The sequence below is a fragment of the Amblyomma mixtum genome, chromosome 4, assembly GCF_055824585.1.
Source record: "Amblyomma mixtum isolate Tamu chromosome 4, ASM5582458v1, whole genome shotgun sequence".
NCBI classification, from domain to species: domain Eukaryota; kingdom Metazoa; phylum Arthropoda; class Arachnida; order Ixodida; family Ixodidae; genus Amblyomma; species Amblyomma mixtum.
This window is the reverse complement of record NC_143015.1, coordinates 40,413,205-40,485,104: the sequence shown is the minus strand read 5'-3', so window position 1 is coordinate 40,485,104 and position 71,900 is coordinate 40,413,205. Positions and strand designations below refer to the sequence as shown.

The following is a 71,900-nucleotide window of genomic DNA, read 5'->3' as shown; positions in this document are numbered from 1 at the left end:
ATACGTCACAAAAGATATATAGTGAATGCTGCCACTTATGAGTTATGGTACCGGCAGTTTCATTATGATGAGAAGTTTAGAAAATCAGCCAGTAAGGACTTGCTGGTTTACTTTAACGTCTCTCCTGGTGCTCAAATTTTCCTCGCTTGAGGCTCCTAGCTATTCTGAAAAATATTAATAGCATCAGCTGTTACGTTAAGAGGATAGAATTCCTCGCATCACTTTCGCAAATATTCCTCTACACCTCTGTATCGCTACGAACGCTTTACTAATGCGATATTATAACGCAGCTGCTATGACAGCACAAAACGGTGACGTGAATTGCAGAGAAATGACAAGAGTCAGGTTTGAAATGTTTCTCATAGCAACGAAAAGACGCGAAAAAGCCGGACAGGATGGACGGAGCGTCTGTCACATCGTGTCTTCCTTTTAAGTTCTTTCGTGCTGCTCCATTTCTATGATAATCAAGCAACTGGCCAAAAAACTTCGCTTTTGCATTCGAAGTGTTTATTGCGTGAATACCAACAACAGCCTTTGCAGCTCCCCAGTAATGCTTTCTTATCCTCCTCTCGGTTGCTTAGAAAGCGAATATCATGGGTGAATAGCGCATAACTTGTATATCTCCGTTCACGTTCATCTGCAACTCTTTCTAATGCAGTTGTTTGAATACCTTCTCCAAACACATGGTCAACAGTAATGGAGAGACCGTGTCTCTCTACCAAACACTCTTCTTGTTTGGGGTTTTATTTCCTTTATGGAAGAATATCGTACTGTGTAGAAGCCATAGCTATGCTCCTGTATATTTAGATGTTCCAGATGTTCTAGATGTTCCTGATATTTAGGTTTCAATCAACTGATGAATTTCTGTCTGAAAGTGTTTGAAAGCAAATTACATTCTTCGCTTTACTGTATCACCTCACTGATCGTTAGAATAAGATCGGTTGCCTAGCTGTTACTAACGCTAGCCTTGTCTTTTTCTCAATAAAGAAAAAGAAGGCTCTCGTTCTATTAACGATTACCGCAGTAAATACCTTGCGGGCAACGGACAGTGATCGTTGCCAATCGCTGGCGAGTTCTTCAAGTCATCGGTGTCTTCTTTCTTTTTAATAAAGAGAAGCTAGCATTTCCCCGATATTCATATACGCTCGAGGTCAAGATGAATTGCGTATTCACAATGGCCGTTTTTTTTTTGCCCAATATCCCCACCGTACTTCAACATATCTCCAGAGACGTAATCCCAAATAGCTGATTTACTTCATTGGCATTGCTTTTTAGGTTTTCTTTGTTTTCGCTTTCGTTGCTGGCGGAGTGTCCAATTTCTCTGCATCAATGCCTCCACCATTATTATCCTATTTCGGTTCCTACAACGATCTGCGCCGACGTTTCCCGTTATTTCAACTATACTATCTATATTGTTAATGGCATTGATGTTCCTGTCTGTTATTGCGTATACATGGTTTCCCTTCAGAAAGGTTTCCCGCTTCTATAATGTCTGTAAGGATCGAGGAATTCACGATTTGATGTCTCTTATTCGGGTATTTTGTCTACTCTGAGAGCTAAAGATACCCGTATCTCGTTTAACTGCCCTACTTACTACTTGTAGTGTAAACTGCGTAATGATATTTTCCAGTTTCGCATTCATTGCAGGTCACTGAGGTAGTTGTCCTCGTATTAAGCGGAATACCTGTTCTTCGGCGAAATGGAAAAATACTGTAGTTTCCTTTTTACCGAATACTCGCTAAGAGGATAATCTTTAATACTTGCCCCCATTCACTTTACTCTTCTACGCTATATCTACGCCTCACCTTCCTGTGGTCAATAGGTCTCGCTTTGCCGAACGCCTGCGCGCTGAGCACGATTCCACGATGTGCGCACCATGTGAAGTCTAAGTTAAAGCTTCGAGGTTTGAGACCTTCCACGTCTATTTCAGGTCATTCCATTAGCGGAAGAAACTGTTCATTATCCCAAAGTTACCTGGATTAGGAACATTAAATTCGTTAGTTCGTTGTGGTCATATTTTTTTTTAATGTTTTTCTGCCATAAGCAAACTTGGTTTATCTGATACCTAAGCAATGCTTCCTTTACAAGGGAAACGAGTGCTGTAGAGAAATTCTGTCTCCTGAAAATTGTGGTGCATTCGTACCATTTTCAAATTATGTCGTTACCAGTGCATCGCCTTCATAGCATATCTTCCTGTTCTTTGTTTACTTGCGGCAATATACAACCACTCGTATTTAAAAAAAAAACGAATGGTTATTGCGGTCGTCCTGGTGAGCGTCTGGATTAGACTTGTCCCTCTTTTATAAAACGAGATTGAGCAAACGCTCAGTCTCAATCAAAAAGGTGCACTGAAGAGGATTCTGAACTTGTCTTTTTGCCGCGGGAACTCGATCTAAACGTTCCTAGCATTCTTAGAAACTGCGACTTATTGCCGTGTGTGGCGGATTTCCCTAATTAAATCGAATGAACGTCCGGCTCTCGCCTTTATTTTTTTAATTCTCCGCCGTACGGTGGGCGGAGTCGACCAACGCGTGAAGTGCCTTTCAGCCAGCTCAGTGGAGGCTTTGCTTTCGCTTTATTTTCTTTTTTAGGTTTCCATGAATAAATAGTTTCATTCGCAGATAATATAGCCGCAATATAAGCCCTCAGAAATAAAAATACGCGCGGACTACTTGCTACTACGGACTGCTACGTATTACTCCGCCGATGGCAGAGCGGCAGGCCGCCACGGGCCTGGGTGAAAGACACTCCACGCGTTGGTCGGCTCCGCCCATCGTACTGGGCAGAATTAAAGAAAAAAGGCGGGAGCCGGACGTTAATTCAATTTAATTAGGGAAATAGGCCACACAGGGCAAAAAATCGAAGTTTCTAAGAAAGCTCGGAACGTGTAGATCGAGTTCCCGTGGCAAAAAGACAAGTTCAGATTCCTCGTCAGTGCACCTTTAAGTTCTGTGTTTTCCCTCCACTGTACTGGATATATTTATGTCGTACTGTACCAAAAGTAATAACTGCATTTTGACACCAAGGATTGCATATTAAGATTCAATAGGTTGTTTCGTACTGATTCAGCATCGGTTGGCATGAAGTCCCTTGCGCTACACAAAAAATCGTGCCTGGCAGGTAACTTCTGCCTGGCAGGCAATAAGCTGTATTTCCAAACGAACAATAAAGAAAAAGAAACTTGAATTTTAACGTACCATTTCCTATTTTGACAGCTTTAGATTTCTTACTTCCATGCTTACTTCACACAGTTTTGTTCTTAGTCTGCCAGTAATACATTGCGCTTGCGCAGCTACTTTCTATCAAGTGCAGGCTTTGCAGAATGCAAGTGCAGGATGTGAGGCCTTTGCACTGTACAACGACTTGACGTGCCGTGCGCGGCTTGAAAAGACGTTGAAAGAAGATTTAGCTAGGCAAAATCGAATAGCTCTGGAGTTTTATCTTGTTCCCTTCGTGGAATCACTGTTGGCTTAGGCGCTGCGGTCAATCCCCGCAACATACCACCATAAAGAGGCACGAATGATTAAGCTGTTGTGTGTCCTCACTGATTGGAAGTATTTATGTACCTATGTAAACTACGGTCAATACAGAGCGAAGAGCAGCCATAGCCTCTGGTTTCACGAAATGGCTCCCCAATTTACCTCAGCACTGGTCCTCGCCTTTGTTGCCTCGACTGCCATCGGAGACGAGATATCGGTGAGTATAGACTCCACCAATGCAAGAATACACGCTGAAGAGGTTTGAACAATTTCTGAAAGCTGTTATTCTTTGGTGTTACATATCAAAGTCTTGGTGTACTATTGCTTCAAGCGCGCAGTGTGTTATTACGAGGGACGCAGGTGCATGCCGGCTGAAACTGCGACGGATCCCAATATCTATAAAAAAAAAAACAAGCCAAACACTTCAAATGGATGTAGGTCATTATTAGTCACTTGCTTGCGCTGCAGCTATCTTTCCCTTCTCTTTCTTTGGGTACGCAACTGTCGATCACGTGAACATCAATAAAAACGGCGCCGCTAAATACTTCCAATGAGCACGTTCACAGCTTGGCGATAGACTTTTACGTGATAAGGGTATTCCAGTGGCCATAGCTGCAGCCCTTATCCCATAGCACCCCTTGTGTACATATTCAGCTTACGACATCTCCAGTGGAGCTCCGGTTTTTCACCTCAGCAGTTTCTGTATCGGCTCTGCAATCACCAACTTGGTATCAACGCGCGATTGTTCATTCATCCACGAGAGGGTCGTCAAACTCGGCACTCCCATCTTTACAACCTGGAACCAATCTTTGCGCGTACTAACAGGTTTAAGAACTCATTTTTTCCACGCACTGTCTCCCAATGGAATGCACTCCCAATTGAAGTTTTTTTCCGCGCATGATGTAAAGGTTTTCGAAGAACGTGTACGAAAAGCTCTGGGTTGATGTTACTCTTCGCTTTTGCTGATTCATTTCTTTTCCTTCCTTTTCTGTGTTTGCACTGCATGCTGCGCGTTTTATACCCTTCGATTGCTTAAGATTGCTTGTGTTGCTTTTTGTGATTGCTTGCTAATGGTGGCGCTGAACTGCGTTTACCTATGACCTGTATTGCCCTCCTGCTTTGTCTTCAATGACTGCAGTATGTTTTAAATAAAAATAAATAAAATAAATAAACCCACCATTTCTCTGTCCCCTGCTTTCGGCGACGAATCATTGGCCAATATGCAAAGCTCCTGCGGCCCCAAGTATGGGCGGCCAAAAGTTTCAAACGTTTCCTGTGTCCATATCTTCATTGAGGTAATGCATGGTGTTCTAATGCTTTTAACCAGAATGCTTGCTTTTGCACCTCGTCCCTTATGTTCTTGTTTGAAGCAGCAGGATCACTTGGCAACTCATATCTGACCGGTATTTACAGTGGAAGCACCACGGAAGCCAACAACGCAAAGATGTACATAAAAAAAGTCTAGCTGCTATCTGTGAGAGCAGCGTTTTCTTTCTTTCAACCATCGGTTCTTTTCCTTTACTTCGGCTTGCAATTTCAAAATTTCGAGAGAAACCGATCAGGCTAGTTTAATTGTCAGTAAAAAATAGTAAATCGCCTCCGAATGTTAGTGAATACTTTCGCGTGCAAGTTTTACACCGTTATTTATAATTCGCAGATGCTCGGCGCAGTGTAGCAGGGAAGGCCACAATAACTTGGCGGGATATGCAGCAGCAGCAACAGCTGCTGTAACTTAGAGCAACCTATTCAGAAGAAAGCGGCGCGCTGCAATGAATTTAACTGATGGCTTTGCGATCCAATTATTGGTTTCGCTCTTCCAGCAAATACAGAATAAATGTGCTGCGCCAACAAAGAAGCGCCGGCTCGAAGACCCTATAGGAATTCATTCAAATTGTATGGTGCTGCCTGTAAAATAACAAATTCTAATCACAAATGCTTGGAGGGAGAAATGAAGGCAGCATGGGTTTCAAAGGTCCACTAGGAATTATTTTACCTTAAGCGAATTGCGCAAGAAGTAGAGCATAGAGAGACAAGGTATGTATAAAACGGAAACTGAGCCACGTCGAAGGGACACTTAGTTTCTTGGTGCAAGAAATAGCATTTAACGGCAGGATTAATGCGCAGGAGCGTTCAGCGGCCTCTGTTAGCAAAATACATGCCCTCGCAGAAGCATGGGGAATTGAAAATATTCTTTAGTGCTGTTCATTTCTCTCAAACGTCTAATTTTCATAACCTGTATTTTCTTCCTAACCCTGCCTACGCGCAGTGTGTCACAAGTCGGCAGTGCAAAACGAGAGACGAAAGTTAAAATCCCAGGGTATGCTCCTAAAAAATGGCGTTTATACGTTGACGCGTGAGCGTTTTTTCTGAAAGCGCTTCTTTTCTATCAATCCTTCGAAAGTTGATATTTGCCTGAAGCCACTCTGATACGTGGAGAAATAAAATAAATATTGCCGCGAATGAGTTTCGAACCCATCGTGGCGCTAGCTGATCAGCTTCGCTGGCCACTGCACAATAGCACTATGGTTTTGCCTTCATTATTTTCTTTAATGCATGGAAATCAAACCCGCTAAGCTAACAAATCCTTTCGGCACACAGATACTATTCCGGAATGCATACATGCATTTTTATTCCTTCCTACACTGCATCTCATCTGCACATCAAAATTCCGGGAGACATACACATGCGCCATGAACCAGCAAACATTTGGGCGGCCGCTTCATCTTAATCGCTGACTTTGTTCGGTGGCTGCTTTTATATTATTCCCGTCATTCTGTTACTTTAGCTTTAATATTATAACTTACATTACCACAGGCCTTTAGTATGCACTGTTTGCTATCTGGGTACCGTTCTTGACCATTCCATTCCACTGACCGCTCATTACTCTCATGACCGCTCATGTCTAAGCACAAACGTCCACAACAAAAGCTAAAACATCCTCGTTTTGGAACCAGTACAAAAGCCGAAACATTTATATCGAAGTAGGGTCCTAAGGTTTGTGCCAATAAACTTGTTCAGAGTCTGCATTTCTGCGGGAGCCTGTGATGCATAGCTGTCGGTAATAGCCAAAGCAGCACAATAAACACGGACGGCAGAAAAGACTGACATCATGCGCATTTACTGTCGTCCGTGTATTTGTACTACTTTGCCTATTCCTAACAAACCAGCCAAGCTAAGTTGCCACTCTGAATATGTGTTTTATTTTTATTGAGGCTACAAACCAGAAATGATTTAAATTTCGATGAGGACAGCAGAAATGAGCAGTGAGAAATGAGCATTATTCATTTGTTTTATAGTAATAATTCAGTTATTAAATTAACACGTAAGACCTATGAGGAGCAGTTATAGTACATGCGGGGTGCTTCTCACATGCTACCAGCATCTGCTATTTCAAACTTTATTGCTAAGCCTTTTGACCATACTTGCCAGCAACGTGTCCTAAATACACAAGCTAGCAGATGTGGACACAAACATTGTGACGTGCAACGAGTGTAAAGCATGTTGTAAAGAATATGTTTCCATGTAGTGCTTAGAGCGCCAACACTTAAAAGAAAGCTCTTGTGAAACAGGATCCTTCAATTTTCCAGTGGTAATATGTAAGATATTCAACGGTGCAACGTGTGCGCAAGCAAATATTGCCCAGGATATTTATTTCTGTTTGCTTCAAGTTTGAGATGATCATTTTATTACGCCCACCAAACATTACAACTGCGGACTCTCAACGGCGCTCAGAGTTTCAACACTGATTAGAAGAGTCAACCTTGAAGCATTTTTATCAACTCCAGAGCAGCGGATCACTATACAGGTCCTTCCCGAAACCAGAACAGTGCAAAGCCAGAACTGCAGGGAGGATCGTGTTAAGCACGTCCAACTGAGTAGCTACACACAGGAACTGAAGCACAGTGTTTTGCCAAACCACGGTGTTGAGTATGCGCGTACTTGAGATGTGAACCCGCAGCTAAGGCGAAAATGCAAGGAATAGCCAACAATCGCACCGAGTTTCTAATATTCTGACAGTTTCGAAGTTGAACTTCACGGAGTGTTGCTACAAAGACTACTAGTCCAAATTAGCTAGTTCCCGAATGGCGCTTCGCTGACAAAAGCTTTGTTCTAGGAACTTGGAACTTTGTTCCAGGAACTCAGGAACTTCTAAAAACTTTATAAATGTTTTCTGTTTTGACCGAACGTTCGAACGCTTAAAATGAGCAAAAACATTCTCCACGAATGTGTTACAGTCAATGCAAGGATGAGAATTTTAACTTGTGTGCGAGCATTTTACTTTAAAGACGACCTCATTTCACGATAAAATTTCAACGATACTTACGAAATAATTGATACTCCGTCACCTCAAAGACTTCTTTAACACTGAAGCTGGCACATTTTTTTAAACATTAAACAGTTTATGGCCATCTATGGGATGGCGGTACAAATCCAGATTTGCTTAGTTTTTTACGTGTATGATTAGGAAGTCTGGTGTTTGCTGAAGCCCAATCTTTCTATCTAACCCACTGCCAGATTTCTGGGAAATGTTTTTGTCGGGAAAATGCAAAGAAACTCCGCACTTTTATCATTTGCTTTTCTAGGAGGAGAATACTGCCCTTCTGGTGCACGCGGTCGGGGTTCTGGACAGCAATGTTGCACTCTACAGTTCAATTGACGATCCCAGAGAGAAATGCTTGACCTGTACTAGAGTGGCTTTTGAACCGGGAGATCGATTCACCATTTTCGTTTTTCACTATAAGGGCCAAGGCGGGCAGCCAGGGTACGTTGGATGGTGACTGATATATACTACTACTTCTATGTGATAGTGAATTCGCAGTTACCCAAACGCATTGCTATGAAACGAACCTAAAAACCCTATTGCAGACGAATGTTACATTCGTAAGAAAAGACAGATGACGACATCAAGATAAGTAGCCTACCAAGATAACAAGGATGATATCAAAGAGAAAATTTACAACTAAGTCACACTCGTAGCATTTATACTCAAATATTAAATTTTTATTCTTGACGAGGAACACTGTTACCGGATGTTTTAGAGGCCACCCCAGGTGCGTTCAAGCAGGCCGCCGCAGTCCAAATGGTGACATCAACTTGATTTAATCTTTGCTTTTCCTCAGACAGCATACGGTGAGCTGCGTTGCGAAATACTTCAAATGAACCTTGTTGAATAGACACTTTTCTGGATTGCTACTCAAGGAATCCCGTTCACTACTTCATAATTTCAAGCGCAGTTCTCTGACGCGGAGACCCTTGGTTTTTTATATTTCGTGCAGGCGATGAACCGTTATAAGTGTAAAAATGTTCATGCTGTCATAAACCTTTACACGTTTATACATGAAGCTCAAAAGCGTTTTTAATCTACGTCAAGTCGCAGCTACTGCATTTTTAAAGTTGGCAACACTTGCCCAAACATCGCGATGAAAAAAAAAACTATCTTTGAAAAGCAGCTATTTAAAAGGTGATGTAGAAGAGAACGTCGAAACATGTTTGTAATAAATGAAGTGCAGTTATGTAGTGACCTACTTTTCCTGCACATCGCGAAAGAGGACGATGCCAAACAATTTTGCAAAATATTTGCGCACCTATTTCTGGTTGGCAGGTTTCTTCAAGAGTTCACACCGGTTGATTATTCCAACTTGTTGGTTGGAAAGGTTTGAAAGTAGTTTCACTGCACGCCTATGTTTATTCTTTTTTTAGGAATGGCGTGGCTTTCTGTCATAACCTTACTGCAACAGAATCTTTGAAGTTTGGGTTCGCGCCTTGCAAAGGTGAGTCTTTATTTGTCGGGCCCGCAGTGATTCTGATTCTTATTAAGACATTTGCAACACATTTTGATGCAGAAATTTGCTTTCCCTGGAGGGTTTTGCATTTTGCGGGATACATTCTGGGGCATATAATAGACATCAATGATGCTCTTCTTTTCATTCGTTATTGTACACCAGTGGTCGAAAGCTTGAGAGTGCTTGACAATAGCTCGATCCGCTTTGCGCTGTGTAAACGGTATGACATCTTTCTTATAGTTCAAAAATCCACTAGTGATTAGGTCCGTCAGTTCATGTGAAATACGTAGGCTTTCGGACAGCAACTCCGTTTTTCAGGTTTGTATTGCTAAGAGCTATTTTAAGTGATGTTTTAAATTAATTTTTAAAGTATTTAAACTGTTTGAAGTCTAGTTTCTGTGGCAGCGCATGTTCGAAACACGCCCCATTTTAGCTGAAAGAAGAGATGATAGGGGAATAAAATATTTTTTCGGTGAATAACTCTCTACTTAGTGTAATGCTCCTGTGATGTGTTTTGCTTTATGTTCTGGTTAAACCTTACGATACATATTAGTAACTGAAATTGCGACAGTCCTCTTGTCCCTGATAATTTTTTCGGCCTTTCTACATTCACCAGCAAAAATCGAGACCTTCATTGAGCGGCATCGTTCAGCAAGCGATATCTTCCACGAATATCACAGAACTTCTACTGCCTATTTTTACAGACGCTTAACCATCATGCCCGAATCAGCAAAAAAAAAAAAAAACAATTGTGTCCGTCTTTACTGTGGGATTGTCTGCTAACACTTTTCTCTATAATTTCGCTCTTTCCTCCTCATAAATTCATTGTTTATGCCTGAATGTATTCATCATCATTATCGTCATCATCATGAGTCTGACTATGGCCGCTGCAGGGCAAAGGCCTCCCCCATATCTCTCTAGTTAACCCTATTGAGTTAAAGTTGCGCCCATTCTGCCCCCCAAAACTACTTTTTCTCATCCGCCCTTCTAACTTTGGGCTGCCTGCTGATACGCTTGTATTCTCTTGGAATCCACTCTGTTAGTCTTAAGGAACATCGGTTATCTTACTTCCCATTACATGAGCTGCCCAAGTCCATATCTCCGTCTGGATTTCTACTAGTATGTCCTTAACCTGCATTTTCCTCTGACCAACTATTCCCTCTTCCTGCCTCTTAACTTTACACCTCTCATTTTCCTTTCCATAGCGCACTGCGTTTTCCTCGATTTAAATTGAACCCTTTTCGTTAGCCTCACGTTTGAACCTTTATGGTTAGTACCGCCAAGATACAGCTGCTATATACTTTTCTCTTGAGGGATATTGAAACACTGCCATTCTTGATCTACCATAGGTCCCCCACGCCATTCTGATTCTTCTAGTTCGCTGATCCGCAGAAACTGGCTGCCATTTCTAAAGTGCTGCCCCGATATCCAACGAGTCAAATTTACTGTGGTTAAGAGCAGATTGATTTTCAGACTCACTGTACACGTACTCTCTCACCATTTCCTCCACCTCGCAACCAAATGTAAGCAGCTGTCCCCTTTTTAGGCGCTTCAACGTTACTTTCGCTTATTGCATATTAATTTTGGGGCCCACAAGTTTGCTGTGCCGCAATTGTCACGCTTTGCAGTCGTCTCCTCTGTGACTTAGCAAGGCAATGTCATCAGCTAATTGCATACTACTAACGTATCCTCCATTTCCTCTTTTTGCCGCCGCGGTGGCTCAGTGGTGCTGGTGCTCGACTACTGATCCGAAAGACGCGGGTTCAGTCCCGGCCGCGGTGATCGAATTTCAATACAGGCGAAATTCAGGCTCGTGTACCATGCGATGTGAGTGCACTTCAAAAAACCCCAGGTGGTAGAAATTTCCGGAGCCGCGCACTACGGCGTTCCTCATAGCCTTAGTCGGTATGGGACGTTATACCCCCTAAACAAACAAACAATACGTTCGCTTTTATGCAAAACACTATCGAATCGAGGCCTGTGAATAACTCCTGTAAAGCGGCTGTGAAAAAAATTGCCGAGAACGTGTCTCGCTCCAAACACCTTTAGTTATTGAAATTATATTGCTGTCTTTACGGAGAACTTTACCAGCTGTGCAGCCGTTATAAATTTCTTTCAGTACTTTTGCATAAGGCCATTTTCAACAGTTATTCTGCAATGCCTTCACGACTGCTGACCGTTCGACTGGGTAAGATGCTTGCTGGTAATCTATGAAGGCTATATGTAGGGGTTTGTTATATACTGCGCATTTCTTTATTAGCTTATTCATAATTACAATACAGTCTACTGTCGAATATTCTGTACGGAAGCCAGCGTAATGATCTGGTTCATTGAAATCTAAGATCCCACCGACTTTAATAATGATTATCTTATTAGGTGACATACAAGCAACGGACAGTCAGCTGATCAGGCTGCAAATTTTGAATTCCTTGACGTCTCCTTTTACTTCTTCCGTATTGTAATTCTTTTTTATTCAGTAATCTTCTAGTGCCACCCTGTTGTGTACACAATTCTACGTTTGGTACTTTCTTTATCGCGGCATCTTCTTTACCCCGTTTTCTTTGAGCATGCCCTACTCTTCTTTCAGTATGGTCCTTCATTTCATTCGCACCCAAATTTGTTTTGCTTTCTTCGCTGCTCAGTGATGAAGAGCTGCAAAAACAGTGTTCTTTTTTTTTGGAGGGGGGTGGCGGGCAGATTTATTATAACAGTCTCATGGTTTGTTTCGAAAGTGGCATTTCGAGTGCTGGAATCAGTGCGCATAAAATAATTCGGAAACCGAGTTGATTACATGCGCAGCTTCTTCAAATAGGAGTTATGCCAGGCTAGTCATCTCTACACTCTGAAGTGAAATTGACTACTCGTCCTTTTTTGGGTTACGCATGACGATCGGTTATGAGGCCAACTGCGCAGGACACAGGCAAAAATTCTTGTGTTGAAACAGTTCACCGCCCACAGTGAGATTAACGACGTTTTCTTTATTTATTGGAATCCACTTACAAGGCTCTGAGCTCCTGCTAGCTCATGAAACTTGAGTTCAGATAACGAAATTATAAATCAACAAATAGTACGAAAATCTGCACGCAAAGCACCTTTTGTGTGTTCTGTTTGGTGAAGTGCCCCGAGCTTTGCCACGCAAGCCATAGCAGTGAACATTTCTCTGCCTTTCAGATGGTGCAATTACTACTACAGCCCAAGGTTATTACTACGACGGAAAGTCCTGCTTTCTAGGCCGATTCCCACTTTCCGGCGACGATCGTAAGTCACATGAAACGAATTCAAGGGAAGGTCAGCGACTCTACCATCCAAAGCTCATTGTTTGAATGTTATTGCGGTTGGCTTATGCTGGCAGTAGTGTCGCGTCAGTGTGACATTCATGATGCAGCTAGCATTCAGATCATGTATGAAAATGACTAATGCAGTGATACTTTCTACCTTGATAAGGGCCTTTCTATTAAACCCTAGAAGGACGTGCCAGTTTCAGAAGGAAGTCGTACATAAAAGGAAAGATAACAACATAAAGTCTCTAAAACGGACTCTGGTAAAGAGTCCATGTAGAGAGAAAGAACATGCAGAAGGCTAGAGAACTCAACTTAGAGAAGAAACCAGTTTGAAGCCCTGCATAGAGGGAGGTTCTAGGCGATTTAAATTTGAAGGAGCAGAGGGGCTTTTAAGCTGATGTAATGTATTATAAAATCATCGGGCAGCAAATTCATAGCCTATCACACAGGACAGATTCCCTCAGGAGACGGACTAGAGCCCTTAGGCGTTCGCAGCCGACGCTTGGCGCGGCCATTCTGGAGAATCTACTGCGCCAGCAGGTGGCAGCAATACGGTTCTGAGGTGGACAAAGCGATTTGCTTGGGGCATTATAAGCAGGGCCATACACAGAGAACTTCCGCTAATGTGTGGTCACAGCATTTTCTACTGTAGTCTGGATAGGGGGCACGCAACAGTACATATTGCTAAGCTGCTGTGAATCCGTCTTTCACCCAGTGTATTCACGTGATGACGTTAGAGCGGATATGCGGCTGAGAGCAAGGGGACACAACGAAATTCCTCATTTTTCAACAGCCTCCCCGAAATTTCTTCAATCCAACTCAAAACAGTCCGACTGGCTGAGGATGCCGCCAGAGTCGAGAGCTTCCATGCTGCACCTATGCTGACAACCCGAACCTTGTGGCCATGCCCCAGGGCTTAGGCGTGGTCTATTCTGTTGGACAAATAAAGTTCACTCTCGCGCTCCCTCCAATCTCGCCGCCACGGGCAAAAAGAAGGCGTACTAGGAATGATATCCAGTGACTCATAGTGGCGGCGCAATTCGGCAGCCACAGGATCCCCGGGCGCCCGAAATACTCGGCAGCACCAAGAGATGGCACCGTCGACCTCTATGGCTCTGAGTTCTCATTTCATGGAGGAAGAAAGATTAGGTGAGGCCATGGGTGAGGCTCTAGCTGTCTGAGCTGCATGAAGAAAAGTGTGCCGGAGGTCACCTGACTTCGCAAAGACTACTGGGAGATTTTCGCCGATGGCGCAGCCAATAGTAAAGTTGGGCGCAACGGCGTTGTCCGCTTCATCGTCTTCTGGGCACGTTTGCGCACGTGCAGACATGGACGAACTATCCAGAGGCAGCCCTCAGATACGGCTTCAAGAGGAGTAACATAATGGCCTCTTCTTAATTGTTTCCTTCTTCGATGTCTCATTCGCAAAATAGCCCATTCTAATTTTCTTGCAGCTTACAATGACTAAGAGCCCTTGTATGCTTGGGCACAGGAGTAGAGCATATGGGCGGAATTACTTCGGCTCGCACGAGAATATTTGTCTCCGCGACAGCAAGCGCTCGCTTTCAGCTCGTCGTTACTCTGGCACCCTCCTTCTTGCTGTCTTCGTTAGAGCGTGCTTCATTTCAATGAGCCTAACTGTACATTATACACCCGCATATAAACTTCTTAACAAGCTATGAATTTCAGGCACAGAAACGTTGGACTGAGGCTGCCACCGACCTAAATATTGAAGGAACAACCTGTTTATGTCGGTGCTCCTTGCACGTTGCACTATTTGACAGATTCACTAAGAGCTAGAACACAAGCGCGCCCGACAGCCCTCTCCTCGTGAATTACCGCGACAGCGTGCAGTGAACTTCATATGCCGCAAAGACTTCAGTTGGTTGGGTGTACTGGAATTTTGATATTCACCACGTTCACCTTTCTAAGGTAATGTTTTGTGGAAACTTATGTACAAAATAATTTCTCCTTTGAGGCTTTTTTTTTTCTTTTCTGCATAACAGAACGTGTTGAGCATCATCCTGATACCGTACTGGTGACCAGGAAATGTTACTTGCCACACTACTCCGCGGCACCCATGCCCCGCTTTATGTTGCTGGCTTCGTGCGGCCAACAGACTTTCAGCTGCCTCACAGGAATACGCTCTGTATTACAAACTCTTGCACAAATATTTTTAGAAGGACGTAAAACAATTTTTTACAGTAACATCGCCCTTGCATCTTTTGTTTTACATTTGTTGTGTGAAAAAACAAACAGAGCTCAAGTCTCAGTAATTCAAGGTATTTTCCTTTTTGCAGATTGCCTACTGTGGGTAAAGAGAGAATTCAAGGACTCAGTGCCAAAAGAATGCGTGGACGCTTTTACAAAGTACTGTGGGCCAAAGAAGTACCTTCTTTATCAAAAGAAACAGTGTTCGTGAGTTCTATCGCCTCTGAGGAAACCAGCCTCACGAGATGATCCCCAGGAAATTGTGACGCACTTCTTGTTAACCTTATGAAATAAATATCTGGAGAGGGGACTAAAACTTTCATCCACTTTTGTCCTCTGTTTTGGTACGTCAGTGTATATTTTGTTTAGCTCCTGAGAGTAAGACGCGAAGAGGGGTTACGTTAGTGGCTTGAATGCCTCGAAGATGTTTATACATGTATAAATAAATTAATCTGTAATTATTGAGTCATCCGAAATCGAGACTAGCCATACTAAGCGCAGCATGCATAAATAATGAAAATTGTTTCAAGAAGTATTATAAGGCCCTTGTTTCAACAAAAAAGACCTTCAAACCTGAACAATACTTCAAAACCTTCGAAAAGGCCGCATCAAACAGTACAACCCTGCTTGTAAACACAAAGAACACCAAGCAGGATTACATGCAAACGACAAAAACACGCTAAACGGTTAGCTTCGTAGTTCCGTGGCATTGATCATGCACATATACGGTGCGTAAGTAAACCGTTGTGCGCCTGCCGGACCTTGAAGCAAGTATTACATCCCGCTGTCTCACAAAAGGCTTTTTGGTTCCAGAGGAGATTAATATCGGCGGCAAGCACAGTTTTTATACTTTAAAGAAGCCGCATCGCGGTTTATAAAATGGAAGAAAATACACCTTTCAACGCGAGTTAAGCAGACTTCCCCGCGGGGCATTTGGATAAATGGCATTGTTCGGGCTGATAACACAGCAAAATCCAACGAAGTTTATATATTTTATGATGTAGAACACAACGGTGTTTCGGCGACGATACCACGCGCATTGACACCATTTGGCAAATGCCGAAGCAGAATTGTCTTTGGACTAATTCGGTGGGCACGGAAGAGCAGCTCGGGAGAGACAGGCAACGCTGTGTTTCTGTGCTGACTTTTACACAATTGTGACGTTGAACTCTTGCATCCGAAGGCTCCAGACTGCAAGCCGCCCTGATTGATCTCCCAGGTTGGCACACAAGTAGTGATGATCGCTCACGTCTCGAAGCTGTCAACCGCGCAGGTACAGACGACGAAATTTCTTGACTGCAAACAGAGTAGCACGACACAAAGTGCGACTTCCGTATGCGATCGCCCCTTTTATACCTTGTTGCTACTGCACAATCACCGCACCGACGCCAAGATTGCTGGCATCTGTGTGCACTTCCGTGTCGGCCTAGCCGTCGAAGTGGCCAAAGATGGGCGTAGATTGGAGGCGTGCCTTACGATCTGCTAAGTCTTTTTCACTATCCTGGCCCCAGAAGAAAAGTTCGGCGTCGTTTGTAAGGCGAGATAGCCCCTCTGCGAGCTTGGATAAGTTTTGAACGAACCTCCGATAGTAGGCTGGGGGAATGCAGCAGCGGCGGCAGTGTTATCTCGGTCGGTCGAGGCTAACGCCCTGAGCGCTCACGACGTATCCAATAACCTTGGGCTCTTGCACGGTGTCCAACATACCTTGAAATGTTGCCGCGGCTTAACACGAGCCGAAAGGAAGCACCTTAAATTTGTACAGTCCGTCAGTAGTAAAGAAGACTTTCTTTTCTTCGTCACGCCGTCGACCTCAATTTGCCAGTAACCGCAAGGCAAGTTGAGTGACGAAAAGCTGGTGTCGTGGCGGAGGCGGTCTAAGGAATCTTTAGTGCGCGGCAACCGACAGACATAATCTTTGCTAACGTTCTTAAGACATCTGTGATCTACTCTGAACCTTAGGCTGCCGTCTTTTTTTGCGGCAAGAACAACAGGTGATGTGCAGGGGCTCGTCGATGGTTGTGTGACGCAATCGTGGAGCATTGCGGAAAATTGTCGGCGGATGGCATCACGCTTCTTCGACGAAACACGATAAGGAGGTGCACCTAGCGGTCTCTGGCCACTATCGACAGTAGTGCGCAGTGTTTAGTTATTGGCGTCTGGAAAACCTTGGAGAGTGAACAGGCTGTCCACGCGACGTTTCTGATTGGCCAGAATGTCAAGGTTTACATCGGTCTTAATGGCTCTTGCTGTGCCCTGCTCCGCTGTTGCGGTGGATAAGGCACATAGGCCGGCATGCTCGCCAAGTTCTTGGAAATGAGCGATCACTGTTTATTTTTTTGTTGCGTAAGCAATATTATGCCAGGTTTCAGCCTTTCGCATAGTGGCGGCGTGAGGCACGGTCCACCTTTATAGCGAGCGCAGATGGGCCCCCATTTCAAGCCGTCGGGTAAGGGTAACGCGAGGCACGGCGCACTACAGCTGCAGCCGGGCCGCTGCCGAGTGGAGGGGCTGCCGTCCCCGCGCTCTCGCCAGCTGTGGAGTGTGGAGAGGAGGGTGGAGAACGGGGGGGGGGGGGGGGGTATAAAATGCGTTGGCTCGCTTGCTGGCTCAGTCGCTATGCCGCCTGATAAACAGAACGAGAGGCTACGTCGGCTTGAAGCCAGGAAACGACAACGTGCTTCAGAGAGAGATGAAGAAGGCGAACAGCGCCTCGCTAAGCGGCGCTCTCAAGACGCTGCTAGACGGGCCCACCGCGCCTCTATCGAAACCTAGTAGTCTACAAGCGGTGATAATCCCGAATGGAACGCTATGGATGCTTCCGCAACCTACCAGGTTTAACCAAAGCTAAACCGCAGCTAATTTTTTTTTTATCAAATGTTGGATTTCGCAGCTAAAGTGGGTCACTAAGATCTCTGTACGTCGGTGAACGAGGTCGACAAGAGCGTGAGCAACGCAAACTTGGCGAGAAAGTAGCAGCAATGTGTACAGTCGGGGACAAAAGTCTCCGGACTGCGTGTTTCTCTAATGAAGCCGATAGCTCTGTTACTAGTCGGCGGCTGCAGACCACACTTGTCGAGGTAAAAGTTAAATTTCTGTTCTTTCATCTCCACAAGTGCGGTCTCCAGCCGCTGTCTGATAGTAGAGCTATGAGCTTTGTTTGAGGAACACGTGGTCCGGAGACTTTTGTCCCTGACTGTACGCGTCGGCAATGCCGGGGTAATGAAGCTGATATCACGCTGCATATTGAAAAACTGATTTGCTGTGGGCGGTGTCGTTGTGTGGTCGTCAGAGGCCAGTAGTGCTGCTCTAGGCGGTTCAGGGCCATTGGGGTTCGGGTCGTAGCATCAAATCGCCGAATGGAGGTTGTACACACTCTGCGGCAGTGGTGATCCTACTCCAGGAGGACGTCGTCTTCAGTTTCCCGGCGGGAGTACATGCCTCAGAATTGACGAGACGATGATGCGCGACTGGGCTAAGCAGCCCGTTTTGTAGACCGCGATCTCGACACATCGTGGCGGGGTCGATGGTAACACGTGATCTGTCAGGTACTGTTCAATGTCCTGCGATCTCTCCCCTAAGCGCAGTTGAGACGCGACCGATTTAAATTTTCTTAAGCCCATACACCTGTATCGCCAGTTTCATAAGACATGACCTCGCTCCCCGCAGTGGCAGCATAGCGGCCGGTAGTAAGGTGTGCGCCACACGGCCTCATTTTGTAGAACAGGGCGCGGGTCACGCAGCTCGTCGGAGGGAAGATGCCCCTGCGTTGGTTCGGCAGCAGGACGAAATGCTTGCGGCACCAGCACAGGTCTCCATAGGGCTTCACTGTAGCTCATGATGTGCGGCTCCGGCTGTGGTGCCGGTGGTGGCTGCACCACGTGCCAAATTTTGTCACGGCCGGCATTCTTCGCGGACCTGCAACATGTTCACGTGGAGCAGCTAAGCGGAGGCTGCGCAGTTCCTCGCGGACCGCACTCCGGACAAGCTCCCGAAGCGACTAATCTCTGATGACTCACACTGACACACAGTAGTTGGTGGCTGCTGGGGACAACACTCCCCTGACCACCTTATTGCTCACTGCATTCCAAGCAACGTTCCATATCCGTGACTTTGGCGAAGTCAGCGACGGCTCTTGTAGGGCAGCATAGGATGCCAGCGAAGAGATGTTCATTCAAACCACGCATGAGGTGGCGTACCTTTGTTGCTTCAGGCATGGCAGTGTCAGTCAGATTGAAGAGACGTGTCATATTTTCCATAAACATGGCGAAGCTTTCGTTCGACTGCTGTGGCCTGAACTGAAGGGCAATTTCAACGTGTTTTTTTGTTTCGTTCTTTTGTGCCGAAGGTGGGGAGTAACTCGTAGCTCAGCGCTTTCCAGTTGGCAAAAGGGGCCTTATGGTTCTTCAGCCATGTCTTTGCCGAGCTTTGGAACGCGAAATACGCGTTTCTTAGCTTTCACTCGTCGTCCCATTGCTTGAAAGTGGCCGCACGGTAAAAGCTGGACAACCAGTCCTCCACATACTAGAACCTACAACCTAGGAGTACAACCGGTGGGACAGTGCCGGAAAGCTGACCTGTCTGACTGCCAGCAGTTGACGTCATGGTACTTACCGGTGTCGTCAGTGGCTGAAACTCAGGGCCTTAGGCCTCGGAGGCGGCACCTTGCCTTGGGGACGGGGGTTGTTTCGAACTTTTGGGGACCAGAATCGAATTTCTCCTCGAGGTGGGCGTACTAGGGACGAAACCGAGCATCCCCGCCGCCCCCAAAATGTCGCCAACAAACGTAGTGCGACTCAATAACGGGCTGTTTAATCGAACATTCAAGCAGGCCAGCAGCAAGTAGCCGAGCGGAAGCGCCGTCTTTCTTGCTCCATTACGGGCCAAGTCATGCCGCACGGCACCGCTGGCAGGATGTGAGCAGTGTGGCAATATGTTTCACATCTATTCCCGCTGTGCTACCTTTACCTATGTTTTTCTAACCGTATTTCTTTTAGAATTCTTTTTTTCTTAAGTTACTTCAGGGACTCAGGCTAGCACCTATATGTAATATGAGAACGGAATGGTAACCATTCCGAGTTCACAAACACTGGTACGGACGGACGGGGATTGAGCATGGAGAAAATTAAAAGTACGCGGTGGACGTCAGTGTTTTTCTGATATGAAAAGAGGCAGCTTTAGCTCGCACTAATGCTTTTAGAGCAACACTCCCCGCTCCTTTCTTAAAAGGGCGTACAGTGCCACCGCGCATTTTTGTTTTTTTTCCCAAGGAACACCTTCCAAACTTTCAGCATAAGGGGCCTACCCTCATTAATGTGAAATTCTCTATAAAACTAACGACGCCTAAAGAGTACAATGCGATAGCATTGAAGATCACTCCTGCAGAAGTACTCCTGTCGTTTAGATTCAGTCAGCATGGAGTCGTCACGCCACTCCTAGGGCATTGGCACAGCGGTGCCCCTTCACCGGCAGGGGGCAAGCGGTGCGGAGGCTACTTCAAACGCAGCCCTTAGTGTGACCGGTGAGTGTGAGGTATATCTTCTAGAGCTCCCGTAAGACTCATTTTTGCACATAGACTTCGTCGCAGTGCGCTCTGGTTGTCGATAAATTAGCTGATTCGCAGTGTCATGGTGGACAAGTGATTGTTGCATTGAATTATACGAATTAATTTCATTGGCACCTGCGATTCTGAGCATGGGGCCCAGAATCCGGGGGGCCGGCAGCCACTTCCCCACAGTGGCAGGTGCGCTACCTGTTTTTGAGAGACATAGAGGGTCGGACGCAGTCCTTTCTCCGGAGCTAGACCTCTCATGCTATTGCATTAACTGTGATGAAATCCAAACGTCTAAATTGATATTTGAGCCAATACCGCACCAATGGAGACCAAAGGGTCCTAAATGCTTTGATAAGGTTTCATCTCGCGGGAAAGAACCTAGGTTCTTGACGAGTCCTTTGGATGCTCTGCTGCAGGAAGCATTCAAGTGACATTTATTGCGCTACAAGTGAACTCCGCGGCCTCAATAATTTTAACGGGGGTGCACATAAATAAGCTCCGGCCATTGTTTGTCCGCGCAAGACCTTGCCCTGCATCATACGGCCTTCAGCGGCTGTATGACTGCAACGGCCACATCGGCGGCAGAAGTTAAATTTGTTCTGAGAGAGTTAAAGAGCAGAAAGAGAGAATATTTTCCCAGTATATAGCGGTCTCAGTACTCAGAACACCTTGGGAGCTTTATTGCGCGCCGTGGTAACCATTCCCTGCTTAGGTGTTTCTACACCATCGTGGCTGATAAAGTGGAGCCCGGTGATACGCACGAACGTTATTTGCTGAAATAGGAACAGTTGGGTATAAAGGTTAATAGAGTATACTTCAGTAATTTGCGATTAGCTCATGACGTTCTCTTGTCAAGTCCCTCAGGACATGAACTGCAAAGCATGATCAACCAGTTAGAGAAGGAGAGCAAAACGGTGGGCTAAAAATTAACACGCAAAAACCAAAGCAGTATTCAACAGTCTAGCAAGGGGAAAGCAGTTCGAAATCGCTAGCGAGGTACTGGAAGTAGTAAGAGAATATGTATACTTAGGACATGCAGTGACCGTTGATCCGCATCATGAGAGGGAAATAACTAAAATAATAAGAATGGGGTGGAGCGCATTTAGCAGACTCTCTCAGATCCTGAATGGTAGTTTACCAATATCCCTCAAGATAAAATTATACAAAAGGTGCATCTTATCTGTAGTCACCTATGGTGCAGAAACGTGGAGGCTAACCAAGGGTGTTCAGGTTAAGTTGAGGTTATCGCAGCGAGTTATGTAAAGGATAATGATGGGTGTAACGCTGAGCCATCGGAAGCGGGCGGAGTGAGGGAGAAAACAAACGCAGGCTAATGACATCATAGTCGAAATCAAAAGGAAGAAGTGGGCTTGGGCAGGGCATGTAATGTGAAGACACAATAACCGCTGATCTTTAAGGGTAACGGAGTGGATTCCAAGAGAAAGCAAGCGTAGCAGGGGGCGGCAGAAAGTTAGGTGGTGGATGAGATGATATTTGCGGGGATACGGTGGCTGCAACTGGCAAATGACGGGGTTAATTGGGGAGACATAGGAGAGGCCTTTCCCCGGCAGTGGGCGTAGTCAGGCTGATTATGATGATGATGATGAAACAAACCAAAACAAGGGATTTATTTATTTATTTTCATATCTGATAAAACACATGCGAAAAGAAGCCTATGAGGATTACAACACTGCCTACCAGAAGAACAGGCTACATAATGCGTGCGCTGTCGCTAGAGATTTTAAAGACCGCCATGCGACGCTAAATCAACGGTTTATTACAAGGTGCCATGAAACGGTTCGCTCTAAAATCAATGATTGCCCGTGTTATGACTCAAGTAAAGTGAGCGGCAACTCAGAAGATGCCAATAGAAATGAAATGTCTGTAAAAATAAAGATTTGCGCAATAGGGTTCGCTGATGACATGGTTAACGTGTTACCGCAGTAGACGGTGCTGAGATAGCATTGGTATAATTTGTGTCTGAAAAACAGACACGGCTTGATGATACGTACTTAGTAGTCGCACTTGGAAGAGATTCATTCCTCTTGGAAAAAGGATTTCATGGACGGGAGAAATCCAGCATGTAGATCTTGGATTTTCGAGAGTAGCATGAAGTAAGAAAATAATCTATCCATGTCGCGTGCACAGCCGTTCTGTTCTAAAGAGGCACATTACCACGCACATGTCCAGTACTTTATCTGTATACTAGACGAGTGACTCTGCTGAATCGGCATCGCGTACTGTTCATGACCTTTACATTTTGTTTTAATGAAGGCCAGAAGTACAGAGAGCTGTTCTACCTAGTTTTCTGTACCAAAAGCCTAGTTTTAACTATTCGTTTTCGCAGGCACGTGTTAAAAGTTAACAGAAGTCGGTGGGAATAGATCACTTATTTCATTTAGTGGGTAGGGTTATGGGGTTTAACGTCCCAAAGCGACTGAGGCTATGAGGGACGCCGTAGTGGAGGGCTCCGGAAATTTTGACCACTGACATCGCACAGTACACGGGCCTCTAGAATTTCTCCTCCAAAGAAATTCAACCGCCGCGGCCGGGTTCGAACCCGTCTCTTTCGGCTCAGCAGCCGAGCGCCATAACCACTGAGCCACCGTGGCGGCTTATTTATTTCATTTAGTGTTGATCATAACGTGACCATGTGACGAGTAATAGAGCGCAGTTTTTTTTTATTAAACTGCCTTGCGGTGAAGGGAACCTAGCAATATTATATTGTTTTTAAGCGTACGGCTCAGACATCACGAACAATTCTTCAATATTTGCCATGATGCACGAGGCTACGTACTCGATATCAAACAGCTTCCCGGACATTCGGTGTGTTTGGAATACCAATTAAGTCTCCGTAGCTAAATCACAAGAACGCGCCTGCACTGCACTTGAGACGATGGCGCTCGAAATCACTTTGTCGGTTAACGGGTCACAATCTACTCTCAGCTGTTTCCGGTACCTTTAACAACACGACGCTCTTTCGTACATTCAACCCTTTAAATCCAGCTGGGGGGTGTGACCTCTGATGAAACTGGTCTGCAGAGTTGTAGTCTTCCTGGCGAGCCCGTTGTAGGTTTTTTTGTTTTATGTATAGAAGTGGTATATTCGCAGCGAAGATATGTTGGGGTCCGGGTGATTGGTTAGCGTGTGGTTATTGCCCGGGCGAATTTTTTTTCCAACTGAGGACGGGCTTTTACTACCCTTGTTTCCTTTTATACCCTCCGCGTCCACATCCTGCATTCACAGAAAACTGTTTTAATCGGAAACCTTCCCTTTTCGCATCATCGTAGCTGTTAGGAGCTCAAGAGCTCGAGCACTCGAGAATCTGTCTCGATGTCTCGCTCTGCAAAAACGGTGTGACGACCAAGGATGCGCGGAAAAAAAATTTTATAAAACACAAAGAACTTCGACATGCTTGCTCCTCCAAACGCATGTACTATACCTCACCATCCAGAGCGGAATAAAAAATAAATGAATTGCAGGAAAGGCGAGCGCAGTCTAAGATGGTTCAGTGGTGCTGGTAGCCGCAATCTTATGCTGACAGGTCCTTACGCTGGTCAACCTGCCGCACTCTTCGCTGCTCGTAGTTTTCAGTGTTGGCGACGTGTGTAGTCTTGCTGGTACTCTTGCGGTTTGGCGCGCGGTTGGCATCAGCAACTTGCCTTCATTCATTCCTCAGTTTCTTTGCATGCAGCCGCATACGTTGTCCCGCTGCAATTATATTACAAGACACTCGGAATCAGGTCCTAATTTGCGATCAACATTCGTGTTATGTCTCCTTAGCGGATTTGTATGTTTGTCGTACTGCTCTAAACTGGAACGTCCTCAGCAACAATGCCGTAAGAGTAACTTCTGCAAATAATTTCGCTGGGCAAAGCCAGATGTTTGTATCGTATGCGTGACGGGCAGCGTGCGCAATACCGGCCTAAACGGGCAACTGATAAGCTACCGGAGCACGGCGCTTGCCCCCTCGCCCTGCTGTCGGTATAAATACGCGCTGCCCAATAAAGCTGGGTCTTTTTCACCCCTAACATTCGATGTGTCATGATGTCGATACAATGTTTAGCATGCCCAGAACAAATGAACACCGTCCACGATGCTTAAGAAATGTATATGATGCACCTCAAAAGGGACCTTTATGGAAACAAAATAAAATAGAATGGAACAGCGTACTCCAAGATTCTAGAGGAGGGCAAAAAGTTGGGCAAGTTGGTAAACATTCATGATGGGTTTCAAAGCGCGACAAGACGGAGACTTGACGTCTCCGTCTTGTCGCGCTTTGAAACCCATCATGAATGTTTACCAACTTGCCCAACTTTTTGCCCTCCTGCAATGCATTTCTAGTACACCGTACTCTGTTATATGTTCTAACTTCAATCTTTCTAAGAGCTTGTTCTGTGTGTTCTTTTCCTTTCGTCTCCGTCTTGTCGCGCTTTGAAACCCATCCAAGATTCTAGATTACTTGTTTTATGTACCGTCGCATCAAGTCGCTTTTCGTATTTTGCTCTAGAAAGCCGCTGCAACATCGCGCATAGAACTGCTCAGCCTTCTGCCTTTCGTGCTTTTGGACGACGCTGAAAAAACCAGGTAACATATGACATAATTAACTTGAAAAACCTTACAAAGAAAACAATCACTTTGATCGATCTAACTTTGATTTCATTTCCCTCAGCCATATGTTGGCTGCATGCGCTGGAATACCCCCGCATAACTTCCTTGGGCCAGTGACATGGCCGAGCGGCTCAATGGAAAGCACAAGGTAGCCTTCACTGCATGCCTGAACAAAGCACAGTGGGTCAACCACATTCCTATTGTGCTTCTCAGCCTATGCGCCATCCTGCGTGTCGCCTTCGGCTATTCAGCGGCCGAACTACTCATCGGCGCACCGCTACTGCTTCCCAGAGGCGCGTTTTCTACTTAGGTTCACTTAAGCCAGCATCAGAAGTACCTCCAACGTCTGCAAAACTGCATTTAATGTTGGCGCCCAGTCCAGCCTCAATACTCTGACTACCTCATCTTCGTGCAGACCTTGCGTCCTCTAAACTCGTTTCTCAAAACAGAGACGCTGCAAAGGCGCCTCATACCTCGGTATACATCGGGTCGTACCGAGTCCTGCATAAGACGACCATGGCGCCTGCCATACTACTCAATGGTCGTGAAGAGTTCGTCACGTTGGACAGCCTCGAATTGGCCTGTGATGGGACACCTCCATGAGAGCTTCCCACGGATATTGTCCGCTTCTTTTAGGATGAGACTATCAAAAAGACAGCCCCATCTCTGTCTCTCTGCCCTGTGGGTGTGTACATTTGGCCGTTCGTCTGGGCGGTGATCCTTGTAGCGCTCACGTTCGCTTGGTCGACAAAGCTCAAAGAGCGAAAAAAAGATATCTTCCAGCGCTACCTGCTAAAGCACGGCATGCGGACCTCAATTCCAGAAGATCACTGAGCTATTCCTCTATTCGTGACGCTAAATGCGACCCTGTGATTGCGGATGCCGTCTAAAAGTATATCGGTGCCATAAAATATCAGGAATGTGCGACCGGTGAGCGTATCTCATAAATTTCTTAGCGGCCAATTGTTCCAAGTCATAAATAGAACGAAGGTACAGTACTTGGTATCTGAAATCAGTGCTAGTGAAATCTGGCGATCCTTGGCAAATTTTTCATCTATACGATCAAATTCTTTTTCTCTGCTCCTGGAAACTTTTGTCGCCGATAGTACATATATATCATGCGCGTGCGCGCACATGCATCTACGTGCGTGTGTGCAAGCGAACATGCTTATAACGTACGTTAGCACACGTTGATATACGATGCCACGTTTTATGAGCGCTGCACTCAGTCATTGGAGCGCAATCAGTTTCCAAAAACCATGTTGCTCGTTGCCTCCAAAGCCTGTTCAGAAACATAACTCGAACGTGAAAACACACAAAGAAAAAGGCGTACCGGTGCCACCCTCGAGATATAGGATCTGCGTTGCCTGTTTATTACAGCGTGCATGCGATTGGCACGCAACAAAATGAAACAAGAAGGAATGCTTGCGCAAGGAAGTGCGGGTTTTACACTGATTGCGTAAGGAAAACTAGTTTGAATTAAACGGAAAAATATAAGACCCTGCTGCTAGCGCTGTCCGCTGCAATGATGAAAAGTATGAAATTCGTTTATTTTCGCCTATATTTTGTTATCTTGAAGTTATCAATAGTTTGCAAAAATTGTAAGAGTTCTTTTAGAACACAAAAGGACGACACGTGAAGAGAGGAAAGACAGGACAAAGCGCTTCCTAAAAGAAAACTGTGCGCTAAAAAAAATTCAGATAATGCAATGGATCAATTTAGCCCCGCAATGAACTTTGCTGTAATACTATCATTATTGCAAGGAACTGCTGGCCAAATATTTATTAAGCCAGGAAGTTTTAGAAATTATGAAGAAAGCATAGTATTTCAGGAAACGTTTCTCACCAGTATAAAAGTGTTTAACTCTTTACGTTGCATATACATCACGCTCATCTACAGTTCATGGTGATATAGGCTTCGTCATAAATATGCGATCGCTGTTAAACTCTTGACGGCAGTTCTTCCTCAGCCGCTGTTAACTCACACAGAGAAGTATGTGCAGAGCCGCATGTGCTCAGTTGCTTGCTTTTGAGCGCCATTCATGTTTTCGATGTTTTTCGCTTGCGCCCGGGCATTGGTAACGGTTGCAGCTGCTATAAAAAACTCATCCTGTCGAATGACATACACTGGCACCTTACCTGTCCCTTGAGCTGTCATTTTACGTGGAGCTTGTTTGGTTTCTACCGGTATATATATTTTGAGCATACACTTTATCTTTGCCGCCGCGGTGGCTCAGTGGCTATGGTGCTCGGCTGCTGGCCCGGAAGACGCGGGTGCGATCCCGGCCGCGGCGGCTGAATTTCTTTGGAGGAGAAATTCGAGGCCCGTGTACTGTGCGATGTCAATGCACGTTAAAGAACCCCAGTTGGTCGAAATTTCCGGAGCCCTTCACTACGGCGTCTCTCATAGCCTTAGTCGCTTTGGGACGTTAAACCCCATAAACCAAACCAAACCAACTTTATCTTTACTACACCATTGTCATAAAAATAACCCCTAAGAATATAGGGACGCAACCATGCTGAACAAGTTTTCTTTTTGGTGGGAGAGCGAGAAATAGATCCCGAAATCAGGTGAACAGCACAACTTGTTGTTACTATATTCTTGACCCGGCCGGAATTAGACCATCAGAGAAGTAATGCCAACACGGATGGTGGCGCATTCGACATTGCCTATCCTCTTGCCTCTATAAACCCTATAAACCGAGAGAAAAAAAATAGAGGGGGCAGAGAATAGATGAATGCTTTCGAAGCGATAGAAAACAAGAGAAATATAACTGGAAACATTCACTGTGTATTCCACATTGCCTAGATTAGTTTTCCCAGTTCTTTTGTATTCGAAAGCGGAAAGCTATGCACTTCTTAAACGGTCAATGTGCGAAAAGACATGTAGAAAATTCTGGAGGCCAAATAATATGATATTGCATGCTATTGACTTTATAGTTTAATACTGCTTGTTATGACTGATGGTAAGGAAGCCTTGCGTCGCGTCTAAAACTTTCACTTCGCTGGGATCGCGGTGTGGTTCGATTCAAGTTTGAAAAATAGATGCTAGGGCAAAAGGTATTCAGCTGTTTCGCTCTTCTAATTCTCGCCGCCTGTAGCCCATACCAAAGCTTCCTGATTTCACACTTGGTCTCTTCTTTAGCTGAAGTAAGGTACACCTATTGTAACAGATTTTTCAGCTGATATCTGGTACGGCATTGTAAGCCTTCCCGTGCTAAAATACTAGAAGATACGTGAAGCCTCCAAGCAGGCCACCATCTTTTCTTTCTGAATTGATCTTTATCCATCCGCACAAACGATAGGAGCACGTCCAATCTGCGTGCCATTTCAGCACGAAAGAAATTTCAGCGCCCGAGTTTATTTTTTTTTTTACATTTAATGCACTCATAAACGGACGCAAATGCGTCGTATAAGTACGACGCAGTCAATATCTCAAAGGTTGTTTAACGTAAACTTTGTCTGAAGAAGGGGGTAATTAGCGTCTGTTAAAATTTCCCCCAGTTTATTTCGGACTTTCACCAATCAGAGCTTCAGATTATAATTTTTGTTGTCAGTTTTGCTGTATATATACGAGACTAATCATATATTGACTATGCTGCCACTTCTGGGTCATGGCATCGGCATTTTTCGTACCGGGAGGAATTTAGAAAAAAGGCCTGTATAAAACTGGTGGTGAGTAATGCATTTACGTTGACGTCTCTCCTCGTACTTATATTTTCCTCGTTTTCTGCTAAGAGCCATACTGAAACATGTTAATAGGATCCGCTGTTACGCTAAAGTGGGGAGATTTTTTCAAAGAACTTTGAACACCTTCCTCTAGACCCCTTTATTCCTGCGAACGCTTTATTTTGTGATATTATAAGGTAGCTGCTATGAGAGCACAAACGTTGACGTGAATTCCAGACAAATGACGTGCGTCGAGTTTGAACAGTTTGTGGCAGTAATGAAAAGACGCGAAAAAAGCTGGACAAGGTAGTCGGAGTGGCTGTCACTTCTTCTTTTCTTCCTGCCCTGTTTTTTTCGGGCCACTGCACTACTAAAATCACGAACCAACTGGCCGAAAAATCTTCCCTTTTGAAGTAGAAATGCTTATTGGGTGAACTCCAACTAATAGACAGCTACCTGTTTAGCTCTCCAGTCATGCTTTCTTCTCGTCCCCTGAGTTGTTTAGAAAGGTAATATCATTTGTGAATTGCACATAACTTGTTTATATTCGTTCACGTTTATCTGCAACTCTTTCTGATGGAGATCTTTGAACACCTTCCCCAAAATCGCGGTTAACAGTAATGAAGAGACCGTGTAGCCCTGCCAAACACTCCTCTTGATTGGGGTTTTATAGTCTTGATCAAACTTTTTGGTAGCTGTGTAGCAGCTATACGTATTTCTTGTTATAGTTAGATAAGGTCTCGTGCGCCTTGTTTCGTAATGCCTACATCGCTGTTGAGTTTCAACTGATGAATTTCATTCTTGAAATGTGTGAAGGCAATATATGTAGGCTGATTATGTTCTTTGGTTTTCTCTATCACGTAATGATCGTTAGAATATGGTCGGTTGTCTAGCCATTACTAAAGCTAGCCTAGTCGTTCGGCTTATTGCAGACTAAGCAGGCTGTCGTTCTTTTAACGATTTCCTCCGTAAATACCTTGGAGGCAACGAACATTGATCGTTGCCATTCGTTGGCGAGTTCTCAAAGTCCTTGATGGGTTCTTCTTTCTTGATAAATATAAGCTAGCATTTTCCCGCGATTAATACACGGTAGAGCTCAGAACGCATTGCATACTCAGAGTAGCCAATTTTTTATCGTAATATCCGCATCCTAATTCAGCAGACCTCCAGGGATCTGATCCTCAGCAGCTGCTTTCCACCTTTGCATTGCTTTTTATTATTTCTTTGCTTTCGCTTCCCATTATCGGCGGGATGTCGAATTCCTCTGCACCACTGCCTGTGTCATTAATACCTTATTTTGGTTACTCCATCGATCTATGTAGACAAGCTCGGTTATTTCAGCTACATTATTCATATCGTTAATGACACTGATGTTCATGTCTGTTATTGCGTACACATGGTTTCCCCTATGCACTGCATCTTTACTGTTCTTGTGTTAGAGCGCGCTCTATTCTCTCCCTGCAGACTTTCCAATACTGGTCATCTTGCGCTTATTAACTCTGAAAGGTTTCTCACTTTTATCGTATCTGTGGGGATGAAGTCTTTCATTATTTAGCATTTCTGAGGGAAATTTCTTATACCCGAGAGCTAAATATACCAGTATCCTGTTTCGCTGCCCTACATATTGACACGACTGTTCAGAAGGGCGGATCCAAACATGGCCGAGGACAAGAAAGTGCGCCACCTGATGCGCGGGATAAAAGAAGAATTGTTTGCTGGGCTTGTGCGAAACCCGCCTAACACCACTTCGGAGTTTCTATCGGAGGCCACTACCGTCGAAAAGACCCTGCAACAACGCGCCCGCTATTACAATCGCGCCGTGAACACCGTATCAACTGCCGACTTTGCGCCAGCCTCCAGCGACTCCGCTGACACCCTTCGGGAGCTGGTTCGATATATCGTCAAAGAAGAGCTGCACAAAATGCGCCTCTCTGCCCAGTCGCAGCCGCAGGGTCCGTCGTTAGCACAAATTATCCGAGAGGAAGTGCAGCAGGTGGTCCCTGAACCTGTTGCCCCTGCTGCCCTTACACCGACGCCCCCGCGCCAGACGTACGCGTCGGTACTCCGACAGAACTGCGACCTCGCCCCTTGGAGCACAAGCCCATCTGCATCTGCTTTCCAGCCGCGGCCCCAGCCTGTCCCTGTGTTGCCCGAAGCCAGGCTGCGGAAGACGGACGTGTGGCGGGCACCTGACCAGCGGCCCCTTTGCTACCACTGCGGTGAGGCTGGCCATATCTTGCGGTGGTGCCCTTATCGTCGAACTGGAATTCGCGGATTTCATCCGCGAGTCCCCTGTCCGCCCAATGGCGAACGGCCCCGCGAAATTGAGGAGCACCTGTGAACACGCCGGGATCACACTCACACTGATTTCCCTCGCCCTGACTACCACCCACCAACCTCTACCAGCTATCGTTCGCCGAGTCCCCGTCCTTCGACAAGGCGTTTCAGCCGCTCACCGAGTCCTCGCCGGGGAAACTAGGCCCAGCGGCCTGCGGAGGTAAGGCCGCTGACGAGCGAACAGCCGAACATCCTCCATCGCGTTCCCGACCAGACGACAGCTATCAAACGAGGACACGTGACGATCACAAAGGATGTGCAGCTTCGGACTTACCGGTCGATATCGACTATTTAGCAGTTACAGCATTGGCTGATACGGGAGCGGACTATTCGGTTATGAACAACGAGCTAGCAAAAGAACTGAGGAAAGTTTTAACCGCGTGGACTGGGCCTCAGATTCGCACAGCTGGTGGACACCTAATTAGCCCTGTTGGCCGGTGTACGGGGAGAGTTACAATCGACGGATTTGTTTACGTTTGTGACTTTGTTGTCCTACCTCACGGTTCGCGCGATGTCATTCTCGGCCTGGACTTTTTACAAGCTAACGGCGCCGTTATCAATTTACAAGAGCCGCGCGTGACGTTTTCGCCGATGCAAGCAATTGAAATAGCCTACCCAGACGACTCCAGGATACCCGCCCTGCGTATTGCTGCTGATGACGTGACGGTGCCTCCGCTGTGCAGCATGATGGTCACCGTGCAAAGTGACTCGCCCGGTGATCGAGACGTTATGGCAGACATAAACGTCAGCCTTCTACTCGAGAAAGGAATATGCGCTGCAAGAGGGCTTGTTCGCTTACGGGATCGCTCAGCGACACTCTTGATCACCAACTTCGGAACAGAGTTCCAGCCTATTGCGAAAGGAACGGCCGTCGCATACGTTACCGACTTCGTTGAGCCCGCAGAAATATGTGCTTTGGAGCTACCGTCGCCGGACGGACGCGATGCAGCAGCCGTTCTGTCTACCGTGGACATTAATCCCAGCTTGTCGGTGCGTCAGAAGCAGCGCTTGTTAGAGCTCCTTCACGATTTTGCAGAGTGCTTCGCCACGACATCAAAGGTAGGGCGCACCCCGGTAGCCAAACACCGCATCATCGTCAACGAGGAGACTAGCCCCATATCCCAACATCCGTACAGAGTGTCGCCGATGGAACGGGAAGCTATACGATCCCAAGTGCAAGAAATGCTTGCAGACGACGCAGTCCAGCCGTCCACGAGCCCCTGGGCTTCGCCTGTGGTATTGGTGAAGAAAAAAGATAACACCTTGCGATTCTGCGTCGATTATCGGAAGTTAAATCGTGTCACGAAACGTGACGTTTACCCCCTTCCACGTATCGACGACGCCTTGGATTGACTACGTTACGCTAAATATATTGTCACGACCAGAGGAGCCGTGAAGGTAGACGTCGGGAAGAACCCAAGACCGGGAGCCTTCTTTTAATTAAGGAGCCAGCTTCCACGACACAGAACAGAACAGCGCGCCACGAGAGCCCACCGCCGCTTCGTCGTCGTCTTCGACTCAGCGCGGAGGCCGCGCGGCGCGTTGGGCGCGTGGCATTATTCCCCCCCCCCCCCCTTCGCGAAAGCAAACATCGTCTCGATGTGGAATGGGGTATGTACAGTGAGGGGAGGAGGAACAAAAAAAAAAAGACTGGGGGTGAGGTGAACTATACAGCGCGCGCTAGATGAACATGCAGGGAGAGTCAAGTTCACACGTGGGGTAAGGGGAAAAGGTACGAAACAGCGTGAACACAGAGCTCAATCACGCGAAAAGTACGGCTTTAAGCGCACTACATGCACGATTTCAGGCCGTTGACGCTGAGGGCCGGCGACCACAGTTCCATGGGGGACAACTTCGTAGTTGACGCTGTTCAGGCGGCGCAGGACTCTGTACGGGCCAAAATATCTATTTAAAAGCTTTTCGCACAATCCCTTGCGGCGCACTGGTGTCCACACCCACACGTGGTCGCCCGGCTCGTAGTGCACGTCCCTGTGCCGAAGGTTATAGTGTCGGGCATCGGTGGATTGCTGGACCTTGATGTGCAAGCGCGCCAGCTGACGGGCCTGCTCTGCTTGCTCCACGAAGTGGCCAGCTTCAGGGGGAAGCTCTGCGTCGCCGTACGGCAGCATGGCGTCTAGCATCATGCGGACCTCTCTGCCATACACGAGACGGAACGGGGTGAACTGGGTGGTTTCCTGCGTCGCGGTATTATATGCGAAGGTGACGTACGGCAAGACCTCATCCCAGGTTTTGTGTTCAACGTCGACGTACATCGAGATCATGTCCGCCAATGTTTTGTTGAGCCGTTCCGTTAGACCATTGGTTTGGGGATGATACGGTGTTGTTGGTCGATGAGCAGTATGGCTAAGCTCTAAGATGTCACGTAGGAGTCGGGCTGTAAACGCCTTGCCTCGGTCAGTAATGATGGCCGATGGGGCGCCGTGTCTAAGCACGATGTCGTGCATAAAGAAGTGGGCAACTTCGGCGGCAGTACCTTGCGCAAGGGCCTTCGTTTCAGCGTAGCGGGTCAAGTAGTCTGTGGCGACTACGATCCACTTGTGGCCGGACGACGAGAGAGGAAATGGCCCCAGAAGGTCCATGCCGACTTTGTCGAATGGTATTTGTGGCGGCTCGATGCACTGAAGCAGTCCAGGAGGCTTGAGCGCGGGTTTTGTCCGCCTCTGGCATTGCCGGCATGTCCGGACATAATGCCTGACACTTGAAGTTAGGTTGGGCCAGTAATAGTTCTGCCGGATTCGGGATAAGGTGCGGGTAACTCCAAGGTGGCCGGAAGTCGGTTCATCATGGCAGGCAAGGAGGACTTCATCCCGCAGATCAGACGGTATGACGAGCAGGTAAGTTGTCGGACTTGAAGTAGAGTTCTTTTTATAAAGCACCCCTCTCCGCAGGCAGAACGACGATAGTCCACGAGCTAGGTTTCGTGGTATTTCAGGGCACCCACCTTCGAGATGTTCGATGAGCAGACGGAGCTCGGCGTCGGCACGCTGTCTGGAAACGAGCTCAGATGTGCTGACCGCTCCAAGGAAGCTATCATCGTCGGTGGTGTCTTGCGGAGGAGGTTCGACGGGAGCGCGTGACAAGGTATCAGCGTCGGTGTGTTTCCGGCCTGACTTGTAGGTGACGGTGAAATCGAATTCCTGCAGGCGTAATGCCCAACGTGCTAGGCGGCCGCAAGGGTCCTTTAAATTTTTCAGCCAGCACAGCGAGTGGTGGTCGGTGACGATACGAAACGGTCTGCCATAGAGGTATGGGCGGAACTTGGCGGCGGCCCAGACTACCGCTAAACATTCTTTTTCCGTGGTAGAGTAGTTCAACTCAGCACGCGACAGTGCGCGGCTGGCGTAGGCAATTACTTTGTCGACACCGTTTTGCCGCTGAACTAGAACGGCGCCAAGACCGACGTTGCTCGCATCCGTGTGCACCTCCGTATCGGCATCTTCGTCGAAATGTGCCAGGATGGGCGGTGATTGGAGTAGGCGTCGTAACTCGTCGAAGGCACTCTGTTGTTCGTTGCCCCAGGAAAATGACGTGTCATCACGGGTTAGGAGCGTCAGAGGGCTGGCGAGCTGGGCGAAGTTTCTAATGAAGCGGCGATAATAGGAGCACAGGCCCAGAAAACGTCGGACTGCTTTTTTGTGGGAGGGGACCGGAAAGGCAGCAACGGCAGCAAGCTTCTCTGGGTCAGCGCGGATTCCGTCAGCACTAATGACGTGCCCGAGGAACTTCAATTCGGTGAACCAAAAGTGGCATTTTTCTGGTTTGAGGGAGAGGTTGGCGGATCGAACGGCTTTGAGGACAGTCCTGAGGCGGTGCAGATGTTCCGTGAACGTTGCGGAAAAAATGATGACATCGTCAAGATAAACAAGACAGGTCTGCCACTTCAAACCGGTGAGAACGGTGTCCATCATTCTTTGGAACGTGGCAGGAGCACAGCAGAGCCCGAATGGGAGGACGCGAAATTCATACAGCCCGTCTGGTGTAATGAAGGCGGTTTTCTCACGGTCCCTCTCATCAACTTCTATCTGCCAATAACCACTTCTGAGGTCGACCGAAGAGAAGTACTTGGCTTGACGAAGTCGGTCGAGGGAGTCGTCGATACGAGGCCGGAAAAGAGCTGGTCTTTTACGCCGCGCATCAGGTACCGCAGCTTTTTTTCTTCAGGCATGGCCGGATCGGCGCGATCGCAAAGACGCTTCACATCCTCGACGTACATGGCAACACCCTCATTGGGAAGCTGAATTCGAGAGGACAGTGCACGCTCTGCGCTCTCCCGGCGGTCGCTGTTGGCGTACGTACTCAGGAGCTGACGTCGAAAGTCCGGCCACGTAGAGAAAGTAGTCTCATGGTTTTCGAACCACGTTCGTGCAGAGTCTTCAAGGCTGAAGTAAACGTTACGCAGCTTTGTAGCGTCGTCCCAGCAGTTAAAGGTCGCGACCCGTTCGTATTGAGCCAACCAGTCTTCGGCGTCTTCAAACAGGTCGCCGTGAAAGGGCTTAGGCGTGCGTGGAGTCTGAAGGGTGAGATAGGTGGGGCTGGCTGCAGGGACAGTCGTAGGCAGGGCGGGCAGTGGCGTCGCCATGAGTGGAGTGGTAGTTGAAGGCGCGTTGACAATAGGAAGGGCCTCGGGGGACAGGCCGCGGATCCTCCGGCTGGCACGATGGACAGGGGTGGTCACAAGAGGCGGACGCGTCGAGTCGTCCTCAGGAGTAGGGAGCATCGGCCGCACCTCCACCAGTGTCACGACCAGAGGAGCCGTGAAGGTAGACGTCAGGAAGAACCCAAGACCGGGAGCCTTCTTTTAATTAAGGAGCCAGCTTCCACGACACAGAACAGAACAGCGCGCCACGAGAGCCCACCGCCGCTTCGTCGTCGTCTTCGCCTCAGCGCGGAGGCCGCGCGGCGCGTTGGGCGCGTGGCAATATTTCTTCGCTCGACCTTAAGAATGGCTACTGGCAGATCGAAGTGGACGAAAGGGACAGAGAGAAGACAGCGTTCGTGACACCTGACGGCCTTTATGAATTCCAAGTGCTACCCTTTGGACTCTGTTCTGCGCCAGCAACCTTCCAACGCATGATGGACACCGTTCTTTCCGGGCTGAAATGGCAGGAATGCCTAGTGTACCTTGATGATGATGTCATTTTTGCTCCTAGCTTCGAGGAACACCTCAACCGGCTGCGAATGGTGTTACAGGCGCTCCGTTCGGCACAGTTGACGATAAAGCCACAAAAGTGTCACTTTGGTTTCGAAGAGCTCAGTTTTCTTGGTCACGTGATAAGCGCTGACGGAGTCCGTCCTGACCCGGAGAAGACTGCCGCTGTGGCACAGTTCCCGCGCCCAACCGACAAAAAGTCCGTTCGTAGGTTTCTGGGCCTCTGTGCCTACTACAGACGTTTCGTTGAAAACTTTTCCACAGCTGCCGAGCCCCTTACAATGCTTACTAGAGACAATGTATCTTTTGTGTGGCATGATGAACGAGCTACGCAGCCGCCTACAAACTGACCCAATACTCGCTCATTTTGATGAACTAGCTGGCACTGAAATTCATACTGACGCCAGCAATGTTGGTCTCGGCGCTATTCTCGTTCAGTGGCAGGATGGCAACGAGAAAGTTATAGCGTACGCCAGCCGCTCCCTCTCGAAGGCAGAGGCAAACTACTCTACCACAGAGAAGAAATGCCTTGCGGTAGTGTGGGCGATTAGCAAGTTCCGACCATATCTCTATGGTCGCCCGTTTCGAGCTGTCAGTGACCATCATTCGTTATGCTGGCTAGCCAATCTCAAAGACCCTTCGGGACGGCTTGCGAGATGGAGCGTTCGCCTCCAGAAATACGCCATCACGGTAGTGTACAAGTCCGGTCGTAAGCACAATGACGCCGATTGTTTGCCACGTGCACCTGCCGACGTTGCTCCGGCCGAAACGGAGGACGACTTCCCGTTTTTTGCTCTCGTCACGTCGTCCGTTATGGCCCGGCGTCAACGGACTGACTCAGAGTTGCGTCCGCTCATCGAGCATCTGGAGGGCCTTAACGTCGCTGTTCCGCGGCTTTTCGTTCGAGGTTTGGGTTCCTACAGTCTCTGAGATGGCGTCCTTTACAAGAGGAACTTCGCGCATAACACGGAAACCTTTCTCCTGGTTGTGCCATCCAAACTCCGTCCAGAAATCTTGCACGCCTGCCACGACGAGCCATCAGCTGGCCATTTGGGTGTTACGCAGACGTATGCCCGCATTCGTGCGAAGTATTACTGGCCAAAGTTGCTCTCATCAGTCCAGCAATATGTGAGGACCTGCCGTGACTGCCAGCGACGAAAGACACCACCAGTTAAACCCGCAGGGCTTCTCCAGCCCATCCCACCGCCTACAACACCCTTCCAACAAGTGGGCATGGACTTGCTGGGCCCATTCCCATTGTCTTCCTCTGAGAACAAATGGATTGTTGTGGTGACGGACTACTTAACGCGGTACGCCGAGACACAGGCCCTCCCCCACGCTAGTGCTGCAGAAGTGGCTCAGTTTTTTATGACATCAATCGTCTTGCGTCACGGTGCGCCATCAGTCGTCATCACGGACCGTGGAACCACCTTTACGGCGGCATTAATGCAATCTCTCTTCGAACTCACCCACACCAGTAACCGGAAGATAACAGCCTATCATCCCCAAACAAACGGCTTGACTGAACGCCTCAACCGGACGCTTGCAGATATGCTTGCTATGTATGTCGACGTTGAGCATCGTACGTGGGACGAAGTTCTTCCTTATGCAACCTTCGCCTACAATACGGCAAAACAGGAGACTACCCGTCTTACACCTTTCCAGCTGGTCTACGGACGGTGTGTCACTACCATGCTGGATGCTATGCTCCCCGCTGCCCACAACGACGGAGACATCGGCCCCTACGCTGACGTTGACACATTCGTCCAGCGGACTGAAGAAGCCCGCCAACTCGCAAGGTGCCGGATTCGACATCAACAACCCGACGCTGGTCGCTACAACCTCCGACACCGTGTCATGTCCTCATAATACATTGCGACGCTCTCATTGGGTCGCTGGTTCCTTGACTGCAGCGCCGACTCAGCTCGTTCCCGACGGTCGGTGTTGACGTAAGTCGCCAGCAACTGGCTACGGAACCGTTCCCAAGAAGGAAACATTGTCTCGTGGTTCTCGTACCACGTCCGCGCCGAGTCGTCAAGAGCGAAGTAAACATTGTGCAGCTTCCGCTCCGCATCCCAGCCGTTGTACCTGGCAACGCGCTCGAACTGGTCAAGCCAGTCCTCCGCGTCCTCAAACACTTCGCCATGGAAGGTCAGCGGCGTTCGCGGCCGGAGGACCAGGAAATGAGCAGCTGAGTTCCCGTTGTCAGCCATAGCTGCCGCGTCTCCGTTGCTAGCCATAGGTGCCGCGTCAGTCCTGCGCGTCGCGGCTGGAGCCCTGGTCCTAGGGGATAACGGACCGTACTCTGGTGACTGACCTTGGATTCGGCGGCTCGTACTGCGATGAATCGGAGTCAAATCCGTGTTCATAGAGAGCCTTCGGGGCACGTAGATGTTGGAAAGTACCCCGCACCTCCACCAAAAATGTAACGAAGACAGGACCGGCACAGATCACAGTTTCAGCGAAGTTCAGCGCACAGCAGAGAACTCACAAGATGGCTGTCCGAACCACACACGCACTTAGTCTTTGTCCACCGGCACACGCACACTTCGTCTTTATCGTCGGCGCGCTCCCATGAGCACACGCGCAATATTGATGTGCTGTGAACTGCATAATTATTTTTTTTTTCAAATTACCCTTCATTGCAGGTCACTAAGGAAGTCGTCCTCGAATTAAGCGGCATTCCTGTTCTTTGGGAAAAAACAAAATTATTCTGGTTTTCTTTTTTTCCGATTACTCGCTCAAGAGGATATTCCTCAGCCCATTAGCGCCCAGTATACTTTAAAAGTAAAGTTAAAGTTTTTTGTTTATTTCAACACCAAAGAATGTATGTGGCCTTCAAAAGGTCATGCTTTTTTCACCAGGGGATCGGCCGACGCAACATATCTTAGAAGCCGCATTTCTTCTTCTCAGTAAGTCATCGTTGCATGGTGAAACATCAGGTTGTTTGTTTCCCAAGAACTGCACCTTTAGTCACTGGCTTATAATTTTCTCGCAGCCGCATTTACGCACACACTGTACCGATTTTAAGTACACAGCGGCGCGAAAGTCGAAAGTAAACAATTTATGCCTTTAATGACCTGCACCTTTGGCTTTTTTGTTTTATATTTAATTTTATCCTGCTGTGTTTTCTATATTATACTGGGTCTTCCTGTGTGCACAAGGGCACCTATCTATTCCAGGTCATAGATTTTATGGTTCCTTGGAATTTTTCAGAAAGACACCACTCGGCCCGCTCAGCGAGGCCTCGGAGACTGCTCTAGTTGTCACTAGCTATCTTGATTACGATGATTGTGTGATTTTAATTGCTTATCATAAAGTTTTTGCTGTACGAATAGAATTTTCTGCAGAGCAGAGGGTTTCTTTTACGCATTTCGCACCTACTGTAGAAAGTCGTTGAGTTCTGAAAAGAAACTTTTGGAAGCATGTCCAGTCATTTCCTGAGGTGATTTCAAATTTTAGTGATCATTTCATCTTTTTGGGCAATTTTTTTGCCAGCCATGATATTCTTGTAACGCTCCGGCCGGAGGAATTTCGGGCTAGAGGAACATTCGCGAAAACGGGTTTAGGAAGTGTCCACTCGGCCCAAGGAAAGGAATTGAATAGAAGCAGCCAGGAAAAATTGGTTCTTGATTCAATAGTGTAGGTTACGTGCTTTTATTAAAGTTTAACGACAGGAGTATAGTCACTATGCCCTGCAGCAATAACTGCATTCAGCCTACAAGTTTTGTAAAGCGGTGGTTGCTTAGAGCGCCCGAAAAACCAGACTTTTTAAGCCAGAACATTTTCCCTTTTACAACAGTGGTATGCCAGGCATCGACCTTCAGCATGAAGCCGTCAACTGCTACTATGCATCGGCTTCAAGGACAAATACAGTGGTGGCTGTAGACACAAAAGCTCAACTTTGCAATTGTGAACGCCTGAACAATGTACCAAATTGCCAAAGACGAGCCTGCTGACTGTTGTTGCTTTGGTAAGAACGCTACTCGTCATTACCTACGCCTTGACATGATGCAACCAGCGGTTCCCAGACACTGGCTCAAATGTGTCCGATGCTTCTTTAAAAAGGATAATGCTTCCCGTGCAAATTAGAATGACAACTACGGCGCCAGTATAGCCAGAAAAGATTCATGAGGGCCTGCAAGAATTGTTATATCACGCTCCATAAAAATCACGGATATATCAACAAAATTCACGCCACCAAGTTCAGCTGGAGCGAACTAGGCACATGTTTAATGGGGAGGACACGGCGTACTAAAAAAAGTAAACCCGTGTAACTTCGAAACGACTGAAACAATCATGGCGAAATTTCAACAGTCTGTTTTTCTTTATAAGGAAGCATTACGTCCTAAAAAGGAAGAAATTTCTTCCTTTAGGTTTTTGCTGATCCCTAATGGAATAATACTTGACCTCTTACACTATACTAGTGTACGCTATATCTAGGCCTACTCTTCATATGGTGAATACATCTCGCATTGCCTGTTGCCTGCACACTGTGCATAATTCCACGATATGCGCACGAAATGAAGACTTAGTTTTATCCAAGAGATCTCGGACCTTCCACGTCCATTTCAGGTCATCCCGCTTCAGGAAGGGACTATTCAAGATCCGTCAGATATCTGTACTCGAAAATTAAAATCATTGCGGTCATATTTATTTTAACGTGATTTTATCTGCCATAAACAAACTTATTTTGTCTGAGACATACGCAATGTTTTCATTACAACTGAGATGGATGTTAAAGAGAAATTTCGTCTTCTGGAAATGAATTAGCCCATTCTTGCCATTTTCAAATTATGTCATTACCATTGCACTGGCTTTATAGCAATTTTCATGCTGTTTGTTTTCTTGCGGCAGTTAACCACCAGTTGTAATAAAAAATGAATACTTATTTAGAGACGTCCTGCTGATCATCTCAATTAGACCTCTCCCTCTTTCCTGAAAGGAGATTGAGTGAACGCTTAATGACTGTCATTATTAAGCTCTCCGATTTTCGTCCACTGTAAGGAATATATTTATGCCATTCTGTACCATGAGTAATAAAGCTACATTTTGGCACCGAGAATCCCTTACTAAGATTCAGTAAGCAGTTTTGCACTAACTAGGCATAGGTTGGCCTGAAGTCCCATGCGCTACACGAAACTTCTTGCCTCGCTGGTATGTTCTGCCCTGCAGGCAATACATCTGTATTGACAAACAAGCAATAAAGAAAAGGAAAACATCAAGTTTAACGTAAAATTTCCCATTTTGACAGCTTTACATTGTTTTGTTCTATGCTTACTTTACACAGGTTTATTCTTACTTTGCCACTAATAAATTGCACTTATGCAGCTGCTTTCTATCCAGTCCAGAGGCTTACACGGATGTGCAGGCAAAGGCTTTTGCACTGTAAAATTACTTGACGTGCCCTGCGCGGCTTGAGTTCGCGCGTAGGAAGAAGATTTAGCTAGGGAACATCGAATAGCTTTGGGGTTTTATTTTGCTCCGTTCCTGGAATCACTGTTAGCTTTAGGCACTGGGGTCAATCCCCGAAACGTGTCATCATAAAGAGGCAAGAGCGATTACGTTGTTGTGTGTCTAGATTTTTCAGAAGTATGTATGTGTATATATAAAGGACGGTCAGAGAGCGAAGAGCTGCATTATGATCTGGTTTCACGAAATGGTTCCCCACTTTACCTCTGCACTTGTCGTCGCCTTTGTTGCCTCGACTGCCATTGGAGATGAGATATCGGTGAGTATGCACTCTTCAAAGAGTACGAATACACGGTCAAGAAATTTCAAAGAGTACGAATACACGGTCAAGAAATTTGAACAATTTGTCAAAGCAGTAAGTCTTTGGGGTTAGATTCTAAAGTCATGTTATACTGCTGCTTCAGGCGCGCACTCTGTTATTCCGAGAGACAAGGCTGCATGCCAGCCGAAACTGCGCCGAACTCCAACGAAACCAGACAAGACTTTGAATGGGAATAGACTTTCACTAGACGCTTGCTCATGCTGTAACTATCCTTCCTTCAGGCTTGTTTTGGTATGCAACCATGGATCGAATGAACATCTATAAAAACGGTGCGGCTAAATTTTTAATCGGCATCTACACAGCCTGGCAATAGACTTTTACGGGATACGGGTATTCCAGTGGCCATACCTGCAGCGCTTATCCCATAACACCCCTTGTGAGCATATTTTAGCTTACGGCATTTCCAGTGGAGCTCTGCTTTTTTACCTCAGCAGTTGAACCCGCCACTGCTGCCTCCCCTGTTTCCGGCGACGGCTCATTCGTCCTTACATAAAGCACCTTAGCTACAAGTATGGGCGCCCAAATGTTTGCACAGCTTCATACAGCTTTTGCGCGGTCTTCTACTGCTTTATTTAAACCTGGTTGTTTACTTTTCCACGACGTCCAATGAATTCTTGCTGGAACGAACAGGACTACTTGCAATTCATATCTCACTCGTATATGCAATGAAACCACTACGAACGCGAACAACGCAAAGAAGCAGTTGAAAAAGTATTGCTGCCATTTGTGGGAGCAGCGTTTTCTTTGCGTCAGCCCCCGGTTCTTTTCCGTTGCTTCTACATGTCATTTCAAATTCAGAAATTTCGAGATTAACCGATCAGGCTAGCTTCTTTGCCAGTAAATAATAGTAAATCACTGCCAAATGTCGTGAATAGTTTCAGGTGTAGGTTTTGCACCATCACTTATCACAGATGCTTGGCACACTGCAGTCTAGCAGGGGAGGCCACAATTACCTGTCGGGAGCTGCAGCAGCAGCCACATCAGCTGTAGCTTGGAACAACCTATTCAGAAGAAAGCGGCCTGCTGCCATGGCAGTAACTGATGGCTTTGCGACCCAGTAATTATTGTCGCTTTTCCTGCGAACACAGAAGAAATGCACTGCGCCAGAAGGAAGCGCGAGCTGAAAGGTCCCGTGGGAATCGATTCAAATTCCTTGATGCTGCCTCTATAATAATAAATTTCAATTACAAATGGTTGGAGAGCGAAAAGACGGCAGAACGGGTTTCAAAGGTCCACTAGGACTGGTTTTACCCTCAGCGGATTGCGCAAGAAGTCGAGTATAGAGAGACATGTCAGGTATAAAACTCAAACTGAGCCACGTCGAAGGAATTCGCAGGTAGTAGAGGCAAGGAAGAATACTCAGCGGCGAGAATAATATTGATACATGCATTCGAAGAAGAGACAGAAGTAGCGCATGCGCTAGAAGAGGAAGAAGTTAGTTGGCTCTCTCGCGCGCGATCGAACCACTAGGGGTCCGCCGCAGGTTTTTCGTCTCTGCGCGGGTGTTCTTTTAGGCGTTGCACGCTACAGTTTGGTGGAGGTGCTGGGTACGCTTCCCGACCTGCAAACTCCGTACAGCGTCACTACGGACCTCACACCGGTTCACCAGCGACCCAGCCGCGTCTCCGCGGAGAGTCGCCTGAATTTGGGCCCCTTCCCCCGCCAACAAGGACGACGCAGCCTCGACCGCAGAGTCCAACTGACATGGCCACTGACACCAGGACCCAGCCGCCGATCCAGCCTCTACCGTCGAGTCCAACTGCCATGGCCGCTGACACCAGGCCCCTGGCGCCGATCCTTTACCACCCACCGCGAACACCGCCATCTTTTCACGGTGACGTGTTCGAAGACGCTGAGGACTGGCTGGAGACGTTCGAGCGGGTCGCACGCTACAACGGCTGGTGCGACGAGCGCAAGCTGAATAACGTCTACTTTGCCCTGGAAGAGTCTGCTCGGACGTGGTTTGAAAACCACGAGGCTACACTTCCCACCTGGGAGACGTTTTGCCGGAGTCTCCTGGCTACGTTCCCCAACGCTGACCGCCGGGAGAAGGCCGAAGCTGCGCTGCACTCCCGAAATCAGCGCACGAACGAAAGCGTGCGCATGTACACCGAAGACATGACCCGTCTTTTCAAGCGCGCCGACCCCAACATGACAGAGGAGAAGAAGCTGCGCCATCTCATGCGTGGGGTTAAGCAGGAGCTGTTCGCGGGCCTCGTGCGCAGCCCACCCCGCACGGTGGCGGAATTTCTAACCGAGGCGACCACGATGGAGACGACGCTGCAACAACGGGCCCGCCAGTACAACCGGGACATCAACTGCATGGTGCCCGAAGGCTTTTCGTCGTGTCTCGGCGGCAGTGCAGACACCTTGCGTGAACTAATTCGCTCCGTTGTCCGGGAGGAACTGCAACGGATCCATCTGCCTCAGGTTGCACCTGCGCCGCTGGCAGCGCTGTCCGAAGTTGTCAGGGACGAGGTGCGACAGGCTGCGCAGGCACCTCCTGTCCCCGAAGCGCCATCCCGGTTCGATGACCGAACCACGTACGCATCTGTTGTACGTCGCACGACAGGCTACGGTCCCATTACCCCAACGCCTGGCGTGAGCAACATCGGCACATGTCACGCAAGCGTGCCTGGCTACGGTGTGACCCCGTCGACCTCCGTGAGTAACATCGCCACGTATTCTGCAACCGCATCTGCTACAGCTGGGCCACGCCCTCGCAAGTCGGATTTGTGGCGTACACCGGACCGCAGGCCTCTCTGCTACCACTGTGGGGAGCCTGGTCACCTCTACCGCGCCTGTCCGTACCGCCAAGTGGGCCTTCGCGGTTTCCATCCCGACGCACCCTGCCCTCAGAACGACGAACGACCGCATGAGATTGCACAGCATCTCTGGGCCCGCCAGAACCCTGCCTACTCTGGAAGGCGCGAGTCCCGTTCCCCTTCGCCTCTCCGTTATCGCTCTTCCAGCCCTGGCCGCCAGAGTAGCTCTGCTGGTCGTCGCTCGCCGAGTCCGCGTCGGGAAAACTAACACCAGCGACCTCTGGAGGCAAGGCCGCTGACGTCGGGACGTGTCAAGATCCTCCATCGCGGAACCCTCGAGCCGAGGATACCTGGACAGAGAGAGGCAGCGACAGTATCAGATACGCTGCATCCGATTTGCGTGTGACAATTGATGGCACTGACATTACCGCGCTGCTCGATACCGGTGCTGATTACTCTGTTATCAGCCGTGCCTTCGCTGGAGAACTTAAGAAGGTTCTGACACCGTGGACGGGGACCCCCATTCGCACCGCTGGTGGCCACCTAATTTCCCCTGTGGGCAAGTGCACGGCTAGAGTTGGGATTAGTGGTTTTACGTACGTTGGTGAATTTGTCGTACTCCCCGAGTGTTCCAGAGACTTGATTCTGGGGATCGACTTCCTGCAGTCGAACGGCGCTGTGATTGACTTTCAGGAGGCACGTGTCACGTTCTCGACCAAACAGGCCGTGGCGCGCTTTGACTCCCGCGATCCCTGCAGCAACGCTCTGCGCATTGTCGAGAACGACGTCACGGTGCCGCCGCGGTGCAGTGTTCTGGTGCTCGTGCGGAACGACCTCTTTCATGACTACGAGGCCCTAGCGGACAGCCATAGTCCACTGCTGCTTAAGCGGGGACTTGCCGTTGCAAGAGGTCTCGTCCAACTACGTGACGGCCGCACCCACGTCCTCCTGACTAACTTTGCCAACGAATATCAGCACCTGGCCAAAGGCATGGCTATTGCCTTCCTCCACGACGTTGCTGAGGTTCCAGGTTTGTGCACCGTGGGAGGACCCGCTCCGGAGTATGCTGGCCCACATCACGTTCTTCAGTCAGTCAGAATAAATCCTGCCTTGCCGTCGGTTCAGAGGGATCTTCTGTCGGCCCTCTTGGCAGAATTTGCGGACTGTTTCGCTACGTGCTCGAAGGTCGGCCGAACTCCACTCGCCAAGCATCGTATCATCACTGACGAGACTACGCGACCCGTCTGCCAGCGCCCATATCGTGTTTCCCCGGTGGAGAGAGAAGCCATTCAGAATCAGGTTGCCGAGATGCTTGCAGACGATGTCATTCAGCCGTCCACCAGTCCGTGGGCGTCGCCTGTGGTTCTTGTCAAAAAGAAGGACAATACTCTGCGTTTCTGCGTGGACTACAGGAAACTTAACAGCGTGACCAAAAAGGACGTTTACCCGCTGCCCAGGATAGATGACGCGCTCGACCGATTGCGGAATGCCAGATACTTCTCGTCATTGGATCTTAAAAGCGGGTACTGGCAAATCGAAGTGGACGAGAGAGACCGGGAGAAGACGGCTTTCGTGACGCCTGACGGCCTCTATGAGTTTAAAGTGCTCCCATTTGGTCTGTGCTCAGCACCGGGTACTTTCCAACGCATGATGGACACTGTCCTCTCCGGCTTGAAATGGCAGTCCTGCCTGGTGTACCTGGACGATGTCGTTATATTTTCGCCCACCTTTGACCAACACTTGGAGCGGTTGCGCATTGTGCTACAAGCGCTCCAATCCGCGCAACTCACCATCAAAGCCGAGAAATGCCATTTTGGCTTTGAGGAACTTCGCTTTCTTGGTCACGTTGTCAGCGCACAAGGTGTTCGCCCGGACCCTGACAAGACTGCTGCCGCCTCAGGTTTTCCACGCCCAACTGACAAGAAGGCCGTTCGCCGGTTTTTAGGCCTGTGCTCCTATTATAGGCGCTTTATTCAAGATTTCTCGAAAATCGCGGAACCGCTGAACGCACTGACCCGTGACGACACGCCCTTCCTCTGGGGGACCGACGAAGAGGCTGCATTTGTCGAGCTTCGCAGCCGTCTGCAAAGGACTCCGATACTCGGCCATTTCGACGAGCATGCTGCCACGGACATCCACACTGACGCCATCAATGTTGGCCTTGGTGCAGTACTGATCCAGTGGCAAGACGGTGCAGAACGGGTCATCAGTTACGCTAGTCGGACACTTACGCGCTCCGAGACCAATTATTCTACGACGGAGAAAGAATGTCTTGCAGTGATATGGGCCATCTGCAAGTTCCGACCGTACCTCTACGGACGACCCTTCCGTGTGGTAAGCGACCACCACTCCTTATGCTGGCTGGCGAGCCTCAAAGACCCCTCAGGACGCTTGGCTAGATGGAGCTTACGCTTGCAAGAATACGACTTAACAGTAGTTTACAAGTCTGGCCGCAAGCATCAGGATGCGGATTGTCTGTCGCGCGCGCCTATCCCAATCAATACCGAAGAAACCATCCGATGATTTTCCTTTCCTGGGCTCTGTTAGTACCACCCAAATGGCGCAGCTTCAGAGGGCGGACACGGAGTTGGCGCCGCTCATCGATTACCTCGAAGGCAGTGAAGCTCCCATTCCGCGTGTTTTTCTTCGAGGGCTTCACACCTTCACTTTACGGTCTGGTGTTCTCTACAAGCGCAACTTTGCCAACAGCGAAGAAGTGTTCCTACTTGTCGTACCATCACAGCTGCGGTCTGAGATCTTGAGTGCCTGTCATGATGCACCATCCGCCGGCCACCTTGGAGTCAGCCGTACACTCGCGCGGATTAGACAAAAGTATTATTGGCCCAGGTTACTCCCATCAGTGCGGGCCTACGTCAAAACATGCCGTGAATGCCAACGTCGGAAGACTCCTCCATTGAAACCGGCCGGATTTCTTCACCCCGTCGATCCACCGAAGACCCCTTTCCATCAAGTGGGCATAGACCTCCTTGGCCCATTTCCGAAGTCTTCGTCTGGAAAGCGTTGGATAGTCGTTGCGACTGACTACCTCACACGGTACGCTGAGACCACGTCTCTTGCCAAAGGCACTGCTGCTGAAGTGGCGCAGTTCTTCGTCCACAACATTGTCTTGCGTCATGGAGCACCCGCCGTTGTTGTTACTGACCGGGGAACTGCTTTCACGGCCCGCTTAACCCAGTCCGTGATGACTCTGACGCACACGAGCCACCGACGTGCTACGGCGTATCACCCGCAGACAAACGGGTTGGTAGAGCGGCTCAACCGCACACTAGCCGACATGCTATCAATGTACGTTGACGTCGAGCATCGAACTTGGGACGCCATTCTGCCGTACGTAACGTTTGCGTACAACACCGCCCTGCAGGAAACAACCCGACTGACCCCCTTTCAGCTTGTCTTCGGTCGCCAGGTGACCACTCCGTTGGATGCTATGTTGCCCGTCGACCCTTACTGCGACTCTGACGCTGACATCGACGTAGATACCTTCGTTCAGCGTGCTGAGGAAGCGCGTCAACTGGCCCGCCTGCGCATCCACCGTCAACAGGAGGCCGACGCCACTAAGTACAACTGTGGACGCCGTTTCGTCAGTTATGCTCCCGGCGACCTTGTGTGGATTTGGATACCTGTTCGTCGCCGCGGGCTCTCTGAAAAGCTGCTGCGCCGATACTTCGGCCCTTACGAAGTAGTGCGCCGCATCAGTGATGTGACTTATGCAGTTGCTCCCGCCCCGACAGCTTGTTCATCGCGCCGGTCGCACCGAACTGAAGTCGTACACGTTGTTCGCATGAAGCCTTACCACGACCGGCTACCTGACTGAACTGCGGTCCACTGCAGCTGTGTTCTACCCTTTCGCTGACTTTTCACTCCCAGCCGCATCGCGTCGATGCTGCAGAAGAGGGGGGCAGTGATACATGCATTCGAAGAAGAGACAGAAGTAGCGCATGCGCTAGAAGAGGAAGAAGTTGGTTGGCTCTCTCGCGCGCGCTCGAACCACTAGGGGTCCGCCGCAGGTTTTTCGTCTCTGCGCGAGTGTTCTTTTTGGCGTTGCACGCTACAATATGCAGAAGCGTTCCTCTGCTACTCTTAGCGAAAGACGTACCCTTCGCACAAGCATTGAGAATTGCCTATATTCTTTAGGTCTCTTCATTTTCCGCATGCGAGTGATTTCCACGAACTGTGTTCTCTCCATTGCCCCGCCTACCAGCAGTGTATCACAAGGTTTGGTTTGGTTTATGGGGTTTAACGTCCCAAAGCGACTAAGGCTATCAGAGACGCCGTAGTGGAGGGCTCCGGAAATTTCGACCACCTGGGGTTGTTTAACGTGCACTGACATCGCACAGTACACGGGCCTCGAATTTCTCCTCCAAAGAAATTCAATTGCAGTGTATCATAAGGCGGCCCTGATAAACGAAAGGTGAAAGTCTTTAGCCTAGGGTGTGCTCCTGAAAAAACCGCGGTTTCTGACATTGACGTTTAGACGAGCGTTCTTAGTGTTAAAGCACTACTTTTCTAACGATCCCGAAAGAGTCCATATTTGTGTGAAGGCTCTCAGGTACAGACATAATTTAATATTGCCGTGACTGGGTTTCGAACCGGAGGAGGCGCGATCAGATCAGCTTCGCTCTCCACTCTCTGGACACGAGCACTATGCTAATGCCCCAACCGATCACACCTTATTTTAAACTGCCACACTTTGATGATGATGATGTCCTCAGTCTTAATGGCACATACCCACGGCGGGGGATTGGCCAAGTGCCTACTTTCGTGCTGTACACTGCACGCCGTCGTCTTCATCAACTTCTGTTCATCGCCGCCGCGGTGGCTCAGCGGTTACGGTGCTCGGCTGCTGTCCCGAAAGACGCGGGTTCGATCCCGGCCGCGGCGGCTAGAATTTCTTTGGAGGAGAAATTCTAGAGGCCCGTGTACTGTGCGATGTCAGTGCACGTTAAAGAACCCCAGGTGGTCGAAATTTCCGGAGCCCTCCACTACGGCGTCTCTCATAGCCTTAGTCGCTTTGGGACGTTAAACCCCATAAACCAAACCAAACCAACTTCTGTTCATAAAAATAAAGCAATATTAGCCTCCAATCCCGCAAAATCATCAAGAGGATGTGAAGCTCTGAGCCGGGCACGAAGGAAAGGCAGCGCGCACTCCTCCCTGGGTCAGTGGACGCCTCATTTGCGCTTTGAGCTGCGTTGTGGTTGTGACAGAAACATGTGCGCTGCATGCGCACATATTTTGGGTAAACAGCCAATGACGATGAAAAAAAGTGTTGATTTAGAGGAGTTGAGTATCATGGTTGAGATTTTAAAACGAGTGTCACAAGCCCAGGGCCACTAAGTTTGTTCCGAGATGGATAGCGCGCATGGGCTTTCGCAGCAACAATAGATGGGTGTGGGTCCACTTTCACAAACCTTCTATTGAACATCATTTCTTGCTTAGCAATGGTAAACCTCTTTTTGATATTCCAGTGCGCTTTGAACGTGCCTACTAAGAGGTAGTAGTACACCTTCATTGCTTGTATAGTCGGACACAACTTAAGTCTGCAGTGAAGGTCCGCCCACATTCAGCCTCCGCGCACAGCATTCCTCCACGACAAAAAAGTAGTACGCTGCTTAAACGTTTCTTGTTACGTAAACAAGAAGCTTATCACAAGCAAAAAATTATGAGCTCTAGAAGTGTGATACGTGGATTGTTTGATATAGCCAAACATTAAAAAACTGATTTCGTTTACAGTTGCAATTGGCTGACGGAGTAATACAAGACCGCGGCCCAGTGTTAGCAACTGTTGATTTTTTTAAGTTGTATCCTACTATAGATGTATTGGCTTTGCTACTGCAAGGACAGACACGAAACAAAGTTACATCGGCGACTTCAAGAAAGGGTAATTTCTCACTTACAACTGCAAAGACTAGTTAAAAGATAAAACAGTGGAAGTGACCTGGCGTGAATACTAAGTTACATTTATTTATATATTTAAAGCTACTGTTAACCCCAGAAGAGATTGTTGCCGGGGGGCATTACAAAGTCAATTAGAACGACTGAAAATGATATATTTCTTGGTAAGCACTATAAATGAAAAACAACAAATGTCAAGGGTAAAACAGAACTGTAAGAAATAACATATCTAGTATTAAAATCTCCAGCGTAAAGCCTTACGACCTTCTAGGCCACTGTCAAGATTCATGCGATTTTCAAATTTCTGCCACAACTGTATGGTGCCTGATATTTTTTCACACAGCAAAGCTGAAATTTATTACTTGCTTAGTGTAGAAACAAAACTACGTAGGTGTAAGTACAAATATTCCTTCAGTGTATTTCCGATTTCCAACATAAAGTTGGTTCGGAAAGAATGAAAACAGTCAATAACAGAGACCCTTGTATCTTATTAGCTCAGTTTGTTCGATGGGTGTTTATTTATTACTCTCATTTTATTATTAACTTACGGCATTATAATGCATGTTAACAGAGGCCTTTAGGATGCACTGTTCGCTATCCAGTTACTGGTGGCGACGATTCCATTCCGTTCGACGCTCTTTATTCTCCACGTAGAAGGACAAAGACCAGCAAAAACACGATTGTTCTGGAACAAGTGCAAAATCCGAAACATTCACATTAAAATAGGCTTCTCAGGAAGTTTTTGCGCCCGCGAAGTTTTTCCCTGTCTGCACTTGCAAGGCAGCCTTTATCGCATAGTTGTTGGCAACGAAAGCAGAAGAAAGAACACGGACAGAAGAAAAGACGGACAACTTCTTTCACTCCGTCCTTCACTCTTTCGCTTACGGCCAGTTCGGGTGTTCAGAAGAGCAATGTTCCGGGCTAGTTGGTAATGCATTTAAAGAAAGAACAACGCGAAGAAACACGGACACACAAAGAAACGGCACACACACACGAGCGCTGGGTTTTCGGGTGTTCGCCGAGATATGTGAGAACGTCACTGCGCGATGCCCTTTGCTATAAAACGGATTATCAGCTTACATGCCTTGAGTATTCTTGTTGATGTGGCGAGTGATGGAAGGGTTAAAATGGAAGTCCACGGGCCTGCCCACTAGCTCGAGCTGAGCCACAATCGCTGCCACGTGCAGACTAAGGACACTCGAAAGATGTGAGGAAAGATTGAAAGTACAGGCGCGCTTCGCAACAGCCGCGTTCGCCGAAGCAACGACACCGGTTGTAACAAATACCTAAATCCCTATCCCCCTTAAGAGTCGTCTGCGTTCTTTGCCCTGCTTTCTTCATTCCTAATGAACCAACCAGCCTAAATCACCAATCTGCATATGTGGTTTATTTTTGTCGAGGCTCCGAACCGAATTGTGTTTGGAAGTTTGGTGAAGAGAGCAAAAATTAGCTGCACACATAAGCCGCACACATAATCACTTGTTTTGCACTAATCGTTCTCTTATGAAATTAATCAGTAAGACCCATAATGAGCAGTTGTAGTGCATGTGGCGTCGCTCTCGCATGCCAACAGGATCTACTAGTCTCATGTTAATATCTAGGCCTTTTCAGGTTATTTGACAGAATGGGGCCCTAAATACACAAGCTAGCCTATGTAGCAACGAACTTTGCCGCTGGTGTGAATGGGCTTCCATGTAGGGTAGGGAACGCTAATACTGAAAAGAGAACCCTTGTGACATAGAATCCCGCAGCTTTCTAACGCTTAAGACACTCAACAGCGCAACATGCGCGTGAGAAAATAAGGCCGAAGATATTTGTTTCAGCCGCTGGAAATATGAGCTCATCAGTTTCTTAGGTCTACCCAAGGTTGCAATTACAGACGTTCTGCGATGTTCAGAGCTTCATCATTGAGTAGATGTGTCAGCTTCGCAGCATTTTTACCAACATAAGAGCAGCGCAACCACTAGTCACGTCTCTTCGGTAGCCACCTGTCTCCGCCTCTCCGGTAAAGCTGAAATTGCAAAGAAAATTGTGTGTCAAGCATATCCTGCTGAGTAGCTACACTCAGGAAAAAGAACCTCAGTGTTCTGCCTAATCACGTACGTGCGGTGCCATCACCATACTTTGATTATAGGGGGTGGAAATATAAATGATCGACCCTTCACAAGGTTCCCAGCCCCCTTACAGGAAGTGAGCAGTGGCATACGACTGATATTTTATCAGGATAGCGGAAAAATAAGTGCAAAAAAACCCTGGAAAAAGCTGTTTGCAAAGAAAAATAAAACACGCATCAAAACAAAAACAATAATTTCAACTAAAACCAGCCTTGTAAAACTCAAAAAAGCAGGATGCAAACCCTCTGCTAATTTAAAAATCCAAAGATGAGCCGAAAATTGCATCGAATTTCTATTGCTTTTAGCGCTCGGGAGCTGAACGTCTCGAAATTGTTCCTACCAAAACTGACAGTCCAACTTAGCTTCTTTCCTAAGTACGCTTTGGTGACAAAAGGTTTCTTCTAGGATTTAGGATAGGTAATTTTTTTGATTCATTATTTGATCTACGCGTGAAAATGCTACTAATATTTTCCCTTGTGCCTCAACTTAAAAAATGGTTAAATTCCTTGAACCGACTTCCACCTTATCATAGATATTGCTGTGACGTAAATTTCTCTTGTATAAGGGTATTTTAATTTCAGAATACTAGCTGTGTTCAAGATAACACTTCAACGTTACACGAGAAATAACTGACACTCCCTCACTTCTTTAGCCTTGGAGCAGGCTTATTGTTTAACAGTACTAAACAGTTTGCGCCCATCTTTGCAATGGTGGTGCAATTCCAGTTCTGGTTCGTTTTCCGCGGTTATGATTAAAGAGTTAGTATTTTCCATGAAGCCCTCTCATTATGTAGAACGCACTGCCAACTTTCTGTGAAACATTGTTGTTGGAAAAGACGCCGCAGGAAAACGCTTGGCTTTCATCCTTTTTATTTTTAAGAGGAGAATACCGCCCTTCTGGTGGACGCGGTTGGACGTCTGGACAACGATGTTGCACTCTACAGTTCAATTAATGATCCTAGTGAGAAGTGCTTGACCTGCACTCTAGTGGATTACGAACCGGAATACCTATTTGCCATTTTTGTTTTTCACTACAAGGGCCAGGGTGGCCAGCCTGGGTACGTGGGAGGGTGACTGATATATCCTAGAACTTCTCTGTGATACGGAATTGGCAGTTCGTTAATCATTGATGATGAAACGAACGTAGAAAGCATATTGCAGAGGCATATTGCATTGTTAAGAAAAGAGGGATGCGAACACTAGGATACGAAGCCTACCAAGGCAACAAGCAGGATGTAAAAGAGAAGATTAGCAACCGAAGCACATTTCTGGAATTCGTGCTCAAAGTAATAAATTCCAAACTTCAGGAGGAATAATTTTTTTCAATACCGGATGCCTTAGAAGACATCATAGGTGTGCTGAAGCAAGTCGCTGCAATCTAAACGATGATATCAGCTTTTCTGCAGTGCTTGCCTTCCAGGAGCATGGTATGGTGCCCTGTGTTGCGAAATACTTCAAAATATCCTTCTAAGTTTTAATAAACACTTTCGTAATGAATTGCTGCTAAATAAATCCTGCTCGCTACATTGTAAATTAAACTGCAGTTCCTCGACGCAGGAGATCCTTGACTTTCTTATATCTAGTGCAAGCGATGAACTATTATAAGAGCAAAAGTTGGCGTGCCATCGTGGGCTATGTTTTTACATCCAACTTAAAATTGTGTCTGAACTACGGCTAGCTGAAGCGACTGTTTCATTTGAGTTGGTAACACTTGCGCAAAACTCGCGATGAAAGATATATCCTTGGAAAGCAACCACTGAGAATGCGATGTAGAAGAGAACGTCGAAACATGAGTTTTTGCTGTGCGTTTTAAATAAAGTGCAGTTATTCAGTTACCCATCCTGATCATCGCGAAAGATGACGGGCCAAAAAATATTGTAAAATATTTGCCCCCTTCATAACCGTCATCAATCATTAACCGTTAGGGGCTCCTGTAGAGGCAATATATAAGGGGGGGGGGGGGAGGGGACAGTACAACATTACTATAGAACATAACGTCGATATAAAGAACTAATGTATATAAACATCAAACAAAGTAATGGACATGTTAGGGTCATTAGTCGTGGCCTAGTGGTTTGAGCGCCCGTCTCGGCTGCGGGAGGTGGGTGGTTCGAAAAAAACCCACCGCCGGGCACCCACCGGTCAAAAGGATACAAGCGTCCCCCGGCCTGGCGCTCGGCTTCCTTTAGGGGGTGTACGTTTGGGAGAAGTGAAAAAAAGGGCCACAAATTGGGCTTATGCCGCACGAGGCGGACTTATGGTTGCTTGGCAGGGGAACTTATCACTCATCCGCCAAGGCAACTGTTTGGTCTAAGACCCTTTTCCCAAGCATTTCACCCTAGAAGAGCCGAGCACCAGGCCAGGAGAAATCTTGTACCCATTAAAGAAACCGGTGGGTACCCGGCGGCACTGGGGATCGAACCCAGCACCTCCCGAATGCGAGGCGGAGGCTCTACCACAAGGCCACGCTTCGGTGCACTGTGTCAATGCACTGTGTGTTCGGTGTAAAGGTCAATATTAAAAGAGTAAATCGAGGTAAATATAATACGAAGCAAACACGGGTCATTGTAGAAGATGGGTGATCAACATTGCCTCAATCCTCAAAGTCTCACGCTCAATAACGAGTTGTTCAAGCAGCTGGTTCCATTCCTGAAAAGTAGTTGCCAAAAAAGACTTAGTGCAACCATAAAATCATTGGACGCTACTAGAATCGAACAGGCGGCGTGATGTACGAATAGGAGGTGCTATCAGTGAGGCGCGCCGGTAAGGGATATTGTAATAAATCTTATGAGATAAACAAAGGTTCGCAACTTTACGTCTCAGAGGTAAAGTGGTGAGAGCTGTGCTTGGCACGTTGGAGAGCTCATGCCGGTTGAGTCTTCCGGCGAGTTGATTGGAAACGTGTGGTAGTAGTTTCTTTCATTACAAGCTGGCGTTTATTTTTTCGTCTAGGAGTGACGTGGCTCACTGTCTAAATCTTACTACCACAGAATCAATGAAGTTTGGTTTCGGCCTTTGCAAAGGTGAGCGTTTATTTCAAGGGCCCGCAGCGATTCTTAATCTTGCTGTAAGGTTTGTAATCTCTTATGACGCACATATTAGTCTTTATGGGATGATTTTTCATTTTACGGATGCAATTTCTAAGGTCCTAATTCACCTCAGTGATGCTATTCTTTTAATCATTATTATACACCAAAGACTACAAGCTTCAGGCTGTTTAAGAGTAGTTGGACATGATTTGCGCGCTGTTAGCGGCGCCATTTCTCTCTTATACGCGAACTTTGTGTCCATTCCTAATTGTGTCCGCAAGTTTATGCGAAAGGCACAGGCTTTAGGACAACAACCAGGCCTCTCAGGTTTGCTTTAATGAGGGTTAACTGATTAAATCATTTAAAGAATATTCGAAAAAGTAGTGCTGCTCTAGTAGCACGTGTGAGACACGTGATTAGAATAAGTGTCGATATTAACGCAAAGAAGTGATTATCGGAGAATAAATTAATTTTCAGCGAATAACTACCTATTTAAGGTAATGCTCCTGTGATGTATATTGGCTTTTGCTGCGAATAACCCATATCATGCTTTTTTTGTGGCTTAAATTACGACACTCTTCTTGCCTCTGGTAGTTTTGTTTTTTACCTTGCAAAATGCACCAGCACAAATGGAGGCTTTCAGTGACCAGCACCGTTCTGCAAGCCATATCTTCCACAGATAGTAAAGAATTTTCATTATATACGTTTGAAAAATGCTCAACTTTTCATCCCGAATCTGCAAACAAGGACGGAAGTATATTTGCATCCGTCTCTAAAACTGTGCGTTTATTCAAGGAGTGTACGATGGGGGGCTAGTTGGTAATGCATGAACTTAGAACGAAAATCACGCAAAGGACGATACACAGGGAAGAAGTAGACAGGACGAGCGCATACTTGCAAGTCCGCGTTCGTCCTGTCTACTTCTTCCCTGTGTATCGTCCTTTGCGTGGTTTTTGTTCTAAATCCCTTTATTCCGCTGACACTTTTCTCTATAATGTGATCTCTCCTCCTCATCAATTCACTTTTGTTGTCTAAACATATTCTAAACTTTTGTAATGAATATTCTTCGCTTGCCATCGTCTTGTGTTGAAATTTGTGCGTATGGTGATTTTCTAGTAATTGGCCACAGTGTTCAATCTACTCGATTTCCTAAATCCTAGCAAGATGACACCCAATTAATTCTTAGGTGGCGGAATTTTTTTTGCACTTAATTGCCCTACTCTTATTCCGGCTTTCTGTAGTGTTTCATTTGGTCTGTATACATAGCTTTTAAATTTTTTCGCAGCTCGATGTGCAAGCGCCAGACCTATCAGCTTGTTCTTGAGTACAAATATTATAACTACGAATGATACTTTTATTACAAATTGAACTCCATGTGTTGGAAGAGAACAGGGAAAAGTCAGTGTGCGTTGAAAAGTTCGAATATAGAGTTTATTACATACAGAGCTTCTTCAAATAGCTCTTATCTCACGTCAGTTATATGTGCACTATGAAGTGAAATAGACTGGTGTTCCTTTTTTGCGTTACGCATGGCTGTCGGTTATGAGGCCACCTGAGCGTGACCCAGCCAGAACGCCCTGTTGTTTAATTAGTTTACCGGCCTTAATCAGCTTAACTATGTTTACTTGAATCCATTCGATGCCACTGGCAGGGCTCTGATCTCCTGTAGCTAAAAAATTAATCCAACACAAGCATTCTACTTACCAAGATTCACAACAAATACAACGACGCTTTGCCGACAAAACACCTGCATAATCTGTTTGTTTAAGTGTCCCGAACATTTACTCGCATGTCATAGCTGTGAATATTTCTCTCTGCCTTTCAGACGGCACAATTACTACTACAGCCCAAGGTTATTATTACGACGGAAAGAGCTGCTTTCTAGGCCAATTCCCACTTCCCGGCGGAGATCGTAAGTGAAATCATACGGACCGAACGGTAGTTCCGCAACGACAACATTCCAAGCTCATTGCTTTAAATACATGGTTTTTGGCCACTGTTGCCGGTAGATAGTGCCGGTTAATGCGAAATTCTTTGCAAAGCCAACATTCTTATCATACATGAAAGGAAATCATGATTACTACCTTGATACAGCCCTGCCCAATCAACCTTAAAAACATACTTTACACTTCAAACGCCAACCAAAAAGAACTCTAAGTTAACGGAAAAGGTGCCAAGATAACGAATCTACCACGCACTTTGAAAAGCATCCGCAGAGAGAGAAAAAAGGAGCAACAAAAGCGGTGAGGACATCTGGGAGACGATATTAATTAGCGGTTCTGCACGGAGGAAGGTACTAGAGGATATAAAGTCGAAAGCGGAAAGGGACCTCCGATCTAAACGAAGGTGTTATGGAATAACCACGCTGCAAACTCATAGACTATCACGCAGGACTGACTTTCTCCAGGCACAGACCAGTGCGTGCTGACGTTCTCAGCCCACGCTTGCCGCGGCCACTGTTCAGAGTTATCTCCGCCAGTGGGTGGAGAATGAAGAAGCCGAGAATATAGCGTAGCGATATTCTGGCGGCATTATACACAGCGTCATGCACAAAGAACTTCCGCTTGTCTTTCGCGGCAGCATTTTTCAATGTAAGTTTGATAGAGGGAATGCGCAAGTACTGATCACTCATTTGCTGTGTATGGGTCATTCACTAAGTATATTAAAGCTACAGACTTAAGAGCGGACGTTCGGCGAAGACCACGGGGTAAGATCGATATTCCTGGTGAATACAAAGTAGTCTTCCTTCCAATCCCGATGGCGCGGAGAAAAGGAGCAGGAACTCTGGAAATATATCCAGTCACTCTTTTTGACATGTCGTACTGGCGCCGGTATGCGGCGACCGCCGGATCAGTGGAACCGCGGAATACCCGCCAGCGCCTATTGGTGGCGCACGGGACTGCTATGGTAGTCAGTTCTCACTGCATACAAGAAGGAAACCTTTCGAGAAGCTCTAGCGTTCTGAGCCAGTCTGAGTCTGAGCCATGTGATTTCGCATGGACTACGGGGAGTCTTTGTCCGATGGCGCAGCCAACAGTAACGTTGGGTTCTGCGGCGTCGTCATATTCAATGCCGTGCAAGTGCGCTGAGACGGCGGCCAACTAGCGAAGGGGAGCCCTCAGGTCCGGCATCGAAAAGAAAAAGTCGCAGGCTGTTAGCGTAGCTAAACCAAGTAGACGTGTAAAGGCATTTGCTTAGCCTGGTTGGATCTTTGTTTTGCTTTGCTGGGTCGTAAGCACGTCTGGCGACGTCATTAGACTCATGTTGAGTTCTCATCGAGGTTCAGCTGATATGATCGGTTCGTGCCGCAGGTTGGTTGGTTGGTCGGCCGCAGGTGGAAGTTGAAGACGACGATTACCAATGCAGAGCACGATAGAGTGCTGCAGTTTATTACGAGGAGTGATCGGCTGATGCGATAGCATAGTGCTTATCGGGACATCCTTCAGAGAACCATCAAGAAAACAGTCCCACTGTAACCTTACGGTATCAGATTTTTACCAGTTGATCACGAAGTCGTACGCTATAATCTGTTAATCTTCTTGGCCTCCCCAGATTGTGGAAAGCACAAAGCAAGTAAGGCATGCGGATATTAACACTTGCAGTGTACGTGAAATGTTTGCTGAAAGAGCTGTTTACCTACGGGACCTGACCCAACCAGATCGGGAACACTGCTAGCTGATCAAGTCAAATTGAAGAAATTTTAACTTCACTCGTGTCAACTCAGGTGTAGCTGAAATGCTTTGTTATAAGTGACTGTCTGTTTTCATGTCAACCTCGGAAATAAAGAGAAAAAGCTGATAGCCTAGTGCTCTCGTACACTGGCCAGCAAAGCTGAGCAGTTCGCGCAGCTGTGAATTCGAAACCCAGTCGCAGCATTATTTATTTTATTTTTATATTGCCTGTTACTCTGTTAGGGTTTTCAGAATTTAACTTCAAGGGGAAACTACACGCCAACTCTTTGAGCCGCTCAAACCACATGAAGTAGTCAGCTTGCACTAAATTGTAACGTAATGGCCTTTTGTAAATTCTTTCCATCCTGCACCTGCCATTGGTTGGTTGGTTGGTTTGTTTTAACGTTCCAAAGCGACTGAGGCTATGAGAGACGCCGTAGTGGAGGGCTCCGGAAATTTCGACCACCTGGGGTTCTTTAACGTGCACTGACATCGCACAGTACACGGGCCTCGAATTGCTCCTCCAAAGAAATCCAACCGCCGCGGCCGGGATCGAACCCGCGTCTTTCGGGCCAGCAGCCGAGCACCATAGCCACTGAGCCCCAGCGGCGGCGCACCTGCCATTGAGATTAACTTTGCGTTTTCCAAATTTTCCAGCTTACAGTGACTACGAGTACTAGTATGCTTCGGCCCAAAAGCAGTGCCTATAGGCCGTGCGTATTGAAGGACAATATTTACCTCCGCGACAGCGAGTGCTTGCTTTCAGCTCATCGCTGGCACCCTCCCACTGTCTGCGTCACAGCGCCATTCATTTTAATGAGTCTAATTATGCATTAAGAATCAACATATACACTTCCTACGGGATCAAAGACTTTCCAGCACGGTAATGTTGCCTCGAAGCTATCTGGGGCCAACTATTCAAGGAATATCCGGGTTGTCTCGTCACTCCTAGTACACGAAAATCCCCCACAGTTTCACTGAAAGCTGCTAGTAATTAGATGCACCCTACAGCCATTTCGCTCGAGAATTACCGTCACCGTGTAGAACGAAACACAGATCGTACAAAGACTTCATTTCGTTGGTTGCACTGCAATATCGCTGTTTACCTCGTGCACCACTCTCAGCTATTGTTTTGTGAAACTTTAAGTACACAATGGCTTCTGCTTTAAAGATTGTTTTTCTTCCGAACAAAGCACAACATGTGAAGCACACTTGTGATTTAGTATGGCCTAGAAGTAAATGCTTTCATACCGCACCACTGAACGGCAAGCATGCCCCGCTCAGTGTTTCTGGTTGCTCTCGGACAATGGACATTGAGTGCCCCGGCATCGATAAGCTTTGTTTCACGAAGGCTTGGGGAAAAAATTGAGAGGGAGGTGTAACTATAATTTTTTTTAGAGTAAGAGAACTTCACTTTATTTCTTCCTTTTTGTATTTGGGCTGTAAGAAAACAAGCAGAGCTAAACAGTCAGTGATTGAATGTATTTTGCTTTTCGCAGATTGCCTACTGTGGGTAAAGACAGAATTCAAGGACTCCGTGCCAAAAGAATGCGTGAACGCTTTTAAAAAGTACTGCGGGCCCCGAAAGTACGTTCTTTATAAAAAGGAGCAATGTTCGTGAGTTCTTTCGCATCTGAGTAATCCTGCCTCACGCAGTGGCCTGCCAGATGATGTGACGCATTTCTTTTTAACATGCGAAATAAACATCTTGAGACGGGTCTACGTCTTTCATCACTTTTATTTTTTCTGTTTCATTGCGTCATTGTGTATTTTTGCATAGATAAAATGCCAAGGCTGGTGCCGTTCGGTGCGTAGAGAAAGTTTATACCAGTATGCAGAAAGTCATATCGAATTCATGGGTCGTCAGCAGCCTCATCACGAGACAAAGTGCGGCCGCTTGCATTGGAATTGATAATTACTTTAAGAAGTATTCTAATGCATTTGACTGAAAAATAAAACATTCAAAGCGCAACAATTTTTGCAGGTAGATTTTTCAGAAAGGACCACATCGAACTGTGCGCCCACACTTGTAATGTATTGTAGAGCACTGCAGCCTTCTGCGTTGGCAAAATGTGAAAGTATTATAGCGAAAGCAACATTAGTCGTATTTTCGCCGTTTAGCTGTGGCCGATGGCCACACTACAAGCTGAGCCGTCGCCTAGCAACCGCCGCAGCTGGCAGCGCCACTCGCCGAGCCATCTGGCATGCCGTCAGAAGATTGGTTTGGTTTATTGGGGTTTAACGTCCCGAAGCAACTCAGGCTATGAGGGACGCCGTAGTGAAGGTCTCCGGAAATTTCGACCACCTGGGGTTCTTTAACGTGCACTGACATCGCACAGAACACGGTACTCTGGAATTTCGCCTTCATCGAAATTCTGCCGCCGCAGCCGGGATCGAACCCGTCAGAAGAGGAGCCGGTGAAACCGCGTTGCAACAACAGAGGAGGAGCCGGCGTTGCATCATATATATAGAAGGGGCAGATCGGTGGGCGGCTCGGCGGCTCGGTGGCGCCTAGTCAGTTGTGCGCATGCGCGGAGTGACATCAGAGCACGGAGCTAGTGTGCGGGCCACGCGCCTCGCCGCGATGGTAGAGGTCAGTTCTGAGAATGATATATCTTCTCCCTCTACTACAATGGGTTCCATGCCGCCGTCGGGGCGCCGACGCGCCGGTGGTCCGAGCGCGAAGCTGTGTCTCTCGCGGCGTTCGGTATCGGCGGCTGGGGCGTCGCGAGGCTTTGCCTCTTAGCGCAGCGCTGTGAGGAAAAAATATGGACTTGCCTCTTGAAGTTGTTGCCCAAACCGGGAAAGTTGGTACCGGATTACCCCATCCCAGCCGTCTGAAGCTTGTATTCTTAGCCTCCGTTTCTCGTCACAAAGCTACCGTTACCATAAATTGGTAAATTGGTTTTTGAGGAAAGGAAACGGCGCAGTATCTATCTCACATATCTCGGCGGACGCCTGAACCGCGCCGTAGGGGAAGGGAGGAAGGTAGGAGTGAAAGAAGAAAGAGAGAAAGAGGTGTCGTAGTGGAGGTCTCCGGAATTAATTTCGATCTTTAACGTGCTACTGACATCGCACAGCAAACGGGCGCCTCTTGCGTTTCGCCGCCAGCGAAACGCGGCCACCGCGGTCGGGTTCGAACACGGGAAGGCGCTCGTCTACCGAGCCGAACGGCTCGGTATACATTGCGCCGAACGGGTGGTGGTGTTCCGTGGACCCCCTGGAAACACTACAACACGCTGTCGCGTGCCACTCCTAAAGGTGAAGCTTAAGCGTGATTAATTAGCTGTTAATTAGTATTTTGTCATTATTAAGTAATTAGCCCATTATTAGTAATTTGTCGTTAGTTAGTAATTGGTTATTTATTGTGTGTGACGTCATCCCGTGGTGACGTCACCATTGCCACAGAGGCAGTCAAAGTGGTGCGGAAAATGCTTTCGCCTCTACGCACTTTAGACCGCCAAAGTGCCCTCTGAAATTTTTGTTGAAGCGAAACTACCTCTCATATAACGTTAAAAAACTCCATGAAATTCTCAAAATATTAAATCCGATAGTCCATACACCTGTTTCCAACACATGGAGCTCTATTCCCCCAAAATTAAGCCTGGAGCTTTCTGTTTTGTTCCGCGCCATTCTTGTCTGTTGTGTTCTACAGGATATTGGTGTAGATTTCAGTGTTGTTGCTCAATATTTCGAGACATGTGTTCCTTGGATAGGGGAGTTGTGTACATATGTGTGGTTCTGTGTAAATCTAGTTTTATTGTAAAATTAGATGTATGTGCCATATTCAAACCTATTAATGTTGCCTCGATGTACAACACTTTGTTCTTCGACTTTTCATGCTACCTGGGGAGTTATTTCCTCACTTTGAGATGGGTGCATTTCTTGATGGCTGCATATCGTTTCAAGGGGCTTTAAAAATCGCGTGATGCTATCAGTAGCTCAATGCATTTTCTTCCCTTAAGGGTGTTGGACCTCTTCCACAACGTGAAGGACGTTATTTTTCGAGAGCCGAACGGCGATGGTGCGACGCTGCCCCCCTAGCCTCGTTATGCAGACGTTCGACGAGGGTGCCTTCGTCTACTTCTACATCGCCTTCACCTATTCAGGATTTACTTATCTTGTGCATGTGTTGGAAGAAATCGAGGTGAGTAGTATAGAGAGCACGTTAATTTTGTCACACACACGCATAGCTATGCGTAGACTATAGCATGACAGCAATGACTCACACATTCAAACTAATGAACTATGCTTCTTTTTTCTTTAGCTGCGCGCAATGTTTTAAACTGAAGGGCATATTTGTTGTGCTCTTCCTTTCTACAGGAGAACAAAAAAACGAGCACACGACTGGTATCTGAGCTGTGTGTTGCCAATTTATCTTATAGTTTATGCGCTTTCTATAGGAACGTCAAAATAATACACCCCTCATTAACTGATTGATTATTTCTCCAAACACTTGCAAGTTTGTCCTGAAGGATCCAAACAAATTTGTTAGTGAGCAAGCAGTAGAGAGAGGAAGGCGTTTATTCTCTGTTACAAAACAGCAGGAGTCGATGTATTGCGGGGCCTATTGGTAGGTGTAGACACTTACGGTGTTAATCCTCCATTCTTAAAAGAGCGCAGAGCTTTATGTTAGGTGAATGTTTTTTTTGCCAGAGTCACAGCCCTAGTGACACACTTCGCAGAAAGCAGGGGCACAATCAGTGCATAAAAAGAAATGTGCATGCTCTAATTAAAATGATCAAAGCAGTCATTATAGGAACATCTCGTTTATACTTCTTAGGAAGACCCTTCGTTTTGATCTGAATTTTTGGATGTTTCGATGTTGCTCCCTTCACCCACCACAGATTTTCGCAGTTAGTATTTCGTACAGCCGCTGGCTAGAGCACTACGAACTATTGCGTTCCAAGGCTTACACCAACCACTTCCGCACTTCTCTGTCGGTTAAGGTTAATTCCAGTCGATGTCGTAACTGGGGCCAGTAAGAGAGCCAACACCAAGTCAACCAGGCGATGGCGATAGAAGCATGACGCAAATCCCGAAAAATTGTGGGTTAGAATCGCGCCGACTACTTAGTGTTATGGCAGGTGATGTCAAAAAAATCATATACTTGTCTTCTATACATTCTTTGGAAAGCATGAAATTTGAACCGTTATACACGTACAGCCTTGGCGATGCATACCGGAAATTCACTATTTATTCTCCAAGTTCTGTTGGAAATGCTACGTGCGAAGCTTTCTACACAGACAGTTTTTTTCAGCTAGAGTCAATTAATGGCAATGGAAAACATGGGAAGCCTTCAAACATAGCGCGTAACCAAAGTTACTTGTCTTGAACTTCGCTAAGTCCAGAAAGGCCGGATTTTATGTGTGGAGTGATATTGTCCGCGCACTTTTTTTTCTAATGGAATAAAAAATTGAAAGGATTACAAATTTCGAGCACTTTAATCGTGTTCCTTTGAAAATATAAATCTAAAAACGACCTGCCTTCTATGCCTAACTCATGATTGAAAAAAACGTTATTGCGCTACAGCTGAGGCAAGAATTAACCACGTAACGAAGAAATGTCACGACTTGAGTAGTTTACTCACAACGAATTTAATTTGGGCTAAAAGAAAGAATATATACCAAAAAAAAATCAACAAACCACACAATCAAAATCACATACGCTAACTCCAAGCATGCTAATGACATCGAAATAAATTTGACGTGTTGTCCAGATATGAAAATTCACATCCTGGAAATGGGACAGAAGGCTGGTTGATGCAATTATCATTTTTTTAAATAAAATAACCCTTCTTCTCGTGTTATACGATCCTCACGGCGGAAAAGTGTCTTGGATGTGAATATAGCGGGTGGTAGTCTTGTTTTTATTTTTGTTTTTCTTTCCGGCAATGTACAGCCACGTGCGAATGTTGGTCGGAGCACAAGGCCCTCGAATGTTCCTCAGGTCGGATATTGATGCATCGGCCCGTGTGACTAACATAAACCTTCCCACAGAACAAAAGGAACTGCTACACAACCGCACAGACGCAGGGTATACAGCGTGATTTTGTGATTAATATTACCTACGAAAGGGCTGCGGATGTCCTTTGTTCCGGTGGTCACTCCTTTTCTCTGTTCTACCGCAGTAACGTTCTTTTAACCATGAGCCCGTACCAGTTCTCCAAACATGCTGCTTTACTCATGTAACTGATTTTTCGAATGTAGCTGAAGTATGTCTCTCGTCCACAGCAACAAACGTTTAGCAGGCAGGCAGATGTCAGAAATTAATCCGTACTCTCACCTTTAGAAGTTGGGAACTCTAAAATTGTCTTTTGAAGTGCACAGTTTCATTATTTGTTGTATGGATCGTTTTCATCGTAATAGCGTGGTTTAACTATCTTTGGCACAAGGAAACATTCAGCTTGTCTCTGGCTGAGACAGCACATTCTTTTGATTACTTATAAATGGCATACACTTCATGCTGCATAAAAACACATAGACATACTGTCTACCCATATTCCAGAATCCTGAGAAATATTTTGATATTGGCATCACCCTGCTAAAGCTGTCGGGTTCTTTGTTCTTCCCAGCCGTTCAAAATTTTTCGTTCTTGCAAACGAGCCGTCATTTATCCAAGAAATGTTCATATCTGATATTTTTGTTTCTGATTATGAGAGTAATTCGAATGCAGTTCCAGTGGGAAAGCGAAATGACGGATTCGAGCGCTTGCTTTTCAGGGAGCAGCAAAAGAGTACATTTTAGCTTGCGGAAGAAACATCGCATTATTATGGAGGCAATGCAGCCATTTCGTAATTTTTTCAGGCTTATAGACCAGATTTTTTTACCCTCGCACGCAGGCTGCGGACGCGCGCCTACTCTCGACGCCAGTCGCCATCTGTCGGCGCGCGCGGCCCGAGGGACTGCGGGTCGCGCCGGCGCCGCGCATAGAACGCATGTTTACGTGTTCGCTTCTGCCGTTTTGTGCTCCATCAGCTAACGTATGAGGGTGTGTGCTGTGCGTCACTACTCACATTTGCCCTCTTCCAGACAGTGCTGCGGTTATCTTGTGCGCAGTTACTCGTTAACGTGACATCCGAGGGTAGTCGACCAGGTAGTGTACGGACTGGAAACCGGCACTTCGAAGCAGATTTCTGCGCTGTCGTGTCGTTTGTTGTCGCCTTTTACGTGCGATATCATCTATGATAATTTATGCATCAGAATGTAGATCTATTGATTTGACTCAATGGAGTAGTAACTGGATAGGCGAGCTGCAGACTGAAGGTTGTCCCGACGGAGCGGGTGTTTTCGATCACCAGTACGTGTTCGGCATCCTTGCGCTGAGCTTGCTCTTGTTCCCATTCAGAACATTTCATGCACAGGATTGTAAGCACGACCGCTACCGATTTCAGCTGCTTTTTCCGCACGCATGTCAGAGGTATCTGGGGGGTAAAGGTTTATCTATAGTATCTTTCTGCTGTTGGTATCTACCTTAGCTTGGTTTGGTTTATTAAGGTTTTACGTTCCAAAGCGACTCAGGCTATGAGGGACGCCGTAGTGAAGGGCTCCGGAAATTTCGACCACCTGGGGTTCTTTAACGTGCACTGACATCGCACAGTACACGGGCCTCTAGAATTTCGCCTCCTTCGAAATTCGGCCGCCGCGGCCGGGATCGAACCCGCGTCTTTTGGGCCAGTGCAGAGAGCTGTAACCACTGAGCCACCGCAGCGGTGCGGTATCTACATTATTCATAGGAAAATATGCGCGATTTCATTATATTTTCCACACTTAGCCAAACGCCTACGCAACGCTCTCACACGTGGCGAGAGCTCCTGAATAGCATAACGCGACTTCGGACCTCAGAATTAGTGAAAGCTGGATTAGCTGCTCATATCTATTCAAGCTTTTATAAATTAAGCGAAAGTACGTTTTTATGCACCAGGTTGCATAAACCATGACAAAATTTGTTTTCTGTTGGCGCTGCGACTCAGTTGAGCTCACAGCGGTAATTTGTTGATAAACTGGCGCGGCGACAAGAAAGCCGTTTGAGGAAGGGGCTTTATGGCCGGCAGGAAGGAATAAGAGTGCATGGGAATTGGAACTGCATACTAGCCGTACACCTAATTCTTGATATTGAATAAAAAGTTTCTTTGCGGTGGAGCACCAAGATGGAATTCGATATAAGCACGAGCGCGTTCTAAGCGCCGGCACAATTAACCTGAATGTCAAACTAAATGTCATTAAAACGCGTCAATGTTATCGCTTTGATAACGTAAATACTTCCTGCAACACAGCCACGCAGCGGAAGTATGCTCGACAATGTTTTTTTAGCGCCCGAATCGCGGCTATATGCAGGCGCGGCCGCGGAACTGCCGCAGCCCCGCAGTCCCCAAAGAAACGCCCGCACCGCGGCGCGCCAGTCGGTGCAAAATGGCCGCGCCCAGGAGAGGCTCAAAAATCTGGTCTATAGCGAGGGCTGAAACTCGTTTACGCTTACAGTAGGCCTCGATGTTCGTACACACAAGCTGTGTCTAAAGCTAATTTCTCGGTTCACTGACGAGCAATAAGTGTGAAGCACCTAAGAGAATTCATCACCCTTTCAAAACAGTGGCATTATTTGGATAACAAAAATAGGTACGCAACTGGTGTGCGCTCTGACAAAAGAATATCACGAAGGTTAAATACCAAATTGCTAAACCACCTACGATGGCTAACCAACAAGGTGCCCCTGAGAGTTTTAAGGCGGAAGCCTTTAATGTCTCATCGTTGTAAGCAGCAGTTGTCGACAGAAAATGTCACGCTTTTCAATTCGTGGAAACGGTCGTGACGTCACAGTGCGCGAATATCAAACGGGGCCAATTGCACTTTGCCTAGTGACCATGCAACCAATTGAAGGGATCGTATAGTGATGCTCCAAGTAAGTGGGACCGAGCTTAGTTAATTGCGTAATTACCCAATTAGCCTAATTAGCTTTACTAGTCAGGCCATATAAATAAATAAAACCGATTAAGAAATTGGTCGAGCTCAGGAATCGAACCCCGGTCTTCGGCGTGAGAGACGAGCATGCTATCCACTCCGCCATGCCAGCTCGATGGTTTGGAATGAACAAAGGCGCGTCTAGTGAATACGGTGTCTTCACTCACTCTCATCCTCCTCCATTCCCTTCCGGCGAGGTTTAGGTGTCCACCGACAAATGAGAGACAGATACATTTCCTTTCCTCAAAAACCAATTTACCGACGAGCGAGGCGTAGAACCGAATGGGCGATGGCGTTCTATGGACTCCTTGGCAGCGTTGCAAGACGCTGTCGCGTTCCACTCTTAGGGGCGAAGCTTAACATCTTAACCCCCCTGAATTTTGACGGGTGTCCACCGCGATATGTGAGACAGTTACTGCGTAATTTCCTTTCCTCAAATACAATTTTCATTTTCTTCATTACGGCTCCTCTTTATCTATCTTCTTTCACTCCCACTTCCTCCCTTCCTCTACGGTGCGGTTCAGGTGTCCACCGAGATGACAGAGAATTACTGCGCCATTTCCTTTCCTCAAAAAGCGTTGCGTTCAAAGGGCAAGGCATCGCGCCGAACGGGTGGTGGCGTTAGGTGGACTCCCTGGCAGCGCTACAACGCGATGTCGCGTTCCACTCCTAAAGGCGGAGCTTAAGCGACATTAATTATCAGTTAATTAATATTCAGGCATTAATCAGTAATTAACACTTAATCAGTGATTTGCCATCACTTAGTAATTAGTACTCAATTATATGTGACGCCACCAGTGCCACAGAAACAGCGAAGGTGGTGGGGAAAACGCTTCCGCCTCTACCCACTTTAGACAGTCAAAGTGCCCCCTGAATTTTTTATTATGAGTGTATGTTAAGGACGCTTTGCATACTGTACATTGTTTTTATTATATCATTCTTGTTAAATTTGGGAAGATCCAAACGAACGTGCCGTGTCCACTACTGGAATGCAGATGCTGCATGTGGTGAACCAGAGTTTGGACCCACCGAACATTTTCTCCAGCTCAAATCTTAGGCTGCGAAGCGAGTTTATACTGCTGGTCGGAGATTTTATTCCGGTCAGTTTCAGTGCAGCTCTACAAATATACTGTTGCTGTTAAAATGTTAAACGTGTCAGGTTCCGAGCGGAAGCTTTGTTGACTAAACGGAGAGCTTGAAGCATGAAGCTAGCAGTAATCGCCCCAGGCATCTTGCCTACTTAGGCTGAACCTTACAGTTGTTGCGATTTATGGTACCACTGGTTAGTCCTTCTTGCCGAGCCCAAGCCTCCATTCCTCATATATAGGTCGTTTGAGGGAGTCTTTGGCGTGCGTTCTGCGCACTCACGATGTAGACGTCGCTCACGTTTTGAGCGTACAAGCTGCGGCACGAGTTGGTGTACGTTAAGGACAGACTGAATAAAAAAGGTTTCCTGACGTCGCCTGTAAAATTCCATTCGCAGACTGCGACTACTGTTGCATAGGCGAGTGCGGGAATTTCGAAAGACGGTTGAGGGATCGCAAGAACAACGACAGAAATAAGAGTTCCCTGTAACGCGCCTGCGGAACACGTGGAAGCCGGAACACACACGATCGCCAGGGAAGAAGCGTACATTACGGGAAGAGAGAAGAACTGCCTGTCACGCAGATATCCGGAGTCCCTGATAACCTAAACAAATGAAAGCATCTTATATCGCTACTGCGGTATTCTTCCGCTTAAGTACGCAAGATTATCGGGGCGATTACTGCAACGCAGTTAGGCTTCATGCTTTACGCTTTCCGTTTAGTGAACAAGGCTTCCGTTCGGAAGACGAAACGCCTTACGTTTTAAAAACTTTTCCTTGCCGTTCCTTTTTCTTTAGACATGAGCCCACAACTCGACCAGACGAGGTTCCGCCGAACCTTAGATTTCTACACAAATGAAATAATATAAAAGAGAATTTTTTTTGAAGTGTATTCCGAGTGCCTAGGTCTGCATGATGTATGCAGCGTGAGACGGCGTCGAAGAGGCGAAATTGTCATTAGTGGAGAAGAAAAAAAAATCAGGCTTCGCCTTTTTATTTCAGAGTCCTGACATCCTTGAAATCTCGGTAACGATATCAAGTATGTATTGGTAAAATTCGTCAATTGCTATTAAGAGTATTTCCCCGAAGATCTCTCTCAAGTTGGTATGAACTGTTTAAGAGAATTTATTGTTTACCAAAAGATCTACAATTCAACAGACATGTTCAACAAGTTCACAATGTGGACTGCATTCAAAATCACATCACAAGTGGTCGATTTTTACAGTTCAAGATAAGAAGAGCTGGTTTTATGTAAACCCATCTCGTACTTATGTACAAACAGGCAAACGGAAAAAACAGAAAACACAGCACTTGTCAACCTTCCTAGTATGGAAGGATAGGCGTGGTGACTCTTTTGTTCACAACAACAATGAATCTAGTGGACCAGTGCAGGAGGAAGGCTTCCTCCCCCTGCACGACAAGTTCCTCATTTAAATGTTTCAAAAGCAACGTTCGGAGGCGATGAAACAGAGGAAACATAGCTCTCTGCGGGCGTCCCCGCAAGAGAGCCAGTCCTCTCCGTTTCCAGAGCACATAGGTGCCAATGCACATTATGAGATAAACAAAGGCGTCACGGTGGCGACTGTGCCATTGTACACGAATTTCGAACATGCGGGACACTTGTCTCCAAAAGCTGCGTGCGACTGGGCATTCAAAAGTGGCATGAGTTAAGGTTTCTGTTCGACCGCATTGCGGGCATGAGGCGGAGGGCGCCACGCCCCACGTCGCAAGGCGGTCGGCTGTGGGCAACGCTTCCCATTTTCTAAGCCAGGTGAAATTATGTACATCTGCAGGGAGGGAGACAGCAACACCCTGTTTCCGCTTTCTTTTTCGTGCTTTCCTGCGCTGGTCTTCATTGAGAGTGAGAAAAGCTACATGTTCACACGTTTCACTTGCGGACAATTCTTTCAGTTTACATTCCGGCACGATGGTTTTTAGAAAATGTAGCGATCTCACCACATATGAATAAAATGCTGGTGGCTTCTCAGCCGCAGGGCCCTTCCAATCTGATAGGTCAAAGAAACGGCGTGATGTCCCCATTAAGTAGGCAGAGAGCCTTCTGCCTCGGTAAGTTGTGTTGGAGATAAGATCCCACATGGCCCTTAAGGCCAACACGCGACACATGATCTCGAGGTCTGGGATGCTAAAACCACCCATGTTTGTAGGAAGACGAACGAAAACCCTTCCCACGCTCTCCGTCTTACCGTCCCAAAAGAAAGAACCACACGCGGTGGCTAACCTTTGAAGGACGCGGCGAGGAGGGCGCGCAATTTTGGCGACGTAGAAAAGAGATGCTATGATACTGGTTTTAATGAGATATGCTCGCTCATGGAATGGTAAGTGAAAAGTTCTGGCGACCTCAATCCGCTGTTCAGCTTTGCGCCTTATATCTTTCCAGGTGACACTGGCGACTTCACCTGAGGCCAGGAATGTAACGCCCAGGACTTTCACTCCATCTACCCATTGGATACCATCGGGAA

At 47.1% G+C, this 71,900-nt stretch overlaps 2 protein-coding genes across 2 annotated transcripts; both read left to right on the top strand.

The window, feature by feature from the left end:
- The first annotated feature begins 3,624 nt into the window (after positions 1–3,624).
- Positions 3,625–14,965, top strand: LOC149346303 (uncharacterized). Its single transcript, XM_089585373.1, has 5 exons — positions 3,625–3,696; positions 8,063–8,241; positions 9,180–9,250; positions 12,434–12,520; positions 14,844–14,965. Exons 1-5 carry the CDS (start codon positions 3,625–3,627, stop codon positions 14,963–14,965), a joined length of 531 nt encoding a protein of 176 aa, XP_089441499.1.
- Positions 14,966–30,241: 15,276 nt separating this feature from the next.
- On the top strand, positions 30,242–61,000 carry LOC149346302 (uncharacterized). The gene is made up of 6 exons (XM_089541286.1): positions 30,242–30,259; positions 30,707–30,803; positions 53,560–53,737; positions 55,632–55,702; positions 57,534–57,620; positions 60,879–61,000. Exons 1-6 carry the CDS (start codon positions 30,242–30,244, stop codon positions 60,998–61,000), a joined length of 573 nt encoding a protein of 190 aa, XP_089397412.1.
- Positions 61,001–71,900: the final 10,900 nt, after the last annotated feature.

Excerpts from the sequence above, each read along its gene's own strand:
- LOC149346303 (XM_089585373.1), top strand. The coding sequence starts at position 3,625 with ATGGCTCCCCAATTTACCTCAGCACTGGTCCTCGCCTTTGTTGCCTCG. Across the intron at positions 8,242-9,179 it reads GGCCAAGGCGGGCAGCCAGG|GAATGGCGTGGCTTTCTGTC; the intron begins GTACGTTGGATG and ends TTCTTTTTTTAG. Across the intron at positions 9,251-12,433 it reads TGGGTTCGCGCCTTGCAAAG|ATGGTGCAATTACTACTACA; the intron begins GTGAGTCTTTAT and ends TCTGCCTTTCAG.
- LOC149346302 (XM_089541286.1), top strand. Across the intron at positions 53,738-55,631 it reads GGCCAGGGTGGCCAGCCTGG|GAGTGACGTGGCTCACTGTC; the intron begins GTACGTGGGAGG and ends TTTTTCGTCTAG. Across the intron at positions 55,703-57,533 it reads TGGTTTCGGCCTTTGCAAAG|ACGGCACAATTACTACTACA; the intron begins GTGAGCGTTTAT and ends TCTGCCTTTCAG.